The 71,928-nt window shown below is 40.1% G+C and overlaps 3 protein-coding genes across 6 annotated transcripts; 1 reads left to right on the forward strand and 2 right to left on the reverse strand.

Moving 5' to 3' along the window:
• Positions 1-205: 205 nt before the first annotated feature.
• Positions 206-18,488, forward strand: gldc (glycine dehydrogenase (decarboxylating)). The gene is made up of 25 exons (XM_018670923.2): positions 206-910; positions 1,081-1,159; positions 4,458-4,593; positions 4,982-5,146; positions 5,298-5,375; positions 5,609-5,756; positions 6,090-6,286; positions 6,428-6,524; positions 6,788-6,893; positions 7,242-7,381; positions 7,948-8,028; positions 8,177-8,274; positions 9,541-9,625; positions 9,735-9,776; positions 9,905-10,047; positions 11,043-11,118; positions 13,029-13,154; positions 13,567-13,716; positions 14,359-14,471; positions 14,707-14,848; positions 15,760-15,871; positions 16,009-16,104; positions 16,695-16,867; positions 16,981-17,061; positions 17,392-18,488. Exons 1-25 carry the CDS (start codon positions 623-625, stop codon positions 17,530-17,532), a joined length of 3,093 nt encoding a protein of 1,030 aa, XP_018526439.1. The 5' UTR covers positions 206-622; the 3' UTR covers positions 17,533-18,488.
• A 146-nt stretch (positions 18,489-18,634) lies between these two features.
• Positions 18,635-24,182, reverse strand: zgc:114041 (uncharacterized protein LOC574425 homolog). 4 transcript variants are annotated; one of them, XM_018671334.2, is made up of 5 exons: positions 23,958-24,182; positions 22,550-22,784; positions 22,327-22,470; positions 21,414-22,196; positions 18,635-20,675 (listed from the first exon to the last, which is right to left on the reverse strand). In XM_018671334.2, the coding sequence occupies exons 2-5, from the start codon at positions 22,755-22,757 to the stop codon at positions 20,536-20,538; spliced, it is 1,275 nt and encodes a 424-aa protein (XP_018526850.1). In that variant the 5' UTR covers positions 22,758-22,784; positions 23,958-24,182; the 3' UTR covers positions 18,635-20,535. The 4 variants fall into 4 exon arrangements, with proteins under 4 accessions (XP_018526850.1, XP_018526691.1, XP_018526769.1 ...); XM_018671175.2 differs by having other exon boundaries at positions 22,550-22,789; positions 23,958-24,181; XM_018671253.2 differs by lacking the exon at positions 23,958-24,182 and adding an exon at positions 23,692-23,948.
• Positions 24,183-24,680: 498 nt separating this feature from the next.
• Positions 24,681-44,469, reverse strand: jak2b (Janus kinase 2b). Its single transcript, XM_018670807.2, has 24 exons — positions 43,907-44,469; positions 41,479-41,715; positions 40,660-40,783; positions 40,438-40,555; positions 37,230-37,375; positions 36,485-36,776; positions 36,011-36,130; positions 35,743-35,900; positions 35,005-35,116; positions 33,964-34,150; positions 33,440-33,564; positions 33,153-33,287; positions 32,454-32,541; positions 31,250-31,377; positions 30,941-31,079; positions 30,612-30,763; positions 29,814-29,964; positions 29,206-29,342; positions 28,707-28,896; positions 27,730-27,854; positions 27,462-27,634; positions 27,099-27,216; positions 26,040-26,153; positions 24,681-25,504 (listed from the first exon to the last, which is right to left on the reverse strand). Exons 2-24 carry the CDS (start codon positions 41,699-41,701, stop codon positions 25,397-25,399), a joined length of 3,363 nt encoding a protein of 1,120 aa, XP_018526323.1. The 5' UTR covers positions 41,702-41,715; positions 43,907-44,469; the 3' UTR covers positions 24,681-25,396.
• Between the last annotated feature and the right edge of the window lie 27,459 nt (positions 44,470-71,928).

Consider the following 71,928-nt stretch of genomic DNA (forward strand, 5'->3'; position numbering starts at 1 on the left):
CACCACAAAAAGATGCAGAACCACCAGTGAGAGATGCAAAATTATATAAAGAGACAGGGGTCACACAGCTGCACCCAGGGGCCATGGTCTCATAATCCCTAATTTCTTCATAAAATATGAAATGAATAAGCATCATACTTGATTAGTCAACCAATGTCACTTTATTGACCACTGGATGAATGGGAAGTGTGTGTTCTCATTTCTCAGGCAGCAGTTCACCTTCATACACTCATTCACACATTATCACTGGACACACCTAGACGCCGATTAAAGTCTATGTGGACTCAGTGTTCAAGTCGGAGTTTGAAATTCAGCCTTCCTCCTATCTCTGGAGTGATACCTCTGTGTTTTTTTTATCTCTTCTTGGCCAGTGGACGATGGGCACGTGAGAAAGTTTAGCAGCTGTTTGACCGGGGCTCGTCACTGCGTCACGCAGCATCTTCGCGTTGATTGGCCCGCTCTTGTGCAACTGTGCAGTTGTATAAACTCTGCAGTTTGAAGGAGTTGGCAGAGTCTCTTGTCGGGATCGCATCAGTCTCAGTGGGGGGAAACTCTGCTGAGCGAGGGGAGGAAAAAAGGCTTCACCAGTTTCTGCACACTTGACTTGCAAAGTGATTTAGAGATGCAGAGCTGCGCCAAGTCCTGGGGGATCTTCTTGGCCAAGTCGGTGAGTCCCAGCGCACCGTGCAGGCATCTGAGTGTCAAGAGCCGCGTGGTTTGGAAACTTCAGTGTAGGATCCGGAACAGCGGGGCATCCCTGACCGCAGCAGCCCGGGGTCTGAGGACGTCTGCCGCCGTCTCCTCCAGACAGATAGAGAGAATACTGCCCAGACATGATGATTTTGCAGAGAGGCACATCGGTCCAGGTGAGAGGGAGAAGAGAGAAATGCTGGATGCTCTGGGACTCGAGGTAAGATTTACTACTCATCTCGCCAAAAAAAGGGCGCAAAAACATCATTGCTTTGTTGTAAAACAGAATCTCATGAAAACATTTGCTTTAAGCAGATTATTTCTGTTACTTGGCGTTCACAGTCAGGCTTTCCGCGCTTTTATTTATTGAAACGCTTCTTTTTTTCACAGTCGATCGACCAGTTGATCGAAAACACAGTTCCAGCCTCCATCCGTATGCAGTGGAGTATGAAAATGGATGATCCAGTCTGTAAGTTTACCTTCATTTGAATACATTTGTTACCGACATATTACCATCTTTTATGTGACATTTACATCCCTCTGCTAAAACACCGCACGATCTGCCTCGATGCAGTGATGCCAAGCCCCGATTTAAACTGGCAAATATCATTAAAATGCATGTGAAAAAGAGGTTATTTATCCAACAGCTATTTTGCACGGTGAGGCTTTCCCACATTAAACGGGCGTTGAATGAAGCCAAGTGAGTGGCTGAAATGTAGGTTGCACCTCTATTGTGTGCCGTGGAGCGCTCTCCCCTGTTAAGTCTTCCTTTGAACATATTTGGAGTTGTTTTTGCGAAACTCGGCGAGCGGCACCAATCTCCTGTTGGGAAGCCGATGCTCATAGGATGGCAACTGGAGTGTAAAGTTTAGCCTTGAGCTCCGGTCCCAAGTCCAGTTCAATCTGGTTACAGCGTTCACATTACATCACAGCCGAGGGGGTTCCTAATAAGGTGACTTTGGTATGTTTTGCATGGGATCTGCCTGGATGTCCCCCCACCCCTTTCTTCATATGCAGTGCGTGTACATTTCAGTAGCAGGTTCACTCTCTGGCTCATTTCCTGCAAAAATACAAGCTAGAGACAGAATAATGGAGAGGTTTATCAGAGGAGATTTCTAGCACACAATGGAAGAGATTAAGTAACAAATTAAAAAGCTTTACTAGTTGATTTAATCCTTCCCTAAATCCGTGCTTTTCTGTCAATTGTAAGCCCCGTTGAAAGCTGATTAAACGATGCCTGATTTACATAAATAATTAGTGTTTTCAAATGCAAATATATTTTTGCCTGGAGTCAGGTTTATGTTAATTTGAGAAACTGGGGCTGTCATTGTTTTGAGTGTGCAGATGTGCAAGACTAAAAGAACGCAGTCTGGCTGGGAAGCATGGTAGAGATCATCTCAGAAATGACAACAACATCTTTTCATATCAATGAATACCGTTATATTGGGAATATTTGCAATAATGTCAGTCAAAACAATCCAGTTGTTTGATGCAATGAAATCTATTCCATTGTTCTAGATTTCACAAGATAAAACTCTTTTAAATATGTAAAATCAAGCAGTTAATTTAATTTTAATCACAGGTTGAAATCCAAATTTGAATCAGAATCAGTATTTTTTTTTTTATAGCATAATAAGGGCTGCAACTAATCATTATTTTTCATTGTCAGTTAAGTTGAGAAGTTTGTTCATCAAACATCACAAAGCAATGAATAATGCCTACCACAATTCCTGAAGGGCCAAAGTATCAATTATCTTGTTTTGTCTGACCAACAGTCCAAAACCAAAAGTATTCCATTTACTATCACATCAGACAAACAAACACAGCAAAAACTCTCAAATGAGGAGCTGAAACTAGGGGATTTTTGGCATTTTTGCCAGAAAAATGACTTACTTCACCTTCAAATAGTTGCTGACTCATTTTTTGTTGATCGCTTAATGCCCTAAATACAGTCATGTCACATTCTATGTAATGTAAGGTGTGTGGAGAGACCTTGTGATTGCGCACCCTTAATAAATGCTGACATGACTCTTTTGCAGAGCCTTTAATGACTCTGGAACCATAAACTCAAGTTATTCGACAGAAGAAGTCTTTCACCTGAGACAGTCAGTTTTAACACAGCAGAGATCCTCCTGGAAAATCCAAAATTTAGAAAAGATTAAGTATGACATATAGACGTTGCTAATCCTCAGGTACTGCGGCTTCTCCCTATCACCTAGTCACTCTGATCCGCCCTGTGTCGGCCCCTCCTCTTGACTCTGTCAGTTTTCATAATGCAACAAGCCATGCTGAAGGAACAAACTGGAGGCCGTGCTGGTTTTCTGCTTGTTCAGCTTTGGAGGGCTTCGGTTTGCAAAGCCAGCGAGGGATTCTCTCTCCAACAATAGACCTCCTGGATGGGTCTGAATCAGGCTTTTTTGCTGCCCTGTAGAACTCCCGGACCATGGGAAAGCAGTCCTCCCCCCTGACACAAACTCACACACATACACACAAAAATAAACACTTAACGGCTGACCCTGAACCTGCTGATAATCCTTCAAATCACTAAATTTTTATTTTCTGTGCTGAATTTTGTCGGTTCACCACCTCCAAACACTTGAAAGTGCAACATTTAGCCTTTAGAAGACGCTGTAAATATCCACACTATACTGGCTACCTCCCTCACCACTGAGGACTATGAGGTGTCTTTCTTCTCGGGCTCTCGGTTCAGACGGGCGGCATTGTCCATTCCTTGGAGTTGCTAGGCAGCCAGGAAGGCCAGAGGAATCTCAGAGGCTGGTTGTGCACTGGCAGAGCTCCCCTACAGCAGTGGGGAATGAGGCTAAATAACTGGCCATCAGGAAAGAAGTCATATGGGTTTAAGTCTTTCCTTTATGGGAGGAGGGGTGTGCATGTGTCCTTACCGATATATTGTTTACAGTGTATTCCTGCACATGTTTGGAGGGTTATACTGTATTTAGGGCAGCAACTAATTATTATTTTCATAACTCATTAATCTGGAGATTATTTTCTCCATTAATTGATAGAATATAGTAAAAGAATGCCCGCTGTGCCACAAGGCAAGCAAACTAATAGTCCAAACCCCCAAGATATTCAGTTTACTCTAACTTTAGACTAAGACCTGCAGAGAAATCTAACTTTTGTGAAACTGGTGTTCCTTGGAAAATGACTCAAACAATACATCTGTGCTTAAAATAGATGCCAACAAATTTTCTTACAACCAATGAATTATTCAGTCATTGCAGATCTGACTGGACCACATGGCACCGCTAACTGACTGCATGCCACACTGATCTTCTTAACTCTGTTAGTTATACAGCCAGTGTTTCACATGAGAGATAACGCTGTTCATCAGATCTTTTGCCATATCTTGGTTGGCAACTTAATGTGAAGTTGTTGTATAATCTTCCCAAATTACACCCATGTTGCACAGGTAGGCAAGTATAGACAAAACGTATCACTCAGTTCATATTATAATATGCATTGTGATATATTACATTTTCTAGGAATTCAGTTGAGAAATGGATGAGAATGTCTGTTTTTGGTTAATATAGTGAATTAAATACAAAAATATTAAGATACTCCATCAAATTGAGACAAAAGTCATCATTAAGTTAAATATTCCCATTAATCATCTCTGTTAATTCATTTGCAGCATCACCCAGAATGGTAACATAAAACAGACATATAGACACTATATAGAAACTATAGCCTCATATAGTCATATTTTCCAGCAATTACACTGTCTCGCTTTAAATATTTCACAGGTGAGAATGAGATTCTGGAGTCTTTACAGAAGATCGCATCAATGAACAAAGTATGGAGGTCCTACATCGGCATGGGCTACTACAACTGCTCAGTACCGCCACCCATCCAGCGTAATCTTCTGGAGAATGCAGGCTGGTGAGTGTCCTCAGTTGACCTTACTTCAGGAGAAAACTACTGGAGATTAGATTTTTTCCACTCTGATATGGTCACAGATAACTAATGATGTTTCCTCAAAAGGTTTGGTTACTCATTTAGAGCTAAATTGCTGTGGTGCACAGTAACGTGGTTTTAATAGGAAGCCGTGTGACTTGCAGACTTTACTCACATGAGATCCGATGAGGCACCTCTTTCATGCTTTTTGCTGAACAAGATTTTCTTTGACCCAAAAACAATTCAACAATCGGGGGAGACATACAATGCATTCCACTGTCCCGTCTCGGTTCCTTGAATACCACCAACTTTGCGCTATTGTCCTCGTGTCCAGACTCGCTCTTTTGATTCATAGCGTGTGTCTTGTTCTCAGGGTGACTCAGTACACGCCTTACCAGCCTGAGGTCTCCCAGGGTCGCCTGGAGTCCCTCCTCAACTATCAAACCATGATCTGTGACATCACAGGCATGCCTGTGGCCAACGCTTCCCTGCTCGACGAGGGCACGGCTGCTGCCGAAGCCATGCAGCTCTGCCACAGGTATTTACAAGATCAGAAATGCAAGTGGTAACATGGAGAACAGTCATGCTATTCAGATTGTGTTTTGAAATGGAATTTAACTGCATGGTGAATCAGCAGCTTTGGCCACATTAGTCACTCTTCACCAGTTATTTGTCGTTACTATTCACAGACAGAACAAAAGAAGGACTTTCTACATTGACCCACGTTGCCATCCTCAGACCATTGCTGTGGTACAAACCAGAGCCAAGTATGTACTCCACTGCACACACAATCAGAGTATGAGCTTTCCTGTCAAAACAAAATACATATGTAAAGATATCAAATGCATGAACAGGAAAATTTTAAATTGCATCAATTAATGAGACATTATTTTAGAAATTGAAAACAGAAAACCACTACAAACACCTTTCCTTAAACAGAAATTAATAATGTCTCTTTTTTTAAGCAACATACCTTCAAGCTTTGACTGCTCTGTTGCAGCTACATTGGGGTGAAAACAGTACTGAAGTTGCCTCATGAGATGGACTTTAGTGGGAAGGATGTGAGCGGCGTGCTTTTCCAGTATCCAGACACTGATGGCAGGGTGGAAGACTTCACTGCACTTGTGGACCGTGCACACAAAGGAGGGGTAAGAGAAAATGCCCACAAAATTAACTTAAAAACATAAAGTTTTATACCGATGACACAGCTGTATATTTACACAGGAGAATTGGCTTTGTGGAGCTTAAGTCAGAAGGCTGGGACACGTATAATCTAGTATTGAGATTTGACAGGTTACAGTTAGCTTTAGTAATTTTTTCCATCACTTATTGTGGTTGGGGGGTGGACACACACCTAGGATACTATCAATGCAAATTCCTGACATTTATGTGTCATGACTACAAAACACAACAAGATTAATTGGAAAAGTCTTTTTATGACCAAATACTGTGGCTTACTTCATATTTCTTCCCCTGGCCAGGCCCTGGTTTGCTGTGCCACAGATTTGCTAGCTCTCTGTGTGCTTCGTCCTCCTGGGGAGTTTGGTGTTGATGTTGCACTGGGCAGCTCTCAGAGGTTTGGGGTTCCTCTCTGCTATGGCGGTCCACATGCTGCCTTCTTCGCTGTTAAGGACAACCTGGTCCGGATGATGCCTGGCAGAATGGTTGGTGTCACCAGGTGAGACAATAAATTTTATTTCCTGGGAGGGAAGTCCATTGCGCACCTAATAAAATGACAGGGCTTAATATTAAAACCAGTGGAAGAAACTCAAAAGCTTTTCTTTGGAGACTGTTTAAAAAAAACATACTTACATTTCAGGGATGCAGCTGGTAAGGAAGTGTATCGGCTCGCTTTGCAGACCAGAGAGCAGCACATCCGCAGAGACAAAGCAACCAGTAACATCTGCACTGCACAGGTATGACCACGTTGACATTTTGTACGGTTTTATCATTTCCACATAAAAATAAACAAAGTAAAGGAGTGAAATAATTTTGAACTATTATGTGAGAATGTGTGTGTTTTATGTATCTGTAATCTCTGTCAGTCAGTGAGTTGACATGTAAGATTTTTTTTTTATCATTGCTGTAATAAATAGTTAGTAAAAAATAGTTAATTGTGTATTTTCGTTTGCATTTTTGGGTCAAAAAATGTTAACATACCTGTTGTTCATCCTCCTAGGCTCTGCTGGCCAACATGGCTGCTATGTATACACTCTATCATGGTCCTCAGGGACTCAAACACATTGCTGAGAGGACACACAATGCTGCTCTAATCCTTGCTGAAGGTAAACGTTGTTTTTGTTTTTTTTTTTGACTGGCAGTCAAGTTTTTTATTGATTCAGTAGCAGGATCATTTTCATTCAATTTTTATTCATTCAATTGTCTTCCAAATTACTACACATGGCCTGTTAGATAAAAGAAAGAAATGATTGAATGAAAAAATATAGTGCCCTCACTGCTGTAAATGGTGTGATTTTGTGCCATTAATTTGTGGTGAGTTATGTCACCTTTTCAAGTTTTGTCTGAATTGTCTAGTTCCATCCTCCATGAATAGATAAACACATTTATACAGTTATTTATCTGTCTAAAAAAATGAACAGTGTATAACTGTTGACCCCCACACTTGCTTTCAGGCCTAAAGAGAGCAGGACACCGGCTGCACAGTGAGATGTTCTTCGACACCTTAAAGATCAACTGTAGCGTGGCAGCCAAAGACATCCTAGAGAGAGCCATGCAGAGGGAGATAAACCTGCGAGTCTACAGTGAGGGAGTGGTGAGAATCATTTATGTTATTGGTAACCTTTTAACTGACCATAGACGTTGGGGTGGAACTTTTTTTTCACATAATTTGCAAGCAATTGTTTTGCCATTTTTGCAGCACCATGAGGTAACAGCAGACAGCTTTTGTCTTTTTTCAAAAAATCAAGTTAGAGACCACTCTTCCTTTCACTAAATGAACGTAATTGAAACTCCATGGCTTAAGAACATTTTATTTACCTGGTTGATAAAAACTAACCATTTCCCATCCATCTGTGGCAAACATCCAAGATGCCTTTGGCCTTCTGCTTTCTGTGGCAATTTTTAAACCAAAATTGGGGTTGACACTTTTAAAAGGATATTGAATGATGTGTGTTTTGTCTGTGCTCAAGCAAAACATTGTTTCCATCCATATCAAAGTTATATAAACATTACTTTTCAGTAGCTGTGGTAATTGGTAACTATCATTGAATATGGAGGAATGTGTTTAGTCAGCAGCAGAACTGGACACACTGCACAAAAATGAGAGCAAAAGGAGACTTCGATGCACCTAATAATTTCTCTCTGCTTTTCTCTCAACAGTTGGGCGTCTCTCTGGATGAGACGGTGACTGAGAGGGACTTGGATGACTTGCTCTGGGTCTTTGGCTGTGAATCGTCAGCTGTACGTCGTTTGTTTTTCTCTCACTGGCGTCTTTTAGATATTAGTTATGTCTGTATCTTTGCTTCAGGGCAGCACAGTGATTGTTATTTATAGATGTAGTTTTAAAGTAAAGTGCCACCTGCTTTAATTTAAAATGCTAAATTTCCAGGAGCTGATTGCTGAGAAGATGGGCGAGCGGGTGAAGGGGATCATGGGGAGTCCTTTCAAGAGGACGAGCAAGTACCTCACACACCAGGTCTTTAACAGGTTGGTATTCTCAGTTAACCTGCAACACTATAGCACATAGTGCAGCTCTATGCCAGTGATAGTGTATTGCGCATACATCACACCATGTTTATGTCTTTATGATATGCTTGGCTATAAATAACAATTGCTAGGCATGCTACTGATTTTGATTATGCTGTTTTATCACTTCCATAATCACAAGGTTGATTTGCTTCAAAGCATTTTAAGTGCACAGTTTTCTTCTATTATTATTGCATACTGAAATTGGTATATGTTATACTAGCCCAAAAATGTCATGTAATTAACCCCTACTGCACTCAGTTCATACAGCTGAAATCCTTCAAATCCGACCTCTTCCCAGTCACTACAGGAGTGCCCAAGGGCTCTGTCCTGGGGCCCCTTCTCTTTATCACTTACCTTCTCCCCCTTGGCAATATCTTCTGTAAATTCAATATCCATTTCCACTGCTTCATCACCTGGTCTGCATACTTCCATCTACATAACATTAATCGACTCCGGCCCTCCCTCACCCCTCATGTTGCCTCCATCCTTGTCCACTGCCTCGTCACCTCTGACATTGATTACTGCAACTCTCTCCTCTTTGGCCTCCCTCAAAAAGTCCCTCCATAAGCTTCAACTGGTCCAAAATTCTGCCACTCGCATTATCACCACATCACATCATCCCCATCCTTCAGCAACTCCACTGGTTTAGTTTATTAAAAGACAAAGGATGTGCTGTTCCTGATAGATCAAGAATTTTGTGTTTTTTAAGCTAATTATTTGTGCAGTAGAAAAGGGTTTTCAATAGTAAAAATAAGACCCTTAGTGGCAACACAAGCCTTTTTGTTGGCAAAAAGTAGAGCATTTTATCTTTATTAGTACCATAAAGACAATCAGGGCCTCTAATGTCTAAGTCCTCAGTTTATTCTCTAATCACTGTGACATACAGTACTGTGCAAAAGGTTTAGGTATTAATTGTCAAGTTAGGATGCTTTCAAAAATAATGTCATGATCAGCTAGTGTACAGAAAGTTCCTACACTTCAAGATTCTTGGTAAAGATGACTCTGGCTGTATGATTTAGCTTGCTGTCTTGCTGTAGAGTGAATGTGGGGCTGATCAGATGCCACTCTGATTGTGTGATGGATAAGAAACTTTTGCACAATAATGCACTTTAAAAGAATAGTCAATTTCCTACTACTACTAACTGTTATATTAGATATTGACATCAGAGATTAATGACCTTAGTTTAACCAACTTATGTCTCTCTGGTTGATCTGTGTCTCCAGTTATCACTCTGAGACCAACATTGTGCGATACATGAAGCGCCTGGAGAACAAGGACATCTCCCTGGTGCACAGCATGATACCACTGGTTAGTGCGACCTTAAGTCAAACAATACATTCAGAACAGTTGAAATTCATATCATGGCCTATGTAAGGCTTATGTGGTGGTAAAATGTTGTTTTCCTTCTCCTCCTTAGGGCTCCTGCACCATGAAACTGAATAGTTCTTCAGAACTCATGGTGAGTAATTCAATCCGATTTAGTGTTACATCTGTATAACAAATTAGACATCCTCAAAACTAAGATGTAGTAGTTTTGGAAAGTTCTTGCTACTCTTTTCAGCTCACTGCTGTCCTCTTCTATTTTAGCCCATCACCTGGAGGGAGTTTGCCAACATCCACCCCTTTGTGCCTCTGGATCAGGCTGAGGGCTACCAGAAACTTTTCAGACAGCTGGAGAAGGACCTCTGCGAGGTGACGGGCTATGACAAAATCTCCTTCCAGCCAAACAGGTAAGAGCATAAATCTGTATATATAGTATTTGTTGCAGCAGAGACTCTTTCTTAACACTACTCAGGCCTACACCTAAATGCTGCCCACTGGCCCCCAGTTCCCAACCTCTAGCTCTGACCAATTCTTAAATAGAATATCAACAATGGTGTATTTTAATTTTAGTATTGCTAGCATCATTGCACATTTGGCTTGTCCACTACTTTGGCCTAAACTAAAACATCTCAACAACTGATGGATGAGTTGCAATGAAATTTGCTAGAGACATGCAATGTTACCTCCAGAATGAACTGTGACCCCTTCACTTTCCCAGATTGCATCGCCATTAGGTCAGAAATTTAAAACGGTTTTAAAATACCTGCAAAACTAATTGCATGTACATTGGCCTCAGTTGCAAATAGTAGCATGCTAATGTGCTAAACTAAGAACATAGTAAACCTCATACCCGATCAGCATATTAGCATTGCAGATGTGAGCATGTTAACATGCTGACGGTAGCATTTAGCTGAAAGAACTGTTGTACAATCTCACAGAGATGTTAGCATGACTGAGACTGTTAGTCTTGTTTTCCTTTTACTAAGCTGTTCTCAAGAAGCCTCGAAGCTGCCAAATTTGAAATTCACTGAATTTATATTGTGTCCTTTTTTAAATTGTTCCTGTCTGTCAACAATTTTTAGCTCTTTTGATTGAGAGAAGAAAAGCAGAGACGGTATCATATATATAAAAGGATATTTCAGGTTTCAGCTTATCAAGCACAAACCTACTTTACTCTAAAAATACTTGCTGTCTATCGCCACTTATCAGCAGCAGTGGGTTTATGAGTAGCACACCAAGCTACAATGGCCCAGAGAGTTATCATGCAGCTAGCTTTCCATCCCATTTTTCTCTCCCCTTTTGGTAATGTCTGCAGACTGGTCTTTGAACTGTGCTGAGTTAAGGATGTGTGTGTGTGTGTCTGTGTGATACATGACCACGGTGTGTTTGCCTTTCCTTGCAGTGGTGCTCAGGGAGAATATGCTGGCCTGGCTGCCATAAAAGCCTACCTGAACTCAAAGGGAGAGAGCTCAAGAAGTGTAAGTGTGCTGCTGTTGAGAGAAAAAAAAAGTCTTAATTGGACAGCAATCATACCAAAAAACAGTATGAATTAGTGTTATGTTGAAAGTAATAAGGTTTAATAACACTTAAGGCTTTTATCTGATTCTGTTACCCAATGTGTTTTAACTGACTGAATAGATTATCTGCACCTCAAGCAAACAACACAAAGGAATGTTAGGATTAAAATCATGTTCACTTAACCTCAGAAATTTGGAGAGGAAAACACGCTTAAAGGAATAGTTAGACATTTTGGGAAATTAGCTTTCTTGCTAAGAATTTATGAGAAAATAAATACCACTCTCATGTCTGTACATTAAATTGGAAGCTACAACCAGCAAACAAATGAGAAATAATGTGTTAATTATCAAGCTTTAGAGGTGCTGGTAACCAGATTTTGCTACTTCTGAACAGAACCACGGTAGTCAGTCTTAATATTAAACTAAGCTGACCCTCTCCTGGCTGTAGCTTCATGTTTGATGCACAGACATGAGAGCAGTATCAATCCTCTGATCCAACTCTAAGCAGGGAAGCAATTAAAATTCACCTAAAGAGAGGATGAAAGAAGCCAAAAACATATAAACCTAAAGCTCATGAAAAAATGAATGGAACCTCTGCTCAGTTAAAAGTGAAACCTTAAAATCTCCCTGTTTTTCAAAAGGATGTGTCTTTCTCTAAAAGAAATGAAACAATGATTTCATTGCTATTCTTAGATATACATTGTATTATTCTGGCCATAGTTACAAGGCAATATGTAACGATGATTTATCACCAGTAGTTCCTTTGATTATGCTGACTGAATTCCTACTGACAGATGTTAATGAAGAGCATTAGTACATAAGTCTTATCAGCATGAGTTCCTAACAGTCCTCCAGTATCCTGATATGCTGATTGGTGGTAGTTCTGGGATAAGGCGAGATAAGACACCACCTTAGATTAAAGACTCGCTGACTCAACCTTTTTCCTTCTCTTGCACTGTAATTTGGCCTTTGTTTTTAGTAGCTCCCTCATAAGTACATCTTAGATAGTGGCCTGATCCCTTGAAACAGTCAAGGTCCAAACTAACAACCGTTTGTGCAAACAAAGGGGCTGAAAACACTGCGATCCCACCATAGGTTGCCTGCTTTCAAGATTCCATATTTGGAGGTTTTAAGACTTTGACAACTGCAATTTACTGGAGTGACAGCACTGTGTTCCCAGTCAGTCATATGTCAACGTTACCCAACCCACAGGTCTAAGTGCCCCAGTTTCCTTGTGTGACTAAGTTGCAAAATGCCAGAAGTGTCACCCTAATAAGGGATAAAATCAATTAGTGACCTGAAGGCAGGTTACTCATTAGTAACAGTGGTGGGTGTTGGCAGGATCAAAATTCAACCAAAAGGAGTTGCAGCATTTTCCCACACAGACTAAACCCTTAAAAGCCCTGCTTTTGTTAAAAGAAATTATTTATCATTATTAATTTTGCAATATAAATTTTACAATATATTTATTAACTGTTGAGAGGCTGAGTGAACACTTATTAGCTATTTTTGATTTTGAACTTTATGTATTTTGGCTTTAAACTTTCCATCCATGGCTTTTTGAAAATCTCCTTTCTGTACAAAGTAACACAGTTGAATTTAAACGTCCTACCCGATCATCTTATCACCATCCTGACTTAATCTGAGGATGTTCTGTTCTTCTATTCTCAGTTAATGAGAGATTATCCTGCAGTCCTAGCCTGACTGTATACTGGGATTCTATGTTTTTACATACATTGAATAAAAGCATAATTTACATCCAGGCTGCACTACAATACAACTTCTTCATACTCAGTGTTGTCTTCTTTACTTACTCAGGCATTTGGTTTTCACTCTTTCCTGCCATATTAATATTTGTCCCTTCACTCCAGGTCTGTTTGATCCCCAAGTCAGCCCATGGCACCAACCCAGCCAGTGCTCAGATGGCTGGCATGAAGGTTCAGGTGGTGGAGGTGGACAAAGATGGCAACATTGATCTGGCACACCTCAAGGCCCTGGTGAGAGCTGATCTGCTCTTTTCTACTGGTTTTACACGAAGATCAATTTTGAATGATTTATGCAAAGAGTGATTCTTTACATGAACTAACATATTAACTAACTATTCTCCATAATCCTCTACTACAGTTTGGTTTGAATATGTTTGTTGTCTATGTGATGGAATTTAAGGAGCACATAAAAGGCAGTTGATTTTAAGCAAAAAATGTTAACAAACCTAGAAAGAGGTATCAATGTGACATCTCTTACATTTATAATATCACAATGCAGATGTTGCAGGTAAAATTTTAAAAGTTTTTTTCACTAGACCTCCATGGTTTATGGTTTATACTTGTCATCTTTAACCCCTTGGCTCCTGTGGTGGCCCTCTACAATCTATTTTTAATGAATGTTTTTTTCTCTTCAAACTCACAGGTGGACAAACATAAGGCGAGCCTGGCGGCCATGATGATCACCTACCCCTCCACCTTTGGTGTGTTTGAGGAGCACATCAGAGACATATGTGATCTTATTCATGAGAACGGTGGCCAGGTGTACCTGGATGGTGCCAACATGAACGCCCAGGTGAGAGAAGAAACAGCACTGTGACATTTCTGATACTCTGTGTGGAAAGTAAAATGTATGAATGCCATTCATGGAATGTAAAATATTACTAGTGAAAACTGAAGACTAATAGGTTAAAGGTTAATAGATGTGTGCTATTATGCTGTAAATAAATGACCTTTGGTCTCTATAATATGCAGATTGTGGTTTTACGCCAATACTACCTCCACCAATCCCTGACAGAGGGGTCAGGGTCTGCAAGTCTGACTTTTAAAATGCAAACTTCCTCCTCTTTTACTGGTAGTAACCAGTCATAGGACACAAATAACTGGCCAAGAGCAAATTGAGGAATCTGAGATAACTTTCTATATTTAATTTTGCATTGAACAATGCAGTGCAGTGGTGAGATGGTAGGATGGAAAAGCTTGTACTTGGAATACTACAATATTTTAAATGTTTTCATTAATTTTTTTTAAATGGGTATTAAAGTTATAGGTATATACTCCTCAAATGACCTTCATTTCAGAGGGGTTCAGTAAAGCAATGCCCTAATTTACTCTGGTTATTCTCTTTGCCCGCCACTGTTTTTTTTTAGTTAAATACACCTCCACCTCCCCTTATCTCAGCTGATTGTTAATTTGTCTTCCTTGCCCTGTCTTCCAGGTGGGTTTGTGTCGTCCTGGAGATTACGGCTCTGACGTGTCTCATCTGAACCTGCACAAAACCTTTTGCATCCCTCATGGTGGAGGAGGACCCGGCATGGGGCCAATTGGAGTGTGAGTCAGAATATAACTAAAAAACGCAAGACTCAGACCTGTGTGTGTACATCCAAACATTGGCATTATGCTGAGATTTAAGGCTCAGGTGATTGTCAGTGAAATAATGTCTTCAGTATATGCACTCACCTGCATGTTTATACTGTATAAACAGGTGAAATCAACTTGCATTAATTAAGAAAATGGGTTTGAACTTGACAGTATGTTCTCATGACATTCATCTTCTCCTCACCAGGAAGGCCCACCTCGCCCCATTCCTGCCGAGCCACCCAGTGGTCGCCATGCAGTCGATCAATGCTAGCAGCTCACTGGGCACCATCAGCGCCGCCCCCTGGGGCTCCAGTGCCATCCTGCCAATCTCCTGGGCTTATATTAAGGTCAGCACAGACAATCGGTGATATCTGTGTTTAAGACAGCATTGTGCTCTTAACGACCAAAGTCAAACGTTATGAAACATGTCATGAAGGACACAAGGAGAAGGAGTGAGTGAAGGTGTGATGAAGTACGGAAGGAAGTACAGAAGTAGGTAAGAAAGTAAAGAAAAGTAAAGACAGTAAAGAAGCAAGGTAAAGAAAGGAAAGAAAGGAAAAGTAAGTAGAGAAAAGAAAGAAAATAAAAGTAGAGTACAATTCTGAAGCAAAAGCATATTGACAGAGACATGGTGGACAGTCAACAGTCAAAGCTTATTGATCGTGTGATTTTAACCCTGTAGCAGTCGTCTTTGGGTCTTCACATGTTGCTGTCACATAAGAGCTGTTAAAGTCCTGACCTGACTGTCATGTGAATTTAATGTCAGAGTCACATGAACTCAAGTGTGAAGTTGTGTTAAACTGCCTGGGAAGGACTGGCAGGATGTCATGATAATTAGCTTTAGAGGAGCTAAGCTAGTAAGCTAAGTGTTTTCAGGACATTTTTTTTTACTGTTGCCTTTAATTTGATAGTTTTAAACATGTTTCGACCTGGATGACTGATGGCGAGGTCAGTCCTGAATAGAATGTTCTTTCCAGCTTGTCCATAAGCTCTCTCATTGTGTCTTTATCCAAACAAGAATTTACTGAGGTGTTTCAACTGAAAATGTTACATGGACATTTTAGCAGAACCTCAGCTACATGAATCAGCGTCAGTGTTAGTGTCTGCATATAGAGACTTTTTGTGTTATCATGGGTCTGAATCTTTACATGAATTACCATCAATTAAAGGAATTATTATTTTCATTACATTAGTATAATGTATTCTTCATTTGATCAGTGAAAATTACTGCTGACATCACTCCTGTGTGGTGTTTTAGATGATGGGAGCCAAGGGACTGCTTCATGCCACAGAGGTGGCCATCCTCAACGCCAACTACATGGCCAAGAGGCTGGAAGGTCACTATAAAATCCTATTCAGAGGCAGGAAAGGTAAGGCAACTGAAAGCATTGTTTCTATCAGTATATGCTGAGCTGATTTCTACACTTCAGTTTTAAATGACTTAATGCTTCTAAGCGATACAATCAGCTAAATGTTCTCCCTTGTGTTCTTGCATTTCTCTGAACAGGTTTTGTAGCCCATGAGTTCATTCTGGATGTGAGGCCATTCAAGAAAACTGCCAATATAGAGGCTGTCGATGTGGCCAAGAGGCTGCAGGATTATGGTAGGTAGAATTATCTACATTCTTCCCTAACATCAACAGAAAATATATATGGTGCCCTGTACTACGCATTGATTGTACAGGATTATACCTTATTTAAACCAATACGTTCATTCTGATTTTTGGGTTTATAAGAGCGAGCAAGAGAAAGAGAGTAGTTAAGGAAGTGAGTGGTCGAGAGAGGTCAGTGAGAAAGAGAGAGATAGTGGTCGAGGGAGCTAGAGAGAAAGTGACGCTCACATAGAGAGAGCTAGAAAGGTAGAGAGAGAGCAAGCAAGACCCAGTGAGGTCAAAAAATGTTTAGGGAGCTAGAGAAAGAGAGTGTGTGTGGTCAACAGAGGGAGCTAGAGAGGGCAAGAGAGGCGAGAACAATAGTTGCAGCACAGAAATATCATGAACGCAGCAAAATAAGACGCAAATAAGAAAGTGCAGGGTCTCAGCAAATAACTACACCGCAACACACCTCAAGTGGATCAAGTTGTTATTGACAAGTTTATACATAGTGTTTTTTAGGGAAACCCCTGCATATTAAATTATAACCAACTAAAGTGGTTTCTGATTTGGGGATGGTTTTTTTAAAATACTGTGTTCAGGTTTCCACGCACCAACCATGTCATGGCCAGTGTCTGGTACACTCATGATCGAGCCAACAGAGTCAGAGGACAAGGCTGAGATGGACCGGTTCTGCGATGCCTTGCTCGGTATCCGTCAGGAGATCGCAGACATTGAGGAGGGAAGGATGGACTCCCGCATCAACCCACTCAAGGTGCGCTGCCAGAATAATTTGTCTCTTTGTTCGAGGTAAAAAGACACATTACATGGCCAATGTAAAGATGTGACATCTACCATCTGTAACATCCACCTTGTGTTTGTGTACAGATGGCCCCTCACTCTCTGGCCTGCATCTCGTCCTCCAACTGGGACAGACCTTACTCCAGGGAGTTTGCTGCTTTCCCCTTGGTGAGTGTCCTCATCTCTCTGACTTCACGACACACTCCCTGGTACAACTTCTCTGCCTAGTAAAAAGTGCTTTAGTTAAGAAATTTTCCCATGTATTTGAGTGGAAATTAATTTTCTGTCTGTCAAATTATCAAATTACTGATATTAGGGTGGTCGATGAAATTTTAAAGACCTCTCAAAACCACATAAAACTAGAGCTGAAATGCTTAATTGATTGGCAGATCAACAGTAAAATCACTTTGTAACAGCTACTTTTTTGAGACTAGTTGCATTTCATTAAGTCTCTGACTACTTTGTTCTCACCATTACACCTCCTTTGCTACTTTACAGCCCTTCATTAGGCCCGAGACCAAATTCTGGCCAAGCATCTCCAGGATTGATGACATCTATGGCGACCAGCACCTCGTGTGCACCTGCCCACCCATGGAGGTCTACGAATCTCCATACGAGGAGAAGAGAGCCTCCTCATAGATGCTCCCTGCAGTCCAGTCCCAATGTCTGGCCTCATGCCCTAAACACTCAAAACTCAGACTTGAAACGCTTGTGCGCTCAGTGAAAATGTGAGAGCAGGAGAGTAATGGCTCAAAAAGCTACTTTGTAAAATCGTGTTAGCTGGGGCAGAAGTATCTGTTATTGTTGACAGTTAAGTGTGACGCTCATATTTCAGATGTAGTTTAATAAAACTGAGTGACTTTTGCTCAGTTAATCACAAAATAGCTTCTATTTTATTAATGTTTTAACAAATTAGGTAAAAACAAATTAATACTGTCTGGCTCTTCATGGGACAACGAACTAAACCGTCTTGGCTGCTATTGTTTTCTTCCACTTCTGTCAAAGTTAGTTTTTTTTTTTTTTTTAACATTAGTGTTAAGTGTTAATTCCCTAAAACAGAGCCTGCGTCAGTGCGAAAAGTCTGCAAGAGAGCCCTCAAGCGCTTCGCGATTTCACAAAGGAACAGTCCTAAGCCTTCACCTACTCACTATGAATGGGTGTCAAAGTCTGTGAGCTGGATGTTGGGACTGGGCTTTGTCTCACTGCACCCTCTTTACTGGGGTCATGGGGGAGGGTTTACCCTACTCGAACTTTAATGGACCAAAGGTGCAACTTCTGAGGCCGCTCCGTAACACACCTCCGAAATACTGTATTTTGAGCTGAGTACAGTTAATTTTTTGACTCCCAGTATCTTATAAAAATGCCCTTGGTGCCTCTTTTCTGTTGTGTAAAATAACTGCCTTGACTTTCCCCTTTTTTTCAAATACCTGACAAACTATAGGAGTTAGTTCTCGTAGACTTTTGTTAATATGCATCTATAGTATGAAAATGTTTTAATGTATGTTGTGACATTTGTTGGCCACATAGAAGATAGTTAAGATAAATGTTTTGTCTGTAGAAAAAAAAAGTCTATTAAACATTTGTCTTAAAATGTGTATGTGAGTTGAGGCTCTATGGAGAAGCTGCAAGTTCTAAGTTCTAAGTTTTAAGCAACACTGTCACCCAGTGGTGACCGGGGGAACAGTTTTTCATTTCACACAATCTTGATTTCATACTAAAGCACAATTTATAAAAAAAAAAAAAAAAAAAAAAAAAAAGCCTATTACAATTTAAATGGCTTTGACTGACCAACAGTCCGAAACTCAAAGATATTCATCAAATTCACATTTAAGAAGCTTGAACCAGTGAATTCTTGGCATTTCTGCTTAAAAGTAGACTCACGAGTATTCAAACAAATGCAGATTATTTTTCTTTCAATTGACTAATTCTTTAAGTTCTGGCATGACTTAAACAATGTGAAGCCAGCTGTAACTAATTTGAGAATTGCATTGCATAACTGAACTTGTAACTCCTGAGCAATTTGTACAACACATACCACAGATTCCTAAAAGATGTTCAAATACCCTCATCCTGGTATCAACTTTCAGTCTGCTCTGGGCAACTCCTGAGAGGCTGACCAGGCTGTTTGGGATCTGTCTTTAGCTTTGGGAAAGCTGAAGGCAGAAACTACAAAGAATACAGGCAGCAGGGAAAGTCAAACATAAGACTCTTCTATTTAAAACAATCTGCACAGCAATTCAATGTAAAATGTAAAAACACAAAAGAATCTGTTCAAGCTAAGAAAAGTTATCTGGAACTCAAGTCATCCGTAAAAGATCATGGGCCAAGATGAGTAATCTCATCATGGCTCCAACAAAAAACACACTTTCAAAATACACTCTTTTAGCACCACTGCCAAAATACCAATAAAACAGAAAACCAACACTTTATGTTATCAGAGAAACCTGAGTTACATACAGCTGGAAAGTTTCCTTAAAGGTCCTGGCTCCCCACTGTTGCCTGACCCACAAGTGGTTAACAGCTTTGATGATATACAGATTCATATGGCTTCAAAGAAAGTAACAAAAATAATAATACTTAAACACTGGTTCTTATTCAGAAATATTTAACTTTAGGAGAACCCAAACCCAGGAGAACCCAACTGACAAGTTGTCAAAAGGCTCTGTTAAGGGCATAAATAAGATAAATACACCTGAATGATTCATTCAGTACTTATATGTAGTGATACTGCATACATACTGTAGCAAAAAAAATGTTAAAGGTTAAGGTGATATTCTACTTTCTTTTAATTGTTAATAAATCCCATGAAAAGACCAAACCCAAACCCTATTCATCTCTCTAACAAGTATCACTGATACAGCTCAGTCCTCTGTGCCATTAAGTAAAGCCACATAGTTACACTGACTGACATGTTGACAGATTACTATTAACATGACCACACCATCCTGCTGCCATAAATACTCACAGGCACACCAAACCTGCACCTGAAAATAGTCATCAACAAGTGCACTGTCTCCTCCTGTTTGAATAACACTGGCTAAAAACTACAGTAACATGCTGTTTTAAAAAATGACTGAGCCTTTTTTTCCACAGTGAAACTACATATGTGTGACAGTCAGTGTGAAAGATCTGACTTCAGTAGAAACAAAGGGGGTAGGAAGGTCAGATGCTGTTGGTTTAGGTCTTTTCATGGGATTTTGGTCTCAATAAAATACAGTATCTAAAGCCAAATTCTTTGAACAAGCACCATTTGTAGTCACAGCTATAGTGGCTGTGCAGTGTTTTAGCTTAGTAGGCTTTGGTTCTTTATTTGTTCAAAAGTGACAGTCCTCCAGGGGACTAAGAAAGTCCAGATCCTGCAGAGTGGCAACATCTTGCAACCAGACTTTAAATTTGATGCAATCTGTGAAGTTTACTGAAAAAAAAAATTAATTGCAAGTTGTAAAAACTATACAGGATCATATTTCTTGTTGGTCCCTGGAGTGTCTGTCTGAAGACATGTTCCTCAAGATGTTTCTAAAAAAAAGTGATACCTACACCCGTGACATAAACCCCTCAAGCTCATCCAGGTCAAAATATCTTATGAAACAGTGTCTCTCACTTGACTTTTCCTGTTTCCAAGTGGTCCTGCTGGCTGATTGGTTAAGGGACGTCTCCCTCCACAGCATGTCTCCTCTGAACCAGGTGGTCGACCAGGGCGACAAACACTGCTGATGATACAAGGCACAGGCCTGAGAGGTAGAAGGCAGAGCTGTAGTCATTTGTCTGGTCCACCAGCCAGCCTGAAATACAGAACAAGAAACAGGAGATAAGATTACACAGTGTGTCAAGGCTGATGAATAAAAGATCAGATATATCTGCTCCTTGAGGACGACGTAGACCCGCAGTGAGATGCTTGCATCATTTAAGTGTTACCTACCTACACTGAACAGAACTGTTAACTGGATAAATTTGAGTCTGTTAAAGTGATGTAATTATCCTAGTACAGGTTATTCCTTTCTTTTGTGCTGCAAGTTGTTTTATAAGAGTGATGAATTATTATCTGACATTATCAGTTTAGGCACAGTGATGTCCTGATCATTGTTACAACACATTTCTTGCCCCAGAATAAACACAGAAGTGTGTGAGCGCTGATCTAATTTGCATTTAATTTGGGGCGTTTTCACACCTATACTTTGTTCACTCTGGTCTGAATCAGTTGATAAGTTAATAAACTGGGAGTGGTTTCTCTTTGGTTCAGCTTCTTTTCACATGGAAAAAGATCCAAGCAAACCAAAATGCATGACTATAGACCATGAGGCAGTGTTCACTTATAGATCAGATGTGTCTGGGGCAGAAGCAAGAAAGTAAATAGCAGCTCCTCTCATGGGTCTTTGTTGTTTTGGTTCACATGCAAATGAGATTACTGTATTGACAGTGGACTAAACAGCACAGGTACGAAAACACTGTTATTCACCCGTGGCTTCATATTCAGTCTACCACATTTTTTTAACCTGACAATCTAAACACAGACTGCTCACCTGCAGCAGGTGGACCGATGAAGCCACCAATGCTTCTGAAAAGCATAAAGATCCCCAGTCCGCTGTCGAATCCCTCCAGGGATACAATGTCCACAATGGAGTTGATGTGAATGGCCACCACGCAGCCGAACAGGAAGCCATGGAGTGAGGCGAACACCAGGATGACCCAGTAGTTGTGGCTGATGGGCAGCAGCAGGAGCACGACCCCGAGGAGAGTGGCCACCATGGTGAGCAGCTGCAGGTTCCTCAGCAGCCTCATGTTGGCTACCCACCCACAAGTCAGCCTTCCAACCAGGTCAGCCAGCGCAAGGACAGAGAGGATCGAGGCTGGCCAGTACCGATCCATCCCCAAACTGTTGGCAAAGGGCACTAGAAAGAGAGGTGGGATGAAAAAACCTGCAGCCGACAAGATGGCGAACATGATATAGAGAATAAGTTCAGGCTTTCTCAGCAGAGAGCACTGGAAGGCAGCCTTCCTCTTTGGTGCGAGCACAGCAGAATCTCCTTTTAGGCTGGTCTTGGTGTCTTGAATTGAGCACTGGGTCGCCTCCAGAGGTCTCATGAGAGCACCGCAGACACACACGTTGAGCTGAAGGCCTCCGATGATGAGCAAGGCGCCCTGCCAGGTGTATGTCTCAATGAGCCACTGGAAGAACGGGCTGAACAAGATAGCGAAGACACACTCCCCTGAGCTGGCAATGGCGTAAGCAATGGGACGCCAACGTACAAAGTAGTGGCTCACCATGCTGTTAGCAGGGATCCATGAGAAGGAAATGCCAATTCCTGGAAAGGGAAAATGGAAATGCCAAGCAAAAGTGTCAAGTGTCTCAAGACTAAAACTGACCAAGCAGAGCAAGTCAAAAGAGTGGGCAAAGCTTTCTGGGTTTCAGAGTATGTCCTGAGTGTGCACTACCTTGCAGGATGCCCATGGTGAAATAGAGCCAGGGCAGACTGAGGTCCAGGGATGCCAGCAACATCCCAGAGGCAGTCAGCAGGCCTCCAACTATGATGACCACTCTCTGAGAGGACAGTAAGGTCAGCGCACAAGCTGCTGGAGCTGAGGAAATGATGAAATCAACACTATAAATATGTCTTGAGTTTAAAAACAATCAAGAAGTTCAAGCTGAAATATTTACCTCCTAGGTGAAACATGGCAATGGTAGTGGAGGTGATCCAGGAGGTGGTGCTGGCCAGGACTCCGAAGTGTCTCTGGATGTCCAAGAAGAAGATGCCGAAGTTCTTGAGGACAGCGGCAGTAAGGCCCATGATGAAAAAGGCTGATATGACCACCACCCAGCCATACCCCCCATCAGGAGGTCCGGCTCTCCTTGACTTCATCTTCATCAGCTATTCCACAGGCAGTTCTCCTGCCTGTGCTGAAAGGTTGTCATGAAGTAAGCTGATAACGCTCAGTGGCAGTCAGAGCTCATGGAAATGAACATGCAAAATACACATAGATACATGAACTAGCAGCTTCAAGAGCAGGAAAATAATGTACAAATTGGCAGTGGTGTAAAAGGAGCTCAGTACATATACTCAAGTCCAGTACAATTTCAAAATACTTGCGCACTACTTGAGTATTGCTGTCTTTTTATTGGAGAAGGCATCAAGGCCAAAACTCAATACTTCACGGACACATACGTATATATCAGTACTAAATATATGCACAGTGTCACCTCCTCCTTTAATACCTTTCCTATTTACACACCTTGTTTTCTTCACTCAGCAAAAGACGTTTGCGCTTCAGGTTCAACCCCTTAACACCTATCAAAAACCTGCATCCGATATTGTCCTCACACTAATTGTCTGTGTGAACTTGCCTTCGGCATAGTAACCCCATCAGCTGAAGAACCGACTGAGTCCAGTCAGCCCCAAATGCTGCATCTTTGCAGTTTTTTTTTTTTAAAGAAAAAAATCTAATAAATGTCCTGTACACATGAGATTAAAAACTTCCTCTTTCAGGATAGTGGTGGATCCAACTTAACAATACATCATGCAGAGTAGGTACTTTTACTTTGAGATACTTGAAGCGCATTTTGCTACTAGTACATTAATGTACTTTTACTAGAATTTTTAATTCAGCACCTTTACTTATATTACCATATTTTTAGTGTGATATACCACATTTAGTAAAGTACATGATCGGAGGACTTCCTCCACCACCGCACACTGTCCAAGGCTTTTAAACGTACTACGGTTTTTTCACCTTAAAAAAACATGGCTACCACAGATGTACAATTACAAAGAAAGAATTTCTAAAACATTTCTAGAAGCTCACGTTTTTCCCCCCCGTTATGGTCCCACTCCTGGTGTCCTCGACATGTTCCACTCCTCTGAGTGCAGTGAAGCTGTCAATACCTCCTGCCTTTAAATTCGCAGGGCGCTCTTATTCAGAAGTTTATGGTAATCGCATTGCAACAACAGAAAGGGGCTACTGTTAGCTTGGAGGTTTGCGATATTATTTCACCTTTTGTTTATATTTATCAAACAAGCATCGCCGCACACAACAGGCTGAGACTACTTCGGCCAGCTGTGAGATATTACCGTCATTAAAGAGCCCGATGTCCACCGGTCAAAGGACTTCGGCTTTCATGAAGCTAAGGCAAATCCGCAGCGCAAGCAACATCCGGTTTTCAAAATAAATGTCGAAATCGATATCCATCTTAAGTTGTATGCTCAAGTGTGACATATTTTGTTAATTTTTGAAGGCTAAGTCTAAGACAAACTGAGGATCTGAAAATGGAGCTATTTTTGTTGTTTTTAACAGAGTGAATGGTTTTGAACTAGTTTTTTTTTTTTTTTTTTTTTTGCAGTAAATTTCTGTACTTCCTATTTCACTGACTGCAACTCACCACAAAAGTCATCTTCTGGACAAGCCAGAGTTGTTTGGAGATGAGTGCTGTGGACAGAAGTTAAAACTGCGCTCTTTGATTGGTCTATAATCCAAATTTACCCTTAGGGTCTTTGAAGCCTTTCTGTAAAAGTTAAGTTAAGACACTTGGTAGAAACCCTTTCAAGTGCCCTTCTCAGTTACAGCTCTCTTATTATAGCAGTTACATAATGAGGTCTAGTTAGTGCATATTACAGGATCAATGGCCACAGGCCAGCATTAAAAAGATGCATAGTGTTAAAGATAAGGAACGCTACAGGATGTCCTCTGTTAGGCATAATATACAGTAGGTGTTTGTGCATTACAGTATATTGTGGGAATATTGTGGAGTTTCAAAGTGATGGACCACAAGAATTTTGCTTAACAGATAATGCTGCTGAATTTAACTGTTCTTTAATTTTCACACCACCTCTCACAATGAAAACAATAACAGATTTTTAAATCACCTTTGTATGTACTTCATTTACACTGACAACTTGCTGGCAGTTAAAATATAGTATTTACTATATTTTCATTTTATAAAATTATAAAATTTTTCTGGACATATGTACACAAAAATACTGTAGATATATACACAAATACATAAAAAACACTCTATTAGTCCATTTCTCTTCAGGGTGAGGGGGGGAAATGGTGTGGTGAGAGAGCTAGCCCTGCTAGCTGTTTGTATGGACACAACACCCACACACTCACTAACTCACACTCCTCTCTCTCTCTCTCTCTCTCTCTCTCTCACACACACACACACACTCACACACAGACGCACATACACACTTACACAGAGACCTTGTTTGAGTCAAGCATCTCTAGCTTCAGGCCTGGCAATAGTCTACCCACAGTCTCCACAAACACTTGAATTCTTTAAAAATTTTATCCAGGATGTTTGACTGATCACGTTTGCTCTTTTTCAGCAACATCACCTTTAACAGTTCAACGCATCCAAGCCTCCATTGAACCACCACTCTTCTAATCACAAACTGCTCCGGCACTCAGCAGAAGGATCTTGTTTTGGCCTTTTGTCCCTTTGCCACAAAACAGGACAACAATGTTAAGAGCGCCTCGGCTGAAGAGGAGCAGGGCACTTTGGGTGATTTTAAAACTCCTTACTGTCCCTGAACAAGTCAATGCGCAGGGCGAGCTCCTTGAAAGAAGGACGTAAGCTGGGGTCACTGTCCCAGCACTCCTCCATGACCTCATGTATCTGACAGGGTGGGGAGAAAAAACATTGGTTTTTAGCAAAGAGTTCATGCTGCATTCATGCACATACTGCAGAGGAGCAGGAAAACCTGACTGAACCTGACTCTTCATGCAGCACTACTGTTGTTCAGAACCTTGTTCACATTGGCAAAACAGGTTGAGCTGCAGTTGAATCCTTCTATGTTATATTTAGCATTAACTGCAACCTTAAACAAACAAGTGGATAAAAGACACTCAAGATAGAACAGAAAAAACAGTTGGATATATATACACTCCCCTGGAAAGAAGAGCTGAAATGTTGATCTCTGGTCTCATATTTTTTCTCTGATGTCAAACTCAAACGTTTTCAGTCTACAGCAAAAATAAAGGAATTGGCCTCACTGTTCCAATACTTTTGGAGGGGAGCGTATATATGTTATGCACTGGCATACAGGTGTTTGTGTGTAAATGAATTTAAGTACTTATACATGCAGTATAAAAGAGTACTTGTATGTGTGAATGGGTTCCTTCAGAAAGAAAACAGCAGCATGTGTTGTTACCTCTGTGGGACAGCCCAGAGGTTGAGGCAGCCTGCTGCCTGATTTAAGGAGTTCAATGAGGTGATAGACGATCAGCTGTCCCTGCTTGTCGTTCCCCATCATAGACATAAAAACCTGAGGAGGAGAAAGACGAAAGCAGATGCCTTAGCAACAAGAGTGATGAATCGGTTATTACTGAGACAAAGCCAAGTATCTGGAGAAACCTAAACAACTTGTCAACATGGCAGATGAGATGTTAGCGTGTGTATGTTAAAGATGTAATTAAGCATGACATGCACTAGACCTCTGGCTCATTCAGCTGTTTGAGCCTAGACATCCTGCTCAGACTATCAACAACATACACTAAGACACTTAGAACAAGCTATTCAGAAGAGAAGAAGGGGCCTTGTTTGTATACATTTATGTACAGGCCCTGAAGTATGATGTCTCATACAAGCCTCTTACCCTGGAGGGTAGTCAGAGCATAAATCACTAGTCTAATGTAAAATACATCATCATCATACATACAAAAATTATCTGAGAGACATTGACAGGTTGGCATGTTTGTTCCTCGCAACCAATTTATTTGTTCCATTGGAGAGGTTCATTCATGTTTCTTCATGTCTCTAGAGAGCTATACCATTATACTCACTTTTTTGCTTTTAATTGATAGTACTTGTTGAGAGGCAGAGAGGCAATGTGGGGAAAGAGGAGGATGACAACAACAACAACAGCAACAAATACAAAGGAATAGCCCCTAAGCCTCTGTGTCATAGCAGTTATGCTATTTTCTCAAATTAAAATAGGATCTTCTGAAGATAGTGAGAGCAAACAATATACAGTATTATGAGAAATGAAAATAAGAAATAAGCTTCCATCTGTAGTTTGCTGTGTAAAGCAATAATTCAGGCCAACAGGGTTATTTCCTCTACTTCTTACTTTTTTGCAATTAAAAGGATTCTTGCACAGTGAATGACTTTTAGAACTCTAAATCTGCACACCACATTTAATATTTAACCACTTTCACACTGTCAGTGAAAAAGCCAGTGCATATGTGCGCGAGAGTATGCTATCACTTACTGCAGGAGGGCTGCAGATCTTGTCGCTGTGGGTGAAGAGTTCATAAAGCACGACTCCAAAGCTCCACACATCCGATGCTACAGAAAACTTGCTCTCAGTCAGCGACTCAGGAGCATACCTGCAAAACAGGTGAGTTCAAAAGACGACTTTAACACTATGTCAGGTGTCACAGTTTGGATTTCAAAGCAATAACAGGTTAGGATTACCAACAACTTCTTAACAAGAATCACTAAAAACAAATGATTGGTTTGCAATAACAGGAAATGTTAAATAAAAACACAGCATATCAGCACTATGTACAGTTTAAGACTGTACATAGAAAACCATTAGAGAGAGATACATAGAACATAACAGCAGCCTTACCAGAATATGGGGCTCTCTCCTGGCTCTTTGACCATGTAGTACTCTTTGTCCTGAGGCAGAACTTTGGTGAGGCCAAAATCTCCAATCTTCACCCTCAGCTCACTCTCCACAAGGATATTTCTTGTTGCCAGGTCTCTGTGGATATAGCGCTTACTTGACAGGTACTCCATACCCTGTCAACACAGAACAGAAACATGTTTTAGCATCAGTAACTCCAGTGGTCAGCAGCTCCAGAAAGCATGTCACAAAACTGGACAATGGGACGTGCCTTGCAGATCTGAGAAGTGTAGTGCACAAGCTTCTTGTGGTCGATCCTTTCCTTGTTTTTCGTGAGGTAATCTCGCAGACTTCCGAAGGGCAGATATTCCATGACGAGACGGAGATTTCGACGACCTGAAGAGAGCCAAAAATAAACATCATGATCTCTATATGTACTTAAAGGCCATTAAAGACTGAGAGATTAGCATAATAACTATCCTTATTTATCAATATTAAGGTTGATGCTGACGTGAGCGATATAACATCAACATGATCTTGTTTCATATAGACTGTTTACTGTTATTTGTGGATGGATACAATGAAACCAATTCCACCGGACATTGGGCGAGAACCAGGATATACTCTGGACAGATCGCCAGTCCATCGCAGGGCCAACATATGTAGACAAACAATTCACACTCACATTCACACCTACAGGCAATTCAGAGTTACCAATTCACCTAACTTGTATGTCTTTGGCCTGTGGGAGGAAGTCGGAGCAGACACCGGAGACTAAGCTCTTAAAATTATGTAGGTCTTGTAATGCTGCTGCCCCGGGCTTTAAGGGCTGCTATTAGTTTTACAAGCCATCAAATGTCACTGTTTTTGCTTTGATTGAAGCCTTGAGGTTTCAAATCTTTTTGGCACAAATAGAAAGAAAGCCTGAAAGCCTAACAGGCCATAATTTGCTCATCACTACAATTCAAATCACACAAACCCTTTACACTGTAGAAATACATGGTGAGGATCTTACCATATTTAGATATACATATTTAGATATAATGTATGAATTCACAGAATATCTTTTAAATACCAGGCCATTATAGTGCAGGAGCCAGACTAAGTTTCTGACTCATTTGGTTCACAGTTCAAATATACTGTAGTTTCAGTCTGACATGGCCAGTTTACAGTAAACTAGTCATGATTGAGTGTACCAGCTTTTGCATTAACTATCAAAAAAGCTATTCAAACAGCCTTCAGTTGTACCTGCACTGTAGCAAACGCCTTTGTATTTGACGATGTTCTCATGCTGCAGAGATTTCAGGATCTCAATCTCTCGCTCAAAGTCTCGTATGTGCTCTGCAGTGCTGTGCTGGAGTTTCTTCACAGCCACGACCTCTCCAGTATTGTCCTGAAGTGGGTCATACCTGCACATCTCCACACTGCCAAAGTTTCCCTGGAACAGAAGATCACCTTCAGTGAGCTGTCCGACTTATATTTTACGATATATTTTTTCTCTTACTTTGTGAATGTGCACACAGCGAGGTACAGAGCATAGTAAAAACATTTTTTCTCAACAGTGCTTTTTGTTGAAAACCTCAATTAAGAGTGACAAATTCTCAGTTCTTCCACAATCATAGTTTAATAAGGCTACATCATACTATGCCAAACAAAAAGGTAGTGCAAGAGGAAAAGGGGTTGCAAATCTAAGCTCATTAACGTGTTGATTTAATATTAGAAGCACAGTTTCAACACTTCTTCATACCTTGCCCAACTGCTGTAAGAATATGAGGTGTCTCTCTTCAAACTGAGCTGGCTCCTGATTCTCGAAGCCTCCAGTTGTCCAGGCAGAGCCCACTGTCCTGTTTGGCAGGATGTCGCTGTCCACGATCAACTCATAGTCTGGGGACACAAAAGACAAATAACACACACATTTAAGACTTAATGGAACGGCTCAGAAATAAGTTCAACATCTACTTAAATTATCAAAGCCACTTCTGTGCGTGTCTGAACATTTTCAGATGGGCGGAGTTTGACCCAGATGTCTTTGTCTTTTATTTGCTTCCCTGTTTCTGATGTCTGTGTTATCTGCCCTCCAGGGCAAAACATTTCCAGAATGCGGAGGAATTCCTTTTACACTATCCCTACTCTATTCTTTGCCTCATTCCCAGTATCAGCTGATGATACGATGACCTCATAAAACAGGAGCCCAGACTCCCTTCCCATGGACATGTTTCTGAGGAAATGTGTGTGTGCTCAGAGGAGGCATGCGTGAGGACATCTGACATTCAACACAAGTGTGACCTAAATTCCCTGTTGTGACACCATTAGGGAAATTTTGGCTGGTCAGTTGGTGAAGGGGAATACACCAACCTGGTGTGAAGAGGCTGTGGAGGTCACGGATGATGGCGCGAAATGTCGGCCTGTATGTGGGCTCGTAGTCCATGCAGCTGGTGATCAGATTAGCCAGTTCAGTCCACTTTGGCGCAGGAAGCTGGTGGTGGTCCTCGTAGAACAGGGTTTTCTGTGAGACATTTCAAACACAGCCTCTGTATGTGCAGATTCTGCTTATGATATAAACCATCCAAATACAAAAATCATGTTGAAACTAATGCGTCTTTCTGGATATTCCATGTGGGGAAAAGGGCACATTTTGGATTTTATTTTGCAACACAGTAAACTGAAGATAAGAAGAATGCAGCATAAGAGCTGAGTCATATAAGGACAACATATTTCAACTATACAAATTCACATGGTATCATTTCCAACCAGGACTGAACAATCTGCAGTTCATGCTTAACAAAGAGGCCTCAAGCAAATTGTAAAGGCACTTATGTTAATACTGACAATGTCTGAAAACATGTGGACCTGAATTCAGCAGCTGGCTTACTTCAGTTGTTTTGAAAAATAACGATGAAATTAAACATAAGTGACCGTTTGCATGCTGTATAGCCACGATTACATCATTGTGAATGGTCATACAGTCATAAAAGCTGTGGAGATACAATATTAAAATACATCAAACTGTATCAGCAATTATAAACTAGAATTGCTGTCTTGTGGTTGTATACCTCTGCACAGCGAGTTTACATTCCATGTCTGTCCTAACTCGCGTAATACATGTTGGTACGAGGTACACAGTGTATTGTAGGTCAAAGCACCCAGCCCTACCTTAGAGTTGTCCAGTGTTGCTAAAGGTTTCTCCCCACCACTGCAGATCTCCCATAGTGTGGTGCCAAAGCTCCACTTGTCTGACGCCAGGCTCAGGTTGGCAGGGTCCTCGATACACTCCGGGGGCACCCAGGGGATCCTCTCAATCAGGACTGATTACAAACAATCAAAAAACATTTAACTCACCACACACAGGGAGGCAATCCAATGCAATGTGGATTTGAGATGGTATCTCATCTCTCATTGCAACCTTGCTAAATAAGTACCTGCCGCCCTCTGTTGACTGTAGAGGTGTATTACAGTTAACCTGACAATGGATATAAACTCACTTTCTTTGGGGAGGACAGTGATGCTGATGCCTGGATCACTCAGTTTGATGAAGGGGGGGTTCCCTGCCCTCCGATCCTCCTCTCTGATCAGAAGAACATTTTTAGCGCACACGTTTCCATGGACAAGATGCTTTTCTTCCTGCAGATACAGAAAAGAAGAGATTTATCAGTCTCCTATTAACACTGAGAAAACAATCAAACAGTAAAAATGTTTTCTTTTACAGTTTATTTTAGTTTTTGTGACAATTTGTGTACCCAATCACACATTTTTCACTCTCAATACTTTGTGAATGGCTGGTACATTCATACCAGGAAGTTCATGGCCCAGGCCAGTTGCTTCGCCACTTCAAGCTTCCACAGGATGTTTATAGAGTTCTTGTTCTTCTTTAAGTAGATGTCCAGTGAGCCAAACTTCACATATTCCTGCACCATGATGTCTGAAAGAAAGCATTTTTTTCTCATTTATATCTTATCATATCAATGTCGTCTCATCCTACATAATGTTATTACCCTTATGATCCAATTTGCAAATGGTGTTAACCAAAGCCACTAGCGAGGAGAGAGCTGGAATTAAATGTCTCTCTCGATGACTCTTGAAAAACGGACATAGATGTAGTTCACTTTTAGATGATCTGCCACTGATAGGCATCAGTTTATTTATTTGATATACCCTACACACCCTTCCTCACCATGCCTGGTCCATTTCTGAGCAAGTTAGTGACTTAAGGGTCAGTAAATTCCCAGCAAAATCATGGCAGTTTTTTTCATTATTTCAATTAAGAAGAACCAAAAAGGTAGAAAATGCTGTGGTACTCAATTGATTATATTCAAATTGTTTTTAAAATAGTCTCTTTTTGGCCAAGCATGGCACATTTGAGCCCTCTAAAATGGCTTTCTTACTGTAATAGAAACAGTAGGGTGTTTACTCTTGAGGTTTTAGACAGGTTTAAAATGTCCAATTCCAAATAAAATGTTCTCTTAAATTCTAGTTTAGTTAAACTGTAAATATCTTGATGTTGCATTGCATTGAGTATATTTCTACAGGTCTAATACAAGTGACTAGTACACTGACAGCTACAGTAGTATGGACATAATAATAATTACACAAACATTTACACAGGAATTACCAAAAGTGAACAGAGAAAAGTTTTGAGATTTCCCCTAATATAATATCAGTCTGTCCTATTTATCAGTGCAACTGAGCAATATACACATGTGCAGGACAGATGTCCTACAGTATGCCATGATGGAGCAGCACAAGTCTTATGAGGTGAAGAGAAAGTGTGGCAGGTGAGTTTCTGGGGCAGGGTATAGTAATCCTCCTAAGAATAGCCCACCATGCCTCTGGCTCAAAGAGGCTGGTCAAGCTTACAGCAGATCATGGTAGACCCTGGACATCATTAGAACATAATGACACAACCTAATAATGTCTGTCAAATTAAGAGACACTGTGCAGACAACTGAGGACAAGTTGAGAGAGGTTGTACAGTGTGTCTCTCTACAGCAGACTTACTCTCTTCTCCGCAGACACACACACCGTAGTTAAGGATCAGGTGCTTATGGGACAACTGACTCATCATGCTGGCAGCTTCAAAGAAAGACTGCAGGACAAGATAAAGACAGAAAACTGAATTATTCATGTGTCAATGTAAAAAAAGCTACACTGCTGTGACTCACCTGAAACTGAATACCAGCAAATGTAACATCGCTCAACCTTTTTTTGTCTGACATAAGGCCACATGACCAAATGAGCTTCATTCACTTCACTGACAGCTAACATTATGCTCCGAATGTGTTTATCTGAACGGACTTAAAATTGATGTTACTTAACACTATCAATATATAAAAGTGGATACTGTTACAAACATTTCAGCCATTCATCCAGCATTTCAAAGATCTATTTTGACCTCTTTTAAATCAGTTGAGTTACTCCACAATTTTTTGGGCAAAATGCAGAAGTACCCCCTGGGGTACACACACCCCTAGTTCGTAATAAGTGGTCTTGAATGGCACATAAAGTCGATCTGATAACCTGTTAATAATACAAAAACACCTAAAAGAGCTCTTCCAGCCTAATGCAGCATGATTAATACACTGCAGTTTTAACCTTCAGTATCGTTTACTTTTTGTACTTTCACCAACAACCAATTAGTGGCTGTAAACACCGAGCCCAGTGTCCCTGCAAACAAGACACAGCTTTAAAGACACACACCTCAGAGTAATTCCTGTGGGCCTGGTCCAGCACTTTCATGACAACTTCTGTTTGGTGCACAAGTCCATAGTCTCCCAGCTCCTTGCGGACCCCTTTGAAGATCTTCGTAAATGTCCCTTGACCAAGACTCTCCATCTGACAGGAAGATCATTATTGCAGGCATTATTGCACCCTTAACAGGTGATTATCTTACTTAATTTAGAGCTTAAGTTGTGGGCAAAATGATGACACTGTATAGTGAAGTAGTAAAGTAGTACTGCCACACAGTGATTCAGTCTAAAACTTACAAATTCCAGATCTTCTTTCCTGATCTTGTGAAACACCATTTGACTGATGTTGTGTCGATGTAGTGATGGAGATAGAGGCACTTCTGAGCCCTTGTTGCTCCTGCACACAAGCAGGCAGGACTTTTCTGATGGTAGAAAGAAAACAAAACATTAAACCAGTTGCCAATTACAGTTAACTAAGTTGAAAGTGATAAGACATAAATAATCCAACTGATAGTGAAACTTGAGAAATGAGTCATGGATGGGAGCCTGCGGCATCTAAAAACCATAGAGCTAGAGGCCCACGGACACCGGTCTGATAATCCCACTTCAATTACTATGCTTGTAAACTGGTAGGATATCTCCAAACGCACATTTGACAGAGAAGCCCAGTGTATAAACAAATAGCCTGCATGCTTATAAATCACTAAATAAATGGAAAGGTTTCCCTCTTAGGATAGTGAGCATTTTCCATGCATGCATCTGGTCATGGACTGTCTACTAATCTCTCAAAAACATACACTGCCAGATTCTGTTAGTTTTACCTTTGGCTTTAGGTGGACAGCACTTGCTGAATTGGAAAATGACACTGTCAGAGCGCACAGTTTCCTTTTGGTAGCAGCTGAGTAGTTCTTGCAGGCTACTGAAGTTTCTTTTGGTTCCACTGAGGTTAAGTTCTCCACTGGCAGACCTGGTTATCTGGCAGTGCTTGTATTCTACAGTGTCAAACACCTGGGACATGGAAAGGGGGAGGGAAGATAGTGGAAACGGGTGTAATATAAGTTTCAGACAGTGAATCGTCATTGAACAATACAAAAACTCTCACTCTGAGCAGGAACAACAGGTCAGGTTTCAATTCAACAATGAAAACAGTGAGGATTAAAACAAGAAACCAATACATTAACCTACATATATCCTTTTACAGTCCAACATTGTATTAAACCTGTACAACCAAAATTAGTCTATAGTACAAAGTATTTAAAACTGTCAAGAGCTGTTGTGCTGCTGTAGACATGCTGCTATGTCACAGGAGATGAGATGAATTACAAACCAATTATTAAACGCAAAGACACTGCACTGTAGTTTATAGTCTTCTGAGACAGGACTGTCCCACTGTACAGTAATGTAATGCCACATTGTAAAATGCTACACAGTATTCTGTCTGGTATGTGGCACAAAGGCTGAATGCAGACAGCAGCTCCTCTATGCCAGTGTAGTGGTCTTACTGAAATAAGGAGGCTGTGTTATCACTATTTTGTCCGATTTAATCATATTTAGTAAAACTAAAAGTAAAAAGTCACACAATAAATATTATATTTAACACTGATGCATCTGAAAAGTCAGTCTGAGTAAAATATGGCTTTATAGTTAAGTACAGAAATCCAGACTGTATTGGTACCAGTATCACCATATTTCCAATGATACTCAGGCCTACACCTCAAGAGTGAAACAAGAGGCACAAACACAGGACAGGACTTCTGCTAAAATTTAAGTCTGTAGAAAGTACCATTGTAACAAATTTAGGCAGCACACAATAGGGGAAAGATGGTGAAATGTTTCAGCCTCCACAGGAGAGTGTTACTTACCTCAACAGGGAAAGTCAGAAAATACTTGTTAAAGTCTTTAGGGCTACATCTCAAAATGTAAAGGCCCTGCTTGTTTCCACACTTCTGAAGCTGGTGGATGGCAAACTCCATTCTGCAACAACAACAAAAAAGTACAATATGTAGTATAGGCACCATCACCATCCATGGTCCCAACCTGGCTTGTGTCAACAGTCCAGACTGCTGCTGGTGGTGTAATAATGGTAGAAATGCTTTCTTGACACACTTTGGGCCCCTTAATACCAATCCAATGTGATTGTGCATGAGCATATCTGAATCTGATTCCAGTAGAACACATTTTAGATGTGGTACAACAGGAGACTGGCAGCATAAATGTGCAGCTGTCAAATCTGCAGAAACTATGTGATGCACTGGAACACTGGAAGTGGCAGAGGTAGAAGTGTGAGAAATGTAGAGATCATCAGTTGCAGTGTGACGGTTGGTTTATCAGTTTTGGAAATTTTAAAAAATTAGGGTACACGGCCACAAACCTGAGGAGTCATCTGTTAGTTTGACACTTCAGTGAGACAGTGGAGGTGTCACAGATAAGCATAACATGTCATTTTAATAGCAAAGTTTGGGATTAGGCTATGTGGGTTGCATTCAAATTTATTCAAATGTTTATGCGTTATGTGTGTTCTTTTTCATTCAAACTTGACTTTTGAAAGAAGCAACAGCCCTTATTAAACATAAATCAAGCTGTTGTTGTTCTTCACTTACGAAATTGGGCCATGGCAATGAGAGGAGATGGCCTCCACAAGCCTTGGAGGTGCCACTTCTTTACAAAGGTAGTGATGTGCGTCTGTTGTTAGTCGATAGTAGCCGTCAATGAGGGACACAAAGGAGAGCGCCTCAGATAAAGTGGGGAACTCCAGCTCCTGAAATATATGAAAAAAGCACAGCAGAGCAGGAGTCTGTCAGACCTGGAATTTGACACCATATTATATTTTCAACGGAAGATGAACAGAGGTTTACAAAGTGAAATTACCAGATTCTTGCCATCTTGCTTGTTGATGGTGACCACCCGGCTCTCTGCTGCGCCCTCCTTGCTGGCCTGTTTGATGCTGATGTCTGTCACATCAGGGAAGTCACACAAGGTCTGGAGCTCCTGGCCAAACAGCATGACAAAAACATAACTCCATATCTTTAAATGAATACCAATAATACATCTTAAAACAAGTTTTTTCTGTGTAGGCAGAAATATAGAAAGATAAAGCTTGTGCCTCCAAGCCACAGAATTCAACACTGCTTAAGCTTTGGGAGTGATTCAGTTTTTCATGTCCTTGTCTAACAGGTTTTTTAGGGTGTTATTTCAACAACACTGGCGTCTGTGTATTAGTTTCTTTTATGTTACTGATCTAGGAAGTAGTCATTTCTTGTGCCGCAGTCATTTATCTGGTCAGTTTTGTAAGTTCAACATGTTAATTAAATCAGCAGAAAAAAATGTGATGACAACACCAACCTGGTCAGAATCTTTCAATTTCTCTCGACACCACTGGATGCCAGTGTCTGCTGCCACCAGGATGATGAGCTGTCCGCTGGATGGTTCTCTGACCTGGAAGGTCTCTGTGTAGAAGGCCTTCTCCAGGGACTCCATGCTGATGAGGTACTTGAGCTTGAGGTCACGCGCTGTGGTCCGACACTGACTGAACTGCTGGATGAAGCGCTTGAAGCGGAAGCGGATTCGCTTGCGTGTCAAGAAGTTGCAGTCCTGGATCTGAGCTCTCATGTCCTTTGGCAAAAAGGACTTGTAGCTGGAAGAGATTCGGGAGATTTCTGTATCAGCATCAAGACAGATGTCTTAAATCCATTATGAATAACCTGTTGAAAACACTAATACATTAGCACATAACAAGAAGAAGCTGGAAATAGATTATTAGGTTGATTAAAAAAGCTGCTCACCTGTCTTATCTTTTCCATTGTTAAATTAAAAGAATATTAAGTTTCAACTATCATTAAACTACTCAATAGGGCCAAGTGTTGAATCTCTGGAAAAATCAGAATGTCTTCATAATAAATGAAGTAAAAACGGTGTTTTCTTCTAACCCTAACTCCAACTTCTGACCATTTTATTTTGGCAAAACTCTTGTACAGCTGTTTTTGTTAAGACACAATTAGACGCAGTTGTGTTTTTGGTAGAACTGAAGTGCTTAGCAGGTACTCATTTCACATCTGATCAAAATCACCCCTTGTATTTCCACTTGTACCTTATAGTGTGGTAGATGTCCAGCGGTGACATCTGTCTTTCTTTGGCTGTCCTTGTCATGTCCAGCACAGCCATACCAAGGCACTCTTCCTGGGTCTCATGGGAGTTGGGGATCTTCACCAAGCCATTCACAAAGTCATTCCTCCACTGCACAGAGAGATGAAAGTAACAGAGTGGCTGTTACAACTATAAGTGAACCTATCTGATGACACTTAATCCATATAGGTTTGTCAGAGCAGTTACATAAGTTTTGTTTTCATGTACTTAGATACAGTATGTGTACCCTGTGATCACGTTATGTACTAAAGTTTGAACCACAGCATGACCCGACAACTAAACAAAGATGTCTCTAGTGCAGATGGTTTATTGTAATAATAGAAAGCAGCCCGGCCACAGAACTACATGGCATGTATTTGACACCTGAGGAATTCAAATGGTATACAAATATCTGACCAGCACCTAACCACTCTCCTGTCCACCCTCTGATTCTATTTACCTCTTGTTATCCACTCATATACAACTATGTCTTCATCATCTTCATGTGCAAGAAAAGATAAACAATGGCTCAGAGAACAGTTTGATATGACATGACTTTCTGTCAGTCACTGGAACAGAGTTTTGTTTTCATTTTCCCCTGCACGTCTGCGTAACACTCATGACGCACGATGACCACTCACCCTTTTTTTTGTTGTAATAAGTCAGTGTGAACACTAAACAGACCATAACCACATCATAACATTAGAGATTTCTTTCTGTCTCTTTCTTGTTTTTTTTTTTTTTAAAGAGACACACATCCTGAGTGTGAACACAAACTCAGCTGATAACAATGTTGTATTACGAATCAATGTCCTTAAAATATTACAGAAAAGATTGCCTTTTCTTGTTATATTACTTAACCCTGATATTCTGCACCAGTGGTCCCCAACTCCCCAAGTTTCCAGTTACTTTATATTGTTGTATTAGCCAACTGCCAACTGGCCAATGTGATGAGACACACTTCCCCTTGCAAGTCATAATAACCTTTCTTTATCACAAACACACAGGCTCAGCTCCAGATTAGACTGTGCGGAATTCAACATATCCTTCACAGAGCATAACACAACATCTGTCCGGAGTGAATGCGAGCATGTGTAATAGCTTAATGGCTGCAAACACACAATGTGCTACACTCTCAAATGACCCCCGCAGTGGTGCTTCCCTTCTCCCTTTTAGGCTTTATCCGAGCCACCGGGGCAGATTTCCACAGGCATAATTCCAGATAATCCTTTAGTTCACCCAGAGTTAAGCTCCAGTCATATTACTGGCTCAAGTTACCTGGATTCACCTATACTATACACCTCTTCTCTATGTAGTTTATTTAAAGATTTAAGGTTTATGATGATACATATGAAAATGTCTCTATTCCTCCTGTACTACACAGATGTTTGATTGTGAGTGCTATGTGGGGAAAAGAAAAAACTAAACTGTGATTACAACTCTGATTTCCATTGACCAAAAACACAAGGGAAAAACTCAAACAGCCAACAGAAAGATGGGAAAATTGAAAATGAACTCCATTCATGCATGAACTTACTGTAACCTAAATCCCGAGTTTCGTCTCCTAACCATGGTATGGAAAGTTTCCGCTTTTGAGAGTTTGTGACCACTAAGGTTTTAATAAAGTAGTAGTACTGTGAGCCAGTGTGGCATCCATGACCAGATTAACCCGCTGCGTAGCCCTGGGGGTGAAAAATGCACAACAGGCCCATACTAACCCCCCCCCTTCCCATGAACTCATGTCACCCTAATAATCTACACTGGTAATGAAACATGATGATCTATATGTGTGTGTACGTGTTTTTATATGTATATGTATGTATATGTATACATACACACACACACGTCTGTGCAGCCAAAGTAAGAGGTAGTTTATTCCTTTGTGCCCTTTGTGTCCATAGACCTGCATTGATGTCGAGAAACAAATTAATGAGCCGCGCTGTTACACTGGATGACGTCTCTCTTTATTACCATTAACCTGGGCACTGCAGGTTTTTTTTTCTCAGTGAATTCCCAATAGTGACATAAATATTATTATTATTGAAAACAATCCCCAAAATTCTTTTAAATGATATTCTTTTAAATGTATTTTTTCTGTCTCCTTTTTAAAGATTCATATCTTCTGTGGGAACTACTAGGCTTGTGGTTAAGTGCTACAGACAGGAAGTCAGAAAGTATTGGGAAACAGACAAACACATCATTGGTTTTGGTTTTTGGTGACAGTAACCAGAATACTGTGTTGCCTGCCTTGTCCTTTCAGACTATTTTTTTTTTACATTTTTTGTTTTTTTTAACATTTTTTAACAGGGCCCCCCAAAGACAGGGCCTCAAGACTAGATAACAATGCAAGGCCTCTTTTAAGATCCTTATCATCATTGTGTATATTGTGCTAACGTGGTGTGCATTCCTCCCAAAAATTAGCATCTTCTCAAATTCTACAAAGGAAACCTGGGAGTTTCTAAAGTCTTGAGTGGCTTGAGCAGCTCTCAGCTTGGCCATGTCAGCAATCAAACCTTACTGGCTTTACCCTCTCTCACTTTGTGCAGCAGACTTAATTGTTTCAGACAAGGACAGAAACGAAACAGCAAACAATGACATTTTTGGACAATGGCTCTGCTCTGAGCTCTGATATGTCAAACTTTCAGCAAAGAAAAACTCTTAGAATGAACATACACACACAAACACAAACACACAAACAAAACTGTGAGTGGAGATTTAATTTTGCTTGGTTGTGCGCACACTGAGGTGCGGATTTTTGCATGTAAGTTGCAAAATTGCTCCCAAAGACTGAGTTCCCTCTCACATGAGGGCTATGACTGCACTCACTAAAAGTGCTGGCTCTCTTGTTGGTGCCACCTGCTCGCATAGGCAGTCCTTTTGTTTACAGCAACTAACTGAAATCCTTCTCACCAAACACATCCATTTTTATAGTTTGTTACTTCTCTCTCTTCATCAGCGTCCCTGAGCAATGCTTTAAAAAAACTTAACTGAAAGACGTGACCTAACTCGTCAAGGACATGAGTGGCTTGTTTTCTGATGCCTAATCTAGAAGGGTACTCGACGGCAAGGCAATGTATGAACAAACAAATACATAATGCTCTTGAATACTTTTTTTAAACTGACCCACACATAAAGCACTCAACTGATATATGGCTGTATGCTGAGGTGCTTACCTGACAGAAGAGGTATGACATTACAAAATCATCAAGCACAGGGCTTTCTGACCCCTTGGCCACCCCATATCGATATGCCCGGGATGCACCACCACTATACCAGCCAGGGAAGTAGTATCTGTAGTAAACAGTAATAAAGAGAATGCATTAAATCAAAAGGTTATTTAAATTGTAATCTGGAAAGCATACTAAGGAGAAAATTCAGAAGCAAAACAATGCTACCTTATTCTGAAAAAAACATCCTCTGAAGCTGATTCGTTGAGCTGGAAGATGTGGTTGGGTGAAAACCACAAGTGGTCTCGCTCTCGGAAGAGACCAAAAAGGCTACAGTACAGAGGTGATATACCTGAAGACGACAAAGAATGAGAAACCACATTATAACAGCTTAACTAGCACCACATCTGATTATGTAACATGCTCTTTAAAAGAGCATGTCTATACTATATGCTACGACACAAGATATATCCCTTTGTTTATTTGTATAAAATAAGTGAACAAACAACCCACAGTTCCTCTGTAGAAATTGTGTTAATTCAGGGACAGCTACATAGCATGCCTCAGGACTCACATTTGAAAACTATGTGTTTCTAGTACCAACACAGGTGAACAAAAGGTCAATAAAGATCGTCTAAACTGTCAGTTGTGTTTGGTTCATCATCAAACACATAACATGCAATCCCAACAACAAGCAGGTTAGTCTAACCTCGCCAGCACCACATGGCCCTGCTCTGTGTATTAGTTGCACCATACTTTTATTGACTCTTAAATTGTACCTCTGGGGGGTGGGAGTGAGAGAGGTGAGCTGGTGGTAGTGAGGAGAAACAAGCTATTTTTGCTTATCCTTAAACAGAGTAAAGAAAGTTAGACAGACTGTAAACAAAGCGTGGAGATGACTGAACAAGCCAACGATTTTTTATTTTTTTTGCAGACAGGTTTCACTGTGTCCTCTTGATAACCTTATCTTGGGACCTATGCCCTGAGTTACAGCAAAACACATGAATGGGGGTGCTTTATGCAGGCTTGCAGAGCTTGAATACTCACTGCATGCTTTGGCTGCATCTATACACAGCTCTTCAGCCACATAGTCCCCAGGTGGGTAGCTGAGTAAGCTGCAGTCAGCTGCTCCCTGGCTGCTGTGGTAGAAATGAAGCCTCAGAACAGCAGCAACTGGTCTTGTGTCTGGAGATTCCCGATGAGCGTTCCCGTTTTGGTGCACCGCGGGGCATGTGTCTGTCGCAGTGTCCATGGCTGGCAGGGAGGCCATCAACAACTCGCAACCTTCAATCAGTTAAATGCAAGAATGTCAGCAGAAATAAGGATGACCTCCTTTTCTTAGTTGAGTGTGATGAATTTCACATCATGATCAGGGAACATGGTCTCAACTGTTATCAAAATTCAAGCATTACATAAAGCTGCAGTACAGTGGAACCATTGTCTGGAAAATGGTTATAAAATCTGTAAATCTAATTCAAAAGAGAGTTATCAAACACAGTCAGAAGTTTCACTGCAAATGGGGCATTGAGATTTTTAGTCCTGCTGCAAGGCATTTATTTAATACTAGCTTTGTGTTATACATGTTTCAAATGTATAACTTTCTCATTTATTACTTATGTTTAAATGGGCAAGAGTCTACATACAATCTTTACTGGGAGATGTAAACATTTAGGACTTGGCAGAGGCAAAACTGAATGTATAAATCCCCTCTTTCAAACAGATGCTATTCAGCTAACCCCTTCCTTATAAGACAGTGTTATATCAAGCTGAGAGCTGAATTAAGGGCAGTGTATTTCTTCCTAGGATACACAAGCTATGTCAAACTGGTTCTAATGATTACCAGAACTCCCCAACATGTTTTTTCTACTTTAAAATGTACACTTAAATAACTGAAATCGAGCTTAGTTTGGATGATTAGAGATATCATAATTAGGAAGAGATGCCAGCAGTTCAAAGAAAGTCATGAACTGTGTTGAAGTAAAAACTATTCAGTCCCTTTTTTCATGTTTTATATAAAGGATTCACATTGGATGTAAATAGTTTTTTTTTTAATGTGACTGACAGAAAAAAATACTTTTTCATGTCAAAACACAATCTACATAATTTAGAAAAAGAAACATTTGAAACAATTCAGGTTACTGAAATGTGTGAATCAAGGGAGGGATAGAGGAAAAATTCCAAAGCACTACACACAATATACACTAAAGTCAATCATATTTAAAAAAAAATAAAAATAAATGGCTGCAAACTGCATTGGGTAGGCTGTCCTCAAAAAGTGAGAGTTAGTACTAGTATTAGTACGGACCAAAGGACTGTGACAATGCTAAAGAAATACATGTTTCTATAGCTGGGGTGGGATACTCTGTTGGATACAAAATTGTTGTCCAGGTTCCTCACCAGTCCCATCTTTATGGCATAATATCACAAAAAGAAATTTGTTGTTTAAAGCTGTAGTCATGATCGCTGCCAAAGGCACCTTAATTCAGATCACTTTGTAGATTTCTTTTAATTTTGACATCAAGTCTTTTCTGATGATCTATGTTCAGAAAGGTTTATCCACTTTAATTCAAAGTTAGAAAATAGTGACAAATTACCATCAAAATGTTTCAGATCCCAAGGCTTTTATGAAAGATAATAATAATAATAAAGAAAATAAAACAATGAGAAGGAGCAAATTCTTACATTTGAGGAACTAAAAATAGTTAAAAGCCGTTAGTTGATCATCATGGTTGTTGTGGGTTAATTTTATGTCAATTCAGCCATTATATGTCAGTCAGCAAATACACGCTACACTGAAGCATTGAGCTTTCAATTTGATGTCATAACATTTCCCATAGAGAGAGAAAAAGGGGATATGGCTACTACGACATTCGTGACCAAAGGACACACTGTTAACTTCTGCAAAACACTGACCAAGGGATGGCTAACAATATATCTTACATCATATTAGTCAGGACTTTAAAATAATTATTCGCCATGAAGCTCCACAATATCAATACTTCTGACTTTCAGTATCTGATAGGTATTTCAGATCTTCACATGACCTACTTGATCAGTTTTGTAACTGAACAATAAACAAATGTAATTTCATAACTGAGTGTCAAAACCAAGAGGAAATAATGTCATATATTCTGGACGTTGTCTGTCATTGTTCACCCAAAGGTTGCTATGTTAAGTCGCAAAATTCTAGCTCGACAATTAGATCCAGACAAATGTCACAAACTTAGCAGCAGCACAAACTCATCCAGGCCATTATCTTGCCTGCTACCATTAGCTATAGCTTCAATAGATTAACTTAGCGCTAGCAGCCCCACACACCCACTTATGCAAGTTAAAGCTTACTACCATGTAAGCAAAATATGCAAATGTATTTAACAAACTTGGCCAACTAACGTCAGAGAGTTAAGTTTGAACACGGTGGGAAAATATACCGGATAAAGCTGTCGACGGATCATTAATGAGTGTAAACACTTACTTTGGTAGATGAGCCAGACGTGCGGCTAGCAAGCTAGCTTGCTGCTAGCCTCTTAGGCCAGCGCAGTAGCCAGGACGAGCGAGAATTTGACAGCTACGGCCGGAGACTGCAGCTCGGTCCTGTAAGATCAGTGCTCAAACAGTTGCCCGAATAAATAAAGAGTTTATTTATGGTCGAAATCCATCTGGAAATATTCTTATTTCCATGTCGCACTCAGCTAGCTAACCTGCTACATAAGCCACCTCTAGTCAGCCTAGCTTTACCCATCTCTCTCTGCTGTAACTTTAGCCGTCTATCTTGTCAATCTCGTAACTTAGGCTAACACTAGCTAAAACCACGTCGTGCTCAGTTACAAAATAATTGGTCCGATGACACGGAATTCATCTACAGGCGATCATCTTTTCCTGCCAGAACATGTGGCTACAGCTAAGACGAAAGTTACATTATTGACATCTCGTCAAACTGAATGGCTTTAACTCTGGCAAGGTTGCTAGCTAGTTTGCCAGTGGCAGCTACGGCGGAGCCGAAGTCAGTCAACAAACCAGCCTCTCCCACAATACCAATGCCGCCTTCAGGTGCCATCGGAAATATCACTATTACACACGGACAAAAATTCCAGTTGTGCATGTGTCTAAATATGAACAGTAAAACAATATCTGACCGCTACCAGTATAGGTTTTTATAGCTAATATAACCTGACCACATACTGCTGCACTTCTGTTCATAATAGTATTTCTAAAAGCACAACTCTCAAAGTACTTTCAGAATGGTGGTAAGTCCATATTATTGTTTTATACGAAACACACCTCTTGATGATGTAATTTGTGGTGGTGTTGAACTGTATTGCATTTATACAGAGAGGTATTTTTGGTATCCTCACTGATATAAATGTGGTGAACAACATACTAGAAACACTCGTGCTTAAAATGCAATATAAAAACTGCAGTCTCCAAAATAACATAATAATAAAGTTGAATGCGTACCTCTCAGAAACATTTTCAATAAAAACTGAAATAACCATCATAAAGGTGACTTTTATTCCAGATCTGACTGCACAATCACCAGTCACTGAAAAGCAGCTCGATCCACATACAGTAAATGTCACAGAAATGGTTAAGGTTCTCAGAAATGCACATCATAATCATGGATTGTTTTCCTCAACTCTGAGCGCAATTTCTGCCTCTCATTTATAAATGTGAAGCATACATTTTGATAATGAATTTGAATCTGGGATTCTGGAGGTTACAATGTGGCCTTGAAAGCAGCATCTTCACACTGAGTCAATCTCTTGGCATGTCAATCAACAAACCAGAAACCTAACCAACACCCACCAACCGAAACTACAATTAACCACTAGCTGCACAGATTACAGTTACACAAGGTAGCAAACTGAACTTAATATAATAAACGCTTTTAATATGTTAAGTGCAAGGCAGTACAGTAGCCTTGGATTAATGTTTAGTTATTAAAGCTGATGTTACATTTTTGTTGAGACTGTATCAGAGGGGTATTTATTCAGTTTAATGATATTTTAGGCTGTATATTGTAACACTGTTTATTGCTCTTTTATTTTGCCACCTATATGTATTTTTAGGACTAAGCTTCTAATTTCAATTTATTGCTTCAATTCAGATTTTTTAATTTTTCTTTACATGATTGAAAACAGACCAAATAGTATGGATGTCTCACTCTCCTCATTGCATGCCTATTTCATCCCAAAGATGTTATGTACATCTGAAGTCAGGGATCTGTGCAAGCCAGTCCAGTTTTCCACACCCAGCTGGAAAACCATTTGTTTATTGACCTCATTTTCGGCACCAGGGCATTGTTCTGTTGAAACAGGAAATGGTCCACCCAAAAGTGTTGGCACAAAGGTGGAAGTACACTATTCTCAAAAACAGTGGTTCCTAGCCAGGGTTTGAGACCCTCTCAAGGGGTTGCAAGGGTGATCTGATGTGGGGTCACAGGATGTTTGTGTTTTTCAGACTTGCCTCTAATGTTTGCTTTTTTCTTATTAATTTTACATTTTTGGGCCTCTAAAATGTGTTCAAACAAGACAGGTCTAAAGCCACACTAGCAGCTATGTGATGGTGTACTGTAACATCAACATGCTAACATCCTCACAATGCCAATACTGATGTAGACTAGATACTGACTAGATAAAAAATCAGGAGTGCAAAACCTGTGTGTGAATAATTTGAGATGGCAGCACATGTGCTGTAGGTGTCCAAAAATGTCCTAAATTGACCTATTCAGACTGTCCAGTTTTGCTTGGACTGCACTGTCACCCCAAAACACCAGTTTCTTGTTTTCCTGGATGGCTCCAGGGACGTGAATCTTCCATTTCTACCAGTCACTGTAACCTTTACAGCCCTCTTTGTTAGAGTTTTCATCATTTTAGCCAATGTCTGGAGTGCTCAGTAATATTTGTGGTCATAGTTCAGGTCAGAGCGGGAATGATGACGTTGCATAGGTACAGATTCTGAACAGAATACCAACCAGACTACCTCTAAAAGGGGCCAGGCAGATCAGATTATATTCTATATAATAGAATATATTCATGATGTATTTATACCTTGCATTAACATGAGTTTTTCCTTACTCGGATAAGGTGTCTGGATACAGATCATGCTTTAATAGCAGGTGTAAACACAGTCCAATAGGCATATTCTACGTCTGAAAAGGGGTCACAAGCAGACATTGCTTTGTTTGGATCAGGCACAAGCCGAAAGTATTAGAAGCCACTGGTCTAAAATATCACTGTGTGCTGTGGCATCAAGATTTTCCTTAATAGCTAACTAGCCAGATACGGTACACAGATCAGCTGCTGCAAGGCAAACATTTATATCCCTTAGTGAAACCCATGGGCAAGCACCTGATACAGACAGACAGACAGACAGACACACACACACACACACACACACACACACACACTTGGATGAATAAAGGCATTAGAAGAGTCCTGGGGCATTCAGGTGACACTTGTCTTTGCTGCCACTAACACACACACACACACACACACACACACACACACACACACACACACACACTGAGAAAATCTCTAAGAATGTCCTCAGGTGTTTGGGTGACAGCGCTCACACAGCCCCCCCCCCCCTCCTCCACACACACACACACACACACACACACACACACATATACAGGAACAGGAGAATCTGTTCTGCTTCAACACTTCATCCCTCGAGTGGATCTAAAACAGCATCACAGCCGGGTTGCCCTCGGCGGAGAAAGGAGATGGAGGGAGAAAAAACTTGACAATACAAGAGGGGGAGGCAGGGCGGGGAGGAAACGAAAACACAGGAGGGAGGCAGAGGAAGAAGGACAAGTGGAGGAACTGAGAGAGAGCAGAAGAGAAAACAAGGGTGGGGTGGTGGAAGAAAGGGAAGTTGGGAGGGGAGGAAGGAGAGAGGGACTTGAAAGGGAGCAGCAGAATGTTCAGTTTTTACTCATATAGATTGTTTGTCACCTTAAGTTGGGTCTTAACCTTTTAATTGCCCACATTAATTGTTGACTTTGTTTTTTGCATCTATAGCTGATCCAGACAGTGTAATTACTTTTCTCCTTTTGCATAAGAAGATCCACAGTGTTTCGACATAATCAATAACTCAGAACCTCTTATTCTGATAGAGTTTTGTAGTAGTATTTTGTAGTTTGTTCCTCATTGATCTATTGTTGGACAGTCAGCCTGTGACTAAAGGGAATAGTTCAACACACTGGTAAATATGCCTAGTCACTTTATTAGCTTAGCTTAGCATAAAGACTAGAAGCAGGGGGAGATAACTAACCGAATGTATCCCCCCCGAAATCACAAATTGTCATTTTAACATTTCTGTTTGTGTTTGGAATGAGCAAACAAGATACAACACATTCATCTATGAGATTAATATGTGCTGGTTGGTGTATTATTTAACTTTGGAGAGAGCCAGACAGACAGAAGCCTTACAGCCTTGTTGTAAACATTGTGCTACTTAAACAATCATTACTGACATTTTGGGAAATGCGCTTATTCACCTTCTTGCCAAGAGTTAGATGAGAATATTGATACTACTCTCATGCCTGCAGGGTAAATATGAAGCCACAGCCAGCAGTCAGATGGCTTAGCTTTAGCACAAAGACTAAGAAACAAGGGGTAACGGCTAGTCTGAAGGTAACACAGTCTGCAACCAGCACCTCAACAACTTGCTAATTAACATGTTATATCTATCTGTTTAATCTGTGCTGCTTCCAGTCTTTATGCTAAGCAATGCCAAATGCCTCCTGTCTTTAACTCCATGCTTCACACAGACAGAAGAGTGTTATTAATCTGAAGCACATTTTCTAAAAACCATTCTTTAAAAATATTATTGTATTGGGACCTACTGAGACACATGGCTAGTACAAGAGTGTTTTCTATCAACTATTAATACATTCCCTAACTTTAAAAGTATTAAGTCCTGGGTCAGTAGTTACTGAATTTTTTAAAATAACATAACAAAAAGTAACCTTTCTATGATCACGATCTGTAACAGACACCACCATGTGAAGGTGACTGAAAATTGCCATCCATAGAATTTACCACTAGATGGAGCTACATGTACACAACTTTCACAGAGAAGCAAGATGAGAGGGAAGCAGTGCATCAAGAAAATGTAAAAAAAAAAAAAAAGAACATGGAGCGAGGAGGAGAGGAGTATGAGAAAAAGTAAGCAAGAGTGGTGACGAGATAGAAAAATAGAAAGAACTGAGATAAAAATGTTCTTCTTTTGGTCCCTGGTGGTTTGAACAGAGTCTCCAAAGGCTTTCCATGCCTGAAACTCACCACCTGCGTCTCTCCCTCTCCCAGCCAAACACACACACACACACACACAGAGAGAGAGAGAGAGAGAGAGAGAGGAGAGAGAGAGAGAGAGAGAGAGAGCTATTTGTGCCATTTTCTTCTCCAAGTCCTTTAAATACTGTTGGAGACTTGAGAACAGCATCAAGCTTTTGTAACAGTCAAAAGGTTTTTCACATAAAAATGAAGCCGCCAGAAAGCGGTGACTAAGAAGACTGGTGTACCACATTCTGTCAGGTTGTGTTCCTAATTGCACAAGATTGCTTGTTCTTTTTGTGTGTTGTTTGTTTCTTTCTGGTGTTGAAGTTGAGATTTTCATAACAACCTTGAGATGCACATCATTTTCTTTCTCTCTGGATTTTTATTGTACTGTGTTTTATCACAGATTCTTCACTTTTGTCTTTCAATGTCTTTCATCACTGTGCAAAAGAAACAGAAACACATTGGTCAAATGAAGGAAAAATTACAATTTGGATGCTGTTGAGTGACTTTTGGAAGAGTAATACCACAACTGGTTTTCAATTGAAAGTTGCTCTTTCAAAACATCATATCTACCTCAGAAAAAGTAATAACCTGCACCTCGTCATTCAGTTTTGTAAATAAGGCCAAGGAAAACTGTTTTAAAGATGAACTGATTTCCTTCTCGCTGATTTTTTTTTTTATTTTTAACAACAATCATTTATAAGATGAAGTGACTTTAGTGTTTTCTGTATCTTCCCTGTCAGAGCCCTAGATGTTGGAGAGAAGCTTTACAAAGTGGAAACAAAGTTCTTACCAATCCTGGACCTGGTTTCAAGTGTGTAGAAAGGCAACAATATGAAACAGTTCATCATAAATAACACTATCAACCCCCTCGGTTAATTATAAAAATCAATTCTGAAAAATAACAAAGCTGAAGAAACTGCTGCTTGACCTTATTCTTCTCAGTAACACTTCACAAGACAGTGACTTTATTCCTTCATATGAGTGTGAATATAAACAGATGATGGACTCTCAGCTCTGCACAACTACACATTGAATGACGTAATTTCAATCCAGAAAGAAAGCAGCATTATGTATTTTGTTAGACCTTTTGGACTTACTTTACTTGACATTTATAAGATTTCTTCCATTAGTGTTTATTATTGTTATTATTTTTTGTGGACTTTGTCCTTGTCCCAAAACATAGGCTGCATCAGGAACTGTTGCCAACATAGGCCTGTAAAATCCACACACATAAATTTGAATTGCCACAAATGGGCAGAATATATTGATACACAGTAACAAAGAAACTAACTGAAGGAACCAACACCACTTAGCCTATCAATGTTTGTTTTACCTCTGCCATACCTGTGTTGATACATCCTTTCATTGCACATTATTAATAGTGAGATATTCATGAATGTTTAGATCTAAAAAAACAAACAAAAAAACAAAAAAGAGACTGTGAAATGGCAATTGTGATAGAGAGACCTCCTGTGTTTAATGATTTTTGTCATCAGATGAACCCAGAGACGACCAGGAGCAATACTGGACTTTGTGATTGTGATTTTACCAGAGAGTCAAAAATGCAGATTGAATTATGCTGACTGTTCCAGAAAAACTTAAAAAGACAGAAATATCAGTTTTAAAAGAAAATGTGTTGACATTTGGCAGGAGGTTTAGCTGAAGTATTGCTCTAAAGATCACACAAAAATGTAGTTTTGTTACAGAAATGGGCAGCCGTTACGCTCCCCGAGGAATAATCTAGGGTTGGGGGGGAAGCAACAAATAAAGAAATAATGTCCCGGGGGGGAATGGAGAGCAAACAAGGTCGGAGACACTGTATAGTCAAGAAAAAAAAGGTTTATTCACTAACAAAAGACACTGGTGCTCAAACAAAAGACAAAACAACCAAGGGACCAGGATAAACTATAACCACCACACACGAGTGCAACGCAGCATAGATAAATCCAAATTTCACACTCCAGAATGGAGTCCACTGGAAGCCACTGCTCCCACACACACGCCCGACCGGCATACAGAGGCCCACTGGCCACGACTGGTGCCTCTCTCTCTCTTTTATGACTTCCGCTCCTAATCAGGAGCGGATATGGACTCAGGGAAAGACGATCACCTGGAAAGAAAGAAAAAAGAGAGGGAGAGGGAGGGAGAGAGAGAGAGAGAGAGAGAGAGAGAGAGAGAGAGAGAGAGAGAGAGCACAACACACACTCACACAAGCAAACACACGGCCCCTAACACTAGGGCCGTAACAGCAGCTGATGAGAGAAGACGCTGTTAAAAAAATCCTCATGTACAGCTATGCTTTATTTGATCCATGATAATGTCAACTACAGCTTAGTATGGAGTTGGACATAATCTCATTTCTCTATCTTTAACCGTCTCTCTCCCACACACAAACATGTTTGTACTTCTATACTTGTGAAGACCTTACCTAACCCCAAACCTTACCTAACCTTAAACTCACCTCAACCCAAAACCAAGGCTTAAACACACAGATACCCAAACACCCCAAATATCCTCACTTTCCAAAAACGTCCTTACCCCCAAGGTCTACAATTCAAATTGGTCCTCACAAAGATAGAAATACAAGAACACATAAACACACACAGATGCACACGATATCCAATACCTGAAAAGATTTGGGCCGAGCTGGGAGGCACAATTATAAGTAGCTGCCTTCTTGACCTTCTATCTGCCAACCAATCAAATTGAATGATGATTATCATATGAGCGATAAGCTCCTTAAAGCACTTTTATATAACTTTCTCTTTTTTCCCTGTGACTGTTTGTCTTTTCCATTTCCCTACTCCAGTATCTTTCTCTCTGTACTTTACCTGAATCCCCCCCTCCCTCTGTCTCTCCCTTTTCCTCATCTTTCTTTTCATCTTGCTCGTCCTCACTCACTTGCTCTTTCCTTCCTTCTTGGAAAAGGGCTCGAAAACTTTTACTGCATCTTGGATTTTACCTGGAAATGTCACGTCATAGTTTAGCTTATCCATCACAGTCCTGCAAGAGCTGCATTTTAATCTATCAATCAAAGTTATGTGGTATTGAATCAAGCTGAAAATACATTATGTCTTTTGTCTTGTTCTCAGGTATGTAGCTATTGAAGGAGACTGAGGTCATACCCTTTGCATTTTTTCTGGGATTTTGGGACTTGAAATTTTCATAAATTCAAAAGATATTATTTATAGTTGATATTTAATTGCTATTGCAGAAAAGCAATAGCAATTAAATGTATTTACAGTCATTAATTATATATAGTAGTTTTTATTGGTTGTGGCATAGTCTGCCATTTCTAGGCTGGATTGGATTGAGACTCACAGGAAATGATGCTGTTGAGTCGGGGCCAGTTTTATCTCAGTGATGTCTGAGTGATGTTCTTTTTGGTGTCTGGTCAGAATTTTCTCTCATGCTTATCTCACACATTTCAAGTCTGACATATATTAAGGTTGTAGTATATGTGGTGTATCATAAAACACAGTTCATTACACCATTTTAAATAATACAAGCTTTCTGGCTCCAGTTATATTCATTAAAGTTATGTAAACACTTGTTAGACAGGAGAATGTTTTGCAGATGCTTGAAACGTAATAAAGCTTCATGAGTGAATCATAATATTTATTTAGTTTTTTCCACAGTTTGTCAGAAGCATTTGTCAATACTGAAATTTGTTTTTCCAAGGTTCACAATGTAGCTCTCAACACTATCATTGTACTTGACCAGGCGGTTAATTTCATACACAAAATGCCACAAAACTCTCACAACATTGAAGATCTGTCACAAAGTTGTATGTTTATGCCAGAGCAATAGCGACTGCCATCTGTTGAGTGGAGTGTTTGGTCAAGAATTACACATAGACACAGATACCATAAAAGTTACAACAGTGCAGTGAGCTTCTGTGTTGTTGTCAGTGGATCTTTCATTGGTATGTATTCATAAAATTTGTACACATACAGTGGGGTCTAGCCTGGTCTGAGACCGCTTTCCTGTTCCAGTGAATGGAAAGGGTGTTCTCAAACATCCACAACGCTTGTCGGACATTTGTGGCAGCTCATGTTCCCAATAAATGATTGAAATAAAATTATGAAAAGAAAGGATCACAACAGAAATAGTGCTGTGGATTGGTACAATGTGGATTGGTCACTTATGCTTAGAAAAGAGAAAAATATAGAAACAGAAACAAAAATTATAATTGTGTAACCTGTCTTTAGACAAGATTTATTGATGTAATTTACAATAAAAATGCAAGCAAGTTTTCCCTGTATCTATAATCTTTGAATGTCTCTTTTAAAAAAATAATTATTACCAGATCAAGTATCATTTTAGTGTCAGCGTTTAGCATCACTTCATTGATGGCTGAATGCAAACCTATACTTACCAAATGGAATTTGCATCAAAGTACAATCTCTCACATTATAAGCCATGTAGAAAAAATGTAATCACTGCGTGAAAAGCTCTGGCATATAGGTGACCCCTCCCTCTTTTTATGCCCCATTTTCTTTTGTGAGACACACAACAGCAGACTGATGAGAGTCTTGCAAAAGAAATGACAAGTGTGTGTCTTGACAGCACAACGAATATGGTAAAAGGTATTTGTCATCTGGAATGATTTTCATATTTTGTCAGGCCTGTGCATCTAAGAAGGGGTACCTCAGCGTGAAAGATCACGTTTAAACCACTTCATTAGCTCTCAATGAAGCAAAATGCAAAAACGGTCTGGGAGAGCCAGTGCACAACAGAGTCTGTGCAAAAGATGTGATTTCTGGCAGGAGGATGAAGTGTGTGTTTGTGTGTGTGCTGTGTATTCATCATATTATGGAGGACAAAAGTCTGTTTCCACAGTCACATTTTGTGGACTCAACTCCCAAGTTGGGAGACAAATTTGGTCTCCACAAGGTTAACCATTTGTTGTTCATGTTAAGACTGTCTTAATCTATGTGGGGACAAAATATGTTTAGATTGTGAAATTAGAGATTCACACCCAAATGGGGACAAAAATCTGTCCCCCAAGTTAAATCGCTGAATTTGAAGGTTAATTGTAGGAAATTTATTGTTAGTGTTTGCAGTTAGGATTAGAGTTAGCTGATTCTGATTAAGATTGAGGAGGATTTTCAGTGAATTAATGTAAACTAATATAATGCCCTAAGTGAAAAGCCTGTGTTTGTTTGTCATTTGTCTTTGGGTGCCCTTGTATAACCTGCCAAGCCTCTTGTAAATTACGCAACAACTGTGAATGAGTGATTCATGCTTAACGACATGCTTCAGTGCCAGTGCAGGAAGCAACCAAATGGACTTAGTTGCCCTAATCCTGAGTTTATCTTAGTCTAATCATTAGATACTGAAGGAATAATCAATAAAAAATGTCTGCAGTGAATGTTAATGACACTGCCAGGTGTTGAAATGTACAGTATCATTGTTTATCTTGTTAGTGGGTGAGTGTAAGTTTGTGTGTGTATGTGTGTTCAGGGGTTCACTATGAGTCCAGAAGCTGCTTGGACTTTGCAGATAAAATTACTTAGATTTACAAAAACATTCATCAGAAGAAATACAAAAATATCCATGACTTTGGCATTGGCACTTTGGATATTAGTAACATTGGAAGTTGTCACCATGCACTGACATTTTAAATGCTAAATTGATAAACAATCAATCAATCAAAAAAAATAAATTGAGCAAAATAAATGTAATAAAGATAACCCTGGTTTGATATACACTGTAAATCATCAGTAGCAACCTACCATTGAAAGTGCTGAAAACACAATTATTGATTGTATTTGATGTGGAATAGATTGGCCTGGCACTTATGTAGATTGATCAGTTTCTCATTTATAATAATGACAGTGGCTTATTATCTGTAAATGTAGCATATACTAAGGTGAACTTAGAAAACCTTCAAGGGACATTTGGTGAAATTAAAACATAACTTCAACTGCCACACAGGCCACTGGAGATTGCTTTGGTTCAGCTAAAAAATGCTCTGACATTTAAAGCAGTAACTACAGTGCGGTGGTTAACAGAAACACAGCAGATAGATCATACAAAGTATAACAGTGAAGGTTTCCCTAGAGTCACATCCATAAACATTCAAGTCACTGAATGAATAAACAACCACAGGGGAAAAAAGTAAAGGAAGCCAGAGGTGCGAGTGAGAAAGGGTGATAGTTTAAGACTGACTCAGGCAACTAAAGGGTCTAAATTAGGCACATCATCTCTCACATGTAATTTGACATAATCAGTCTGCATGTGTACAAAGGCTTGTCCATCCTTTATTCATAGAAGTGTGGCAAAGAGAACATGCTGGCTGGTTATTCTTGTCCATACGCCTGTCATTTACATGTTCACACCTAAACCACCCACCCCCACTAAGTCTGTGTCTCATTTGTCCTCTCTGCTCACAGAGATTTGCACTTATGAGTGTTCATGTGACAGTGTGTGTGTGTGTGTGTGTGCATGTGAGCGTGGGTCTGTATGCTGCCTGTGTTTTGTGTACTCATGTGCGTGTATGTCTGGCTTAGGCAGCTAATTCTCTCTGCCAGAATATGTCCTGCAGCAAGAATTTGGAGTTGAGAAAGTGTCCGCTGCTCTGTCGATACGTGACACTGTGCCAAAACGGGCACGCAGCCACTTTCGATTAGCATGGTCCAACTCTGTCCAATCACAGCTACAGCACCGCCAGAAACTGGTTGACAGTGCTGAGAAAAACTCCATATTGCCAAAAACAAGTTTGAGATGCCGCAAACAAAAATCCCTAACTGCCAATAACTTGTCCAAAATGCTGCAAACAATAAAAATCATGATTCAGTGCAGTGATCAGTCTTGTAGAATGCCATAAGTGTTTTTGTTCACTGTCGGCCAACAATTAGTGAGAATTAGTGAGAATTAATGACATGGTGTCTTGGCTGATGTGGAAATTTCAAGTCTTAGTGTTAACCAATCTCTACAAACTATTACAGGAACATACTAGTGGTTTTGAGTGCACTGGGTTTTGTCAGATTGTCAGAATAAACTACTTGGCACTTCAACACTCAACATGTTGACATTGCAACTGATGAGTACTCAGCATTTATTAGTACAGTATCACATGAGTGCTCAGTACTCATGGGTCAGACCACACCCATCTTTGAGCTAGGCCTTCATCAAGATCTCAACAACACACCTGTAAAGTTTTGTGACTTTATCTTGCACGGTAGTGACACTATCGCTTTGACAGAATCTGTCCACTGACATATAAACACCTGCTTAAGTACTCAAAACTGTCTCTGTGGTAGTTCCCACTAGGTGTCTCCCAGTCCTGTCTTGGCTGGTAATAAAAGATAAATAGGTAAATAAATCAATAAAATAAAAACAAGTTAGAATCAATTCAGAATATGGATGACTCAAACAGAACCAAATAAAGAGAGCATAAACACAGGCAGCAGCATTAAGCAGTGGTAGAAAGCAATTGTGTTTGAAAAGTCTGAAAAAATGCCTTAAGAATCATCGCAATGCAAGTCAAGGTTCACACTCACTGACTCTCAGTTTCATTTAAAGTAGCATTAGACATACATACTGATGCACAGACCTGAGACTTGTGGCATTAGAATGGTAAACTGCCTGAACTCAATTAGACTGAATATGGATATAGTTTGGATCAGGCCTGACCTGTGTTCCGGTGTTGAGTGTCAGTGTTTGTACAGCCTGAATGTTTCTCTGTCATGTTGGCTGCTTTTCCTGATTTTCTCCATTCTTTTGTCTGCTGCTCTCTCCAGGTCTTGCTGTATCAGCTAATAAATGATCAAGCAATTTTTCTCTCCCTTTACAGTAACTTATCTCTTTACCAGCCTCTAACTTTTTCCCTCCCTCGCTCTGCGGCTCTCTTTCTGTCAGTATGCTGGTGCCTCCCCCTCCTTCTCTGCTTCCTTTCCCCTGTTCCTTTCCATCGTTCTGCCAGTATTTAGGGGCCCGGTTAACAAGCCATTTAAGCCCCATCTTCTCTGCTCCCTAATTACACATGCAATATTCATACATGGCTGTCACTCACACAGACGCGCTAAGGCTGTCATTCCCTCTCTGCTCTCCTCTTCCCACTCCTTTTTCTGCTCTCCCTCCCTCCTTCTGCTCATCTTCGCCACTATCCTTCCTCCTCTCCTCCCCACTCTCATCTTTCTGTCTCCTGCTTCCATTTTCTCCTACTTCCTCTCTGCCCTCCTTCCCTCTCACCCATTCAGTCTCCTCCTCTGTTACCATCTGCATATATAGAAAGAGCGAGACATCCTCAGTCTTTTCATGTGATCAACCGAGAGGGACTGCAGTGAAAACTGTTTATCTTTTCATAGAGATGCTATGTGCAGGATCTGCTTATTAATAATAATTTGCTGTAATTCAGTCGCAATGATATATTCTAATAACAAATATGCCTCTCACATTCAAGTATCAACCCCAAGGACTTGCTTGGTGCTTTAATTTGGGTGAATATGGAAGTCTGTATGCTTGATTGCCTAAAATCAATTGTTGATGCAACCACCAACAGTATCTGGAGGGTGGAAATTGTGAAATGTGGCCTTAAAACAAATTACAGTTCTGCCAACATTGGCATATTGGAATTAATCTGCAATATGCATCAGAAAGATGTAAAGTGATATGAAGTGGAATATTAGATAAAAATAGCTATCTATGTATCTCTCAACACCACAGACATAGAAACCTCACACCCATATATGGTTGTTGAACATCTCAGTCTGAATCTATGGGCATTAATATGACAGTGTAACAGCCTCTCTGGCTGCAGGAATCTGCTGCCATTCATGTCATTTGCCTTGCAGGCTGGTCAGGCTCCTCTATGCAAAATTCAGGAGACCATTTCTGTATGGATCTCGCTTTGTACATGGGGACATTGACACATTGAAATGGGGAAAGGGTCTTTCATCGAGACATAGTAACACACTGTAACTGACACACTGTAGCACACTTTACACACATCATTGTAAATCACTGGATACTGTAGCATTAAGACTTCTCCTCACTGAAACTAAGGAATCAGAGTCCACTGTTCCTCTTGTACCAAACTTGACTGTTGGCACTGTGCTTTCAGACAGGCATCTGTCAAACCCAGTGGTCCATCAGCTTGCCAGGCAGTAAAGTGTGAGTCATCGCTCCAGACAACATATTTCCACTAAGTCCATTGGCAAAGTGCTTTAAATCAATCCAACTTATGCCTGACATTGCCCATGGTGGTCTTGGGCTTGTGTGCTGCTGCTCGGCAATGGAAGTCTATGTCATTGAGCTCAAGATTAACAGTTCTTGTACTGACGTTGTTTAACGTCTCCAAGGCAGAGTGGAAACTTGGTAGTGAGTGCTGCAGTTGATGAGAAATCGTTTCATGGCAAGTTAACTGTTAATAGGCCAGCTAGCTTAGAACATACCGGTGCTAGTCAGTCACAATAGCTCTCCAAACTTCTATCTGTCTGTCTGTCTGTCTAGATGGAGCTTGAGTGTGATATGGAATCTGTGTTCCAGTTAATTTATCATGTGCAGATATATTGGGCTGCTGTTTAGTGGATTCTGACTCACTTTAATTGGTTAAAATTTCTCATTAATAGCAATATGCAGACAACTGTGTGAACTAATAAGTCTCCCTTGCTCACGTCTCTCTGTTTCTCCCTCTCTTCTTCGCTTTGCAGTTCTTTCTCCGTTAACGCCATGTCGCTAATCAGCATGAGTGTAGATGGGTATCCAAATGCAATCACAGACAATTATACTCCTTGCTGTGCTCGTGTGCATTTCTGTGTGTGTATGTGTACATTTTAGCCCATTAGGAAGTGACGCACTGATTAGCCATCAACTCATGCTGCCAGACTGCCAGTCACACAGACAACAAACAAAAAGCAACACTCCCCGATTCCCTAACACACACACACACACACACACACACACACACACACACACACACACACACACACACACACACAGGCATACACAATTTTCTCTTTTCTCTCCACCCATTATGCACTCAGGATACTTGTCACAGTCATGGTCACAACAGCAGGATAAACTGCAGCTAATTCAGTTGAATAAAATAAGTGAAAGACTGGGGGAACATGTTTTAGCTGAACACCCGTCACCAGCTGAATACAGATGATATTTTTTCCTTCTGGGTAACTTTCTGGGCTTTGTCAGCTTGCTTTACCCTCCTTGTTTTTATACTGCACTCTTACAGCCTTTATTGTGCAAGTTCAGCTACAATCATCTGTTTCAGCTGCACTGTGCCTCATTCTGCTCATGTAAAAACTGTGCAGTCTGGTCCCCTCTCCAACATGCTGACCCAGTTGTGCGCCATGGTCATCCACCATCTGCCACACTCTTTTATTGTTATTTATATGTTATTAAGGTGATTCTGCAACATCAGGGTACTGTGCAGAGTTATGGTGAGGAGGGAGTTCGAAAAAGAGAGGCCATGTTGTATTTGTGAGATGGTTTGTGTTCTGAAAAAAGGCAATAAATAAGATTTGTGCTGCCATGTAGCACAAAATGACCATACTGAAACACTCTATGTCTGTGGGAGTTTGTTGTTGATCAGCACCAATGAGTCATCACCAAGTACTCGCTGAAATTTTTGGAATTCATAGCTCATTTCCCAGCCTGTACTCTGTTTTGGAACAAAACTTCCCTGCCCACTGGCATTTCAAGAGCACCCCCCTTACATAACAACCATACACATACACACACACACACACATTCACAACAAACACACAGCTACTCTACAACCATTCAGCCATGCAATCTTACTACTGACTAAAGTTACAACACAATCTAATGCCGGGAGGTTAAATTGAAACTTTTTCAACCCTTAGGAGCAAATTACACACAGTCCTGCTCTATTTGAGGTGAGAGTAAATTAGCTGACCTGTTGTGAGTATGTGATGTACACTCTGAGTCAACTTTATCAGGTACACCTGCACAATCTAATGAAACCCAGTGAAACTGTTCTGCCAAAAACTCTACACTGTCAGAGAGGTGTTAATGTTAATAAAGTGTATGTTTTAGAATTGAGGTCATGGTTAATCATGGTGTTGTAGTCCAGTACAACGGTAATGACAAGGCATAAGTTAATTTCCCAAAGAAATTATGTTGATCAGCTCATCTAAAGGCACCTTTAGACTGTGTGAGTAAGTAAGTTTATTGTGTGTTACTCTGTGCGAGACGGGTCTCATAAAATCTTGGTCTCAGTCTGTGTCAGACTCTACAATATCAATTTGAGGCATGTCAGATGAATGTGCGATGAATGCCTTGTGAATCTTAGTGCTATGATGTCAGTAGAGAAAAGTATATGAGAGCTGAGGTGTGCCATTAGCTCATGTCATCTGTCTGTGGGGCTCTTTTGTCAGCAGCAGTCACACTGTGAGAACTTGGTCTTAAATTTCTGTCACTCTCTGAATTTTGCCTCAGGCTGTCTTTGGTCTCCAAAGCTTCAATTCGGCTGTAGATGGACATGTCTCACAGTGCGAGCTAGGATCACTGCTCTGGATTGACAGAACCACAGATTTTACAGCGTTTATCTCATGACTGTCACTGTGCCTCTCAGACAGCCCAAAATTGCACATTGTAATGGGGCTCTGAGGCAGTGAATTCCAAAAATGTCAAACTACTGCTTTAATGGTTGTTTAAAATAATGCAGTGTTCATGAACTCACACAGCTTTGGTATGAGCTTTCATCAAAACATTTTATGTCAGTCATATTACTGAAGAAACAATTTGATCCAAAGTAGAACTGAGATGGGAGTGACACGACTGTACCACATTCAATAACTGCTAAATAATCACTGGAGATGCGACAGATAAACATTTATTGTTTAGCCAATAAAACAGCCCAGTCTTTCTCCTGAAGGTCTTAACAAATGGTCCATAATAAAGTTTTTAACTTTCCTGCAGGAATCATTGTACCCAAGAAGGTGCTGCTTTTATTTCCTCTTGGTGGACGTCTTGTTTAGCAATGAAGCTCTGTGTTTCTAAAGTGGTACACATGTAGTACATTGTGGTAATGAGTCTTAGCGAGCTCATTGAGCAGCTGTTGAGAGTAATTAGTATTTAATCTCAGAGAGGAGAGTGCTGTGAATATTCACACTTTGATCAACACAACGCAGCCCATCTTCTCCTGTCCTCCCATTTCATTTTCTCCTCTTCTCATTTATTCGTCTCCTCCTCCTCCTCTCTTCACCTCTCCCACTTGTTCGCGCTCCCAAAGGAAGAGGAGCAGTTTGCATCTTGATGGAGGAAAAATTCCTCTCCTTTTCTGGTCTCCCTTGCTCTCTCTTTGTTTCTTTCTCTCTCTCTTGTTTTGTTTGTCTCTTAGGGATGATAACTCCTTTATTACATTATCGTACAATCAGCATGATATTATCCTTACACAAAAGGCCAAAATGTGCCACATTGTCACAACTGCTGCCCCGTGGAAACCTCCAAAATGACAGCAACTCATAAGAGGAACAAAAAGTTGTTTTTCTCCCAAGGACACCTTTGACATTTTTTTTTCCTGCAGTGAACTGTCAGTGGTCTGTGGTGATCTTGGGGTTGTGAAGCACAGAGAAACTGTAGTAGCAGTCATTTAGAGTGGAAAACAACAACAGCAGTTTTCAGAAAATTGCAAGGGGGCAACATTCTCCAAAGCAGATATCAGAGATATTTTTTTGACCTCGTGCAGATATGCTAGAGACAGATGTCACATCATTACAGACAGATGCTTAAGACAAGATTGGTAGATGAAACGACTAGTTAGCTAGATGCTTGAGTGATTTGATAGTTTGGTAATTCAAGAAACAAGGGATCCACCAGCTCAATGTGCCACAGTGCTAATCAGTGGAAGCATGGTAGGTAGGCAGGTATCCAAATGCAATCACCGACAATTATAGCCTGCGCTATGTGTGTTATTCGAAATATGAGTTTTGTGCGTGCATACAAGGGTGTGAAAGTGTGTGTTTGATTAGCCAGTGTCATGCTGATTAGTCATCAATCCTCATGGTGCCAAACTAACTGTCAGTCAGACAACAGACAGAAAGCAACAACCACCCATCACTCACTGATTTGTGTGTTTTTGAATGCATGTGTATGCACATTTAAACTGATATAGCACATACAGTGAGGTCCAAAAGTCAATTGGTAATCGTCTCAGTCTCAGACTTATGGACCCTGCTGTGTTCTACATACTGTGCTCTTATGTGTGCTCTTGCTTGCATGCATGCACATCTTTATATTAGAATTTGAGTTGGTGTTTTTCTGTCAATGCTGTGAATCATTGTGGTCTCTGTTGCGCTCCCTGTCATTCAGCATGCAGCTAAAGACAACAGTGGAATGTGATGGGGAGAAGAAGCAGTGGGATAAGAGTGGAGAGTAAGAGGTGGACAGCCAGCGCTGGAAAATAAGAGCATCTGCATAAGAAGAAAAAAAAAAAATTACTGGCTTGTCCTCTTTAATTTTACCCTCAGTAATGATGATTACTATTTGTGCTGCTGTTTCCACTCGTTTGTTACAGACTGCTTGTAATTAATTAATGTTGCATTGCAGTGCTTTTAAAAGTCATAGCAGAATTCATCTTGGATTATTTTTAAATTACTTTGCATTCTTTCATCATGCCACCCACACTATTTTTTATTAAAAAACAAAAAGTATTAGGGGTTAATTAGGTATAAAATTATTTGAAGGACTACTAGTTCTGGTTGATTAAGGAGTAAGTTTATATTTGACAACCCAACAAGACACAGTATTTCTGCTGTATCGTGTGACATGCAAGCATTCCTGTCATGTGAAATGGGAAAATTCCTACATCTGTGGCTTGCAAACATTCCTGTCATCAGTCAACCTGACATTGTGATTGCCACTGTTACTAATGGAAAGTGTAATCTGTGCTCTGAACAAATAAGTATGCATTGTTGAGCTGTGGCTGCATTAATGACTGCCTTTTGTCAAACTATAATTTCAGAGGACAAGAGTGACCTTTCAGGCTCAACATCAAAATCATGTTTTGCCGTTTGAACAGAGAATCTTGGCATCCATCTTTACCTCCTTTAAAGCACAGCTGCATTTCCCACCAAGATGAATAAGTCAGAGCTTTCAAACAAACAAAGTCATAATTACCTTGTGGTTGATGATATGAACAGCATTCACAACAACATTCAGTATTCAGTATTCAGTTTGTTTTCACAAAATGACGTTGATGACAAGATTATTTCACCTTTAGTTATACTGAAATGATAACCCTTGTGTTGCAATCTGCATCTGCTCTACAGCAGAAAGCAAAGACATGAACTGAAAACAAAGGACACATACTTTTTGGACTAAATGAATTAAGGCAAAAAGGGGCAAAAAATATACCTGAATAAAAGAGGCAGACAGTTATATAGATCTGTCTGTTTCTCACATTCTGCAGACCCTGTCTGTTGTCTCACTTTCTTTGTAGGACAATAGTTCAGAAGCCAATTGTGACAACGCTGAATCTTTAATTGTCATGCGAGGTGACCCATTGTTTCACTGCTGTCAGCGCTGGCTCCTGTGATGTCTGCCACTGCTTGAGGAAAGCGAAGCGAAGCAGGCAAGTAAAGCAGGTAGGCGAGTGATCAGTAAGACGACAGACAGAGGTACAGGAAGCCTGGCAAACACTTCATCAAGCAGACTGATAGACAAGTAATAATAGACAGTGGAGAAGCAGACAGACAGGTAGCCAGAACCATTAAAAAAAAGTCACAGAATGTATTACCTTTCTCCCGCTTTTTTTCTGGTGATCAAAGCTTTGTTTATGCTGCTTCTGAACAACCTAGCAAATGAAAGAAACAGGAAATAGAGCAAAAAACAAGAGAAATGGGAGATTCTGTGTCGGAGGAAAGAGAGAGAAAGAGAGAGAAAAGATAGGGAACAGAAATAATATTATTCACTAGTGATGTTCATTAGCTTCAGTTTGAGTTGTGTGTGTGGTGGAATGAAACAGATCTGATATAGACTTATAATTAACGAAACTGCTTTTGGAAAGCAACATGAGGTGACATGAACCGTGAGCCATGCAGCTCACACATGTTACATGAAGCAACGCTCTGCTCACTGATTTCAAAGTAAGATTTTTAGTTCTCTCTTCTGTTTTTTTTTTTCCTGGGAGCTGGTAATAGGCTACTTAACAAGGATTTTTAACTGATTCTGGCAGCAGTCTTAGGACCCCATGGTTATCAACATTATAAAAAAACACAGGATATTATAACAGAGAAAATGCACTCATTCTGATTTTAAAACATCTGAAATGGTAAGACTTGGTACAGAAGACTGAATATCAATGCTTACAGGTCCATCCAGTTTGGTGACAAACACCCATACTGTGTAAAGTCACACTTTGAGCATGGCACCTCTGGATACACTAAAATGTTACTCCTCTCCATCTTTTGTTTCATGTATTTTGTTTTTATATTCTTATTTTGAACAATCCCCTTTCAATCCCATGATACACAGTGAGATTTCTTTTAGAGGGATCAAACACATATATAGTTACCTAAACACACACACACACACACACACACACACACACACACTCTTAAGCTCTCTTTCCTCGCTCTGACTGTCAATGAAGGCGCTCCGTGATGATACATATTTCTTAGCTCTCTGAAGCAACATCAGATGCTTCATTTTGTTGTTCGACTTAAAGTTAAAGTAGGCTGCACTGCACGGAAAATTCCTCCTTCATAACAAATAGGATTTTTAGCCAGTAACATGAGAAGGAAAACGGTCAGCTAAATGTGATCTTTTATTTCTGTTTACTCATCTTCAGCTTAATATGGATTTATCAGCAGAAGTGAAAGCCTATGGAGAAAAAAAAGAGCCTTCCAGTTTTCGATATCAGGTTTTCCTGTCCTCCACGTTTTATGATACCTTACTATGATACTTTAATGACACCTGCTTTAGCTTGCTCCTGTCCACTGGGAGAACAGGCCACTGTAACAGCTACAAAGCACTATTGTTGCTCGATACTGCAGTGGGGTTAGCTGCTGTCTAGACCTGGATCTGCTGATTAAAGGGCAGTTTCATCAATTTTACTTACCACGGTGACAGTGAAGAGATTCTTAAATCTGATAGGTCTGACAGCAGCAAAAAACACAAGCATACACACACCAAACAAACGTCTGCTGTTTGCTGGAAGAGTCCTTGTGTGTTATGTAAAAAATACTGGTTATAGCCATGGTTGGATAGTATTAGTATTTAAACATGTGGCGAAGTGTGTATGTAATTGTGCCTGATATATATTTTTTATCACCTGGTTTAAAAAATCCTTAAAATTCAATCTATGCCTTCCTCCTCAGTGGAAAATCCAGAGGCTATAAACTTGCAAATTTTATTCATTTCAAAAGTTTGACTGCTGGATACAAAATTCGTCATGTATGTGAGCTAGGGGCTTCAGGTTACCACATCACACAAGTGTGAGTTGCATTTTGGATCCTGATTGGCCTCCAAACTCTGCGATGTCATGAAATCGTGCTTACACATCCATGAGAGCACAGAGAAATGTCCCCCACATGGTGTAGTCCTTTAGTTTCTCTGCACAACCATCATCTCACTCTGTGAAGCTCAAACATTCAAATGTTGTGTCAAGAACCAAAACATGTTTGAATGGAATGGGGGAATGCCACTGAGTTCAATTAGATTTGTTTCATTTAAAAAATGTTGCACTTTGTCAGACTTCAAGTCAGACGTCAGACGTCAGAATCCAAGTGCCTCCACTACTCAAAAACAGACACACACACTCTTATAAATATACACTAACATCCATGAGCACATGGTGAGCATGGACCTAAGGAGGAAAGTCATGCTTACACACACACACACACACACACACACACACACACACACAGTACTTGCAAGGTCTTCTAACCCATTTCAACATGGAGTTGTTTGTACATAAGCACGCACAAACCCTCAGGTAGCAATACAACTCACTGGTGCATATTAAATCATACCTGAAGCAGGTGAAGCCCCCACTAATAATAGTTGGAGGGTGTTATAAACAAAGCTGAGCCCTTTTCTCGCCTTTCTGCCTGAGTTTCCTCCAGGTGGATCTATTGTCCTCTCCTCCCCTGTCTCCTTAGTCTTTCTTTCTTTAACGCTACGTACTCTTGCCTCTCCTCTTTTTCCATTTTCTCATTCCTCATCACCTCACATTGCCTCTCTTCCTCCCTTTATCCCCCCTTCTCCCTTTTCTCTCCTGCTCCCCTCCCATGGCTCTTCAGTTGCATTTTGGATCCATCTGTTGGGAAGAAAAGTAATAACGGCAAAGCTAAATAACAACATGAGGAATCAGGCAGAAACACACTGCAGGGTTTAAACTGGATCCAGGTGTAATGCCTGACTACCTTGCCTTTGGGTTTTCCTCAACACCTATCATTACAAACAAACAAGCAAATAAACTGAGGGGTATGTTTGGCCTTTTTTTCTCTTATCAACATCTGCGAGGGCCACTGAAAGGTATTAAAACTTGACATTACATGAGCAAACTAACGCAGCCGGCAGTGAGGTTTTTTTCCCTGCTTTGTGGCTGTTGTTTAGTGATTTTCTGCCCTACTTCTCCTTGATGAGATGCATGGAAGTTTTTAAAAGAAGGCCACATGAAGTTGTTTTCAACCTTGAGTTATTCTGGAAGTCAGTGCACGTTCACTGTCAGCCGTTCAATGCATTGTTTCTAATCAGGTCACAGCTCCTCCCTTGTCCGGTAATACAGCAGGATATCCGGTGCGATGGCCTTGTTTTCACCACATCTTAATAATCAATTTTACTTCAACTTCACTCACAGAACAATTGAAATTTTTTGACCCATTTTAGCAGTGAGAGTTGTATGGTAAATAACTGCTGTTTAAAGGCGCTGCAGGCTGATGTTTGTAGATGGAGCATGGTCCCAAGGGAGGCTATAGGTTGTGTTGCGAGCACTGATTGATGCTGTTAAAGTATTTGATGCTCTGTGTCATTGCCTTGATTGGTATTCAAGCAAAAGCAACAGCATTACATGAAGATTGCTATCTGTATACACACGTATGGATGGACTGCATTTATATATCACTTTAACACTGTCTGCAGTCAGCTACCATGCAAGCCACTGGCTCAGCCATTGGGAGCATTTGAGAATTCAATGTCTTGCTCTAGGCCATGTCAACATGTGGACAAGAGGAGCCGGGGGGTTGAACTGCCAGACCTGACTTTAACAGATGACTTGCTTTACCTGCCATCCTATATAACACTCTATCCTAATACTTTCTTCCAAGAAAGACAGGCATACAAAAGGTGCCTTATGTACAGAACAGACAGACGCAGCAGAAGAAAAAATACAACATGGAGAAACAGAATAACAGAATAACAACCTGGCCTGAGATCACAGGATTATGTGAAACCGAACCCTGAACAAATCTGTATCACGTCCCATGTATGTCCTCATACTGGATAATAGCGTAACATTAATTACAAACAAAACAGGGACCTACAAATAAAACATTACTTCATAATGCCACTACAAGTCAAACTCTCCTCAAAGTAAAGATTAATATAACAGATAAGTAACATAAAGAACAAGGAATGCAAGTATTAAACATGTTCACATCACACATCTTCCCAGTGCAACCACTGTCGCCACTGTAGCTGCAGTGGTTAAATGCCTTGCCAAGACCACTTCATAAAGAATTGTTAAAGTGCTTAGTTTGATCACCCACATCTCTCCAGGATTTGAAAACTTCTGATCACCAGACTCGCTGCAGCCACTCGAACCCTTTCAGAGATGTGTCAGGGTTTCTGTAGGGTTAACCAGGTTTAATTTAAGACCACATTAAATTCAGTTTAATACCTTTGTTGTTTTTTTTTTTTTTCTTTTTTTACGGCCGTACAAGCCAAAGTATTAAAGTATGATGGAAAACCAGTAAGGACAATATGGCCTCTAGAATTATTTATTATATTACATTTTTTACAGTAATTCCCAGCATTTTATGACAAGAATTCCTTGTGATATTTTACAACTAACATTACTGCCTGTGACAGGCAAGTAAAATATTTAAAGAACTTTTGTAAATGAAAAGTAATTTTTCTGACTGATTAAGCACATTGAAATGAAATCTAGATCCAGATCAGACTGAGTGGTTTCTTTTATGACTAATGAGTAAAGGTTAAAATGTTTTATTTCATTACGTTTTTGGTAAACGGAAGTTTGGATTTATTTATTTTGTTTTTATTTCTTTGACAACAGAAGAAAACCAGCTATTCCAGCTGATTGGATGTGTTCATGCATTGTAATAAAACAATTAACCAATAATGAAGCTGCAGTGTATACAGCAGCAAACAAGCCACAAAGTTACTTAGGAAATATATATCCTACACAGATCATGGCTGCACACTGAACAGTGTTTCTAATATTCTGGTCCAACAAAAATAGAGTTGACAAAAACATAAAGTTTAATAGAAAAGTAAAAAGCAAAAAGCATTGCTGAACCATTATTCTCTGCAGCAATTAGAAGTCAAATTGACTTTCTTTAGTTAAAAATGTCACTGACTTTTACCAAAACACTCTGTTTTGCTTAGTTTGATTGTTTGTCACTTGTGTTGCCCTGGCAACAGGGGGGTATTTGCTTTTTACAGTTTGATAATGACGCATTTTTATCCCAGTGGTAGTAAAAACACAATATACAAAAAGAAGAGAAAGAATAAATAACAGTTTTGTGGAGAGAGAAAGAAATGAATAGCACTGAGAAAATAGAGGTAGCAGAGAAAAATCTATTATGGCTACCTTTTTCCACAACAGATATTTTCCCCTTCGTTCAGCTGTGATGGAGAAACAGACAGCTTGTGTTATGTGACTCACAAAAAGCCCCATTACAATCAAACACAATGTGTGTGTGTGTGTGTGTGTTCATGTTGTGCAGGTACAGCTGGTGATTTCAGTGGGGAAATCAAAACGGCACTGAGCAGGACCTGATCTGAGAGCAGTGACCCACAGACAGACACACACACACACACACACAGACATATTCACACACACCTCTGATTGTAATAGCTTTCCGAGACACATTGGACATATTGAAAGACGGCTACAATACCTCTGTGTGTATGTGTGTGTGTGCGTGTGTAGACTAAAACTGTCTACTGATCTACACTGTATATGGCATGATGTGTGTGTGGCATGTGTGTCTGTGTTGGGCTTGAATTACTGATTTTTTGGTGTTACTTTCTGCTCTCTGTGTGTGTATGTGAATGTCAGAATCTAATTACCTGTATTGTAGTGTGTATGTGGCCACATTTCTTGATGAGGGTGTGAATCAGTTCTTGACTGCTTCTTTGTCTTAATAATTTCCTCTATGTAGCATGCGTGTTTGTGTGCAGACCATACAAGGCAAACATACCCGAGGACATAAACAAGCATTCTCTTTATTCTTTCAATTACATTGTTCCTCCAAGGTCTCACATGCATTGAATTTTTAAGGTAGTGCATGTGGAAAAGTGTTTTTTTGTTCTTAGCACCAGTGGGTTGAAACAAAGATGTGCAACAACATTTAAAATCATTGCAACTTGAGCAAAAGATTCACTTGCAACCCAAGCCATTTATAAGTACAGTATACATTAATGTAATGTAATTGCCTTGTGGTTGAAATGCACTACTTAAAAAAATCTGCCTTGTAGCTAATATCAGGACAGTTAGTACAATGGCTGTTTGGACATAATAAACAGGGACTGGAAAAGCACTCCTGCAGTTAAATCGCTTGACTTAAACTTGTGCATTAGCAGGTTACAGTGTTTTAGTTGAGCCTTTGTACATAGCCGCTATATATAACATCATCACATGGATATGCCATGTGGAGACTGCAAGAGCTGTGATTGGTCCTCTGCAAGTTTTAAATATATTTTGGGGCACATACAGCAGGACTGCACGATTAACACTCTGTCTTTTTCTTTTAGGGTTATTAATTTGCCATTTACTTTTATTTGCCAGTTTACAGTAGAGATACAAACCAAAACCCCAAGTCTTAACCCTGAAGTACTCAAGAAGGGAAGACCACACAAAATGTCCTCACTCTGATGGTACTCAGCTCAAACTGGTCGTCACAGAGATAGAAGTTCAAGATATACATTCATGCTCCAAACCACCTCTACAGCACACACGCATGTGCGCGCACACACACACACTGAACAGAATGTGCATGCCACTGTGAATGAAAATCGATAAAGCAAGTTTAGTGTAATTGAATGATTACGTGTGTGTATGTGCTTGTGCGTGCATGTATGTGTGTGTGTGTGTGTGTGTGTGGACTTGTATAGTGAATAGATAGAGGTAATTGAATGTTAGAGAGAGACTGTGTGTATGTGTGTGAGCCTTTATAGTGAAGAGATAGAGGCAATCTGTGTAAGTGCTGCTACACTCCTAAACCTTTTAAAGCCTTGTCTGTGTGAGATTTACCTAAGAGTGCGTGGGTGCGTCTGAATGAGTGAGTCTGCCTTCAACCCCACTGAGCTGCCATTTTAAACAGGCTTTACATCAAGAGCTAAATCAGAGACAAGTACACAAATTGCATTAACAGAGTCTTGAAATGAAAAGCCTGCATCTCCATTTTTACATTCAAAAATGTTAAATAAAAAGTGTCAGATGTGCATGGGGCAGACATCTGATTTCTCACATGTAACATTTCCTACATTTTAATTTTATTTTACCCAACAGAACTTGGTGTAATAATCTAAAAAAAAAAAAGATGCATATACGTGTTGCATACAAAACGAACTCTGTCCTACTTCAGTACAAACATAATTGCCAGATCATGTCATTCTCTCCATGTTAGAATGGGAAAAACAGGAAAACCTCATGTAATTCAGATTTGGGAATGTTCAAATATTACTAAAAACAGTCACAGTGGAATACTTAACACATTGTGAAATACTACATAAGAAAATTTCATGGGATTTGTAGTTTATTTTGTACAATAATTAGAAAATAAGTAAAATTTTGATAGCAGACACTAATTTATATTTGAATATTGCTTGTAAATGCCTGGAACATGCCTTTTGCTGAGAGATTGCATTGAGTTATGGAAGCTAGCGGAGCAGCAGCTAGTTTGGAAGTAATGTCAGCTCTCTGTAGATGTATCTGGTATCTAATTTATGTTTGATTACATTAACATGTTCAAAAGGTGCTTTAAAAATTAATCTCTTTAGATACATGTTTAGTATGTGGGTTTAAAAGTGAAATGCTACAGCAGTAATGGTGGCTTCTGCTACTTCTGTCTGCAACTTGGATTCGTCTATATCCTAGATGTTTTAGTAGCCCAGTGAAGACTGAAGCTGAACAGTGTTTCTTTGCTGGTCAAAAGTCATGGGACTCATGATGTTTTGTTACCATCATCATTAGGACTATTGTTAGCTTTTGTTCTGTGCCTTGTGAGCTCAGGTATGTAGTCGACAGAGAAAACAGTATCAGTAGATGATAAGGTATTTTTGCATTTCCCATGTCTCCTAGCCTTAGCTCACATCAAGTCTGGTTATTTTTTTATTATTGTTATTAACATTAACGTGTTATTGGTGTTTACTCCAAACAGTCTCAGTGGATTATGTTCCCAGAGTAACTGATGATGCTTGTCTCTCATGGAGTTTGTCATGACACATCAGGCTGCAAGAAGACTATTTCAAGGGGACATTAAATTGTATATATGAAAACACACTTTTGAATCCTCCCGAAAACGTCAGGGACCAAACTCAGTACGAATGGCTCCAGACACGACAAACATTTCATCAAGGCAAAGGCCATCATTTATATTTCCAGTGTAAACAGATCAATAGCATAAACAGATCAATGCTTGATATAGACCCACCCTTAATGTTTAGTATGGTTGTAATTACTTGGTGTTGTGGTCTGAAAACAGCGTTTCCCATTATGAACTCCCCTTTGGTGTCTGGGCAGGTAAATCAAGCAAACACAAACTTTTAAACATAAAATAATATTGGAAACCAAACTATTTAAACCCTTTTATCATAACCATGTATCGGTAACAGATCAACAGACAGATTAACAGAAATCAAATATCTGTTGTTGCTTTTGTTTTGGTAGTTGGACTAAATATTGTTGCAGTTATTTTCCGTCTCTCCAGTTTTTTGGCTGCGTATTCGAGTGTAGGTTCCAATCTGTTCACCATGCATTGCCTCTGTTTGTGTGTTTGTGTGTTTGTGAATGCATGTGCGTGTGTGTATG

This window comes from Lates calcarifer, linkage group LG13 (assembly GCF_001640805.2).
Source record: "Lates calcarifer isolate ASB-BC8 linkage group LG13, TLL_Latcal_v3, whole genome shotgun sequence".
NCBI lineage: Eukaryota > Metazoa > Chordata > Actinopteri > Centropomidae > Lates > Lates calcarifer.

Bases quoted from the DNA above. Each gene is read 5' to 3' on its own strand.
- gldc (XM_018670923.2), top strand. From the start codon at position 623: ATGCAGAGCTGCGCCAAGTCCTGGGGGATCTTCTTGGCCAAGTCGGTG. The intron at 911-1,080 runs GTAAGATTTACT...TTTTTTTCACAG, and splicing joins TGGATGCTCTGGGACTCGAG to TCGATCGACCAGTTGATCGA. The intron at 7,382-7,947 runs GTGAGAATCATT...TTCTCTCAACAG, and splicing joins GAGTCTACAGTGAGGGAGTG to TTGGGCGTCTCTCTGGATGA.
- zgc:114041 (XM_018671334.2), bottom strand. From the start codon at position 22,757: ATGAAGATGAAGTCAAGGAGAGCCGGACCTCCTGATGGGGGGTATGGC. The intron at 22,197-22,326 runs GTAGTGCACACT...TTCCCTTTCCAG, and splicing joins CACCATGGGCATCCTGCAAG to GAATTGGCATTTCCTTCTCA. The intron at 20,676-21,413 runs GTGAGCAGTCTG...TCTGTATTTCAG, and splicing joins CATCGGTCCACCTGCTGCAG to GCTGGCTGGTGGACCAGACA.
- jak2b (XM_018670807.2), bottom strand. From the start codon at position 41,701: ATGGCCTCCCTGCCAGCCATGGACACTGCGACAGACACATGCCCCGCG. The intron at 36,777-37,229 runs GTACAAGTGGAA...AATCTCTTCCAG, and splicing joins GACATCTACCACACTATAAG to CTACAAGTCCTTTTTGCCAA. The intron at 35,901-36,010 runs GTAATTTCACTT...CATATATTTCAG, and splicing joins AGCAAGATGGCAAGAATCTG to GAGCTGGAGTTCCCCACTTT.